Below are 72,089 nucleotides of genomic sequence, written 5' to 3' on the forward strand. Positions count from 1 at the left end.
CTACCACCAACTCGAGACGCAGCGCGACACCATTCGCTGAGATCCTACTACCAAATACAAACTTGGCTTGGCAATGTTAAAAAACCAGAAGATTGGGGGTGGCAGCGAACCAGCAATGGGCTAATACTCGCGGAGATCATTAAAGATCCAGCGCCTGAAAAAATACTGAAAGTACTTTCTTGTGCATGCAAGAAGGGGTGCAGTAAAGCATTATCACCGGCCTTCTGCGCGCTCTGAAGCGGAGATGGCAGGCCGTGATAACGTCAAGGTCAAAGCGGGGGTGGGGGACAGAAACGCACGGGGTATTTGGTCAAGGCTGGTTTATTTCATCGTATTGCAGGGTAGTCGTTACAGATACGATACAGGTTATTGTCGTCGTTGGCGGTCGGTTGGTAATTGGCGGGCTGCAACGTGGTGTCGCGGCTGGGCTGCTGATTGATTGCTTGGCATCCGAGGCGAGTCAGTGCTTGCGGCGTGGCGATCTGCCGATGTCAGATGTGGTCTTTTTGGCGGGCTGTCCGGAATGCTGGCTTGGCTTCGCGTCCGAGGCGAGCGAAGGCGAGAAGAGATTTTGCGGTCGATGCTGTTGGTTCAGCGGTTGATGTAAGAGAGAGCTTTTTGCGCGCGTTCAACTGACAGGCGGCGTCATGTTCATCCGTCGGTCGGGAACCTCTCTGTTTTACCGACGGATTGACTAGTGGCGGCGCGAGCGGCCGTTTTTGATAGACCGCGTCTGTTTTGGCGGGAGTTTGACGAATTTGAATTTCAAGGAGACGGGTTCCGCTCGGCCGAGGGTTGCGATCACCGCGAAGAGTGGGCGTAGGCTGTGGTATTTTGGGAAATATGATGGTTCGGTCCGCCCTTTGAGGTAGTCTCCTGTGGGAGATTTCCATCTGGTATCAGCATGTACCTGTCGAAAACCAGGGATGAACTGTTCGTCAATTTGCAAGAACTGCAGTGGACTAAATTGTGAAAATGTAGCAGATATTTCTGGATTGGAGGAAGAGGACGCTCAAGAAGATGACTTTTATACTCAAGCAGAATTTCCCAGTAATGAACAGGTAATGGATGATATGAAATTAATATGTATATACTAGCTGACCCGGCAAACGTTGTTCTGCCATATAAATTATTTCTAGTGAATATTTTGGTTGTTAAATAAAAAATAACGAATGTATCGTACGTGTGTGGGAATGGGATATATGACAGAAAGAGGAATGGAGCGCTGTAGACGATGACCGCCGATAAAAACAAAAAAAACACCAACCATTAATTTTCTCAATTCAAAATGAGTAATGATGTTTATAATGAATGAATTACCTGTGACAGGATCTCGTTGTTTAATGTTTATACAATATCCGTCTTGTCCCTTCCAGAAAATTAGCGGATATTGGAGAGCGTCGTATGAACGGTGTGTGTCAGCGATGAACTCCAGATTATTGTTTCTTCTTCGAATCACGATTTCTCGCGTCGATGTGCGGTCGCCAACCATGATTCCAACAATGTCGTCAACAACAGGCGCATTGAATCGACGCACGTGCTCTCCATCTGGTGTTTTTATCAGGATTTATGACAATAGCGTGATTGTCACTTTGCAATTCGTGCATGTGTGCTTTGAAGAATTTCAATAATTCATTGTGCTCATTCAATAGGGCGTCCAGTTCGCCGACGATGCGCCTGGCATTAGGCGAATTGAGGTTATTGTAGCCGCAACGTGCATCCACACGACTGATGTCTTCACCGCCCATGAAGTAGATTTGTAAAAAATTATGTGGTTCGTTTGGCATTGGCAGCAATGAGCCTACTTTGTGGTATACTTGGCCTTTGATTTTGAACGTAGAATGGAATTGTTGACCATTTGCCGCAGTATTGTGAACTATTTCTGTTGCTCCGAACGAAGTCATTTGGAAGCATGAATTGAATGTGCGAATGGACTTCAGGAACAGGTTTGAATCTGGAAGGGTGCCGATGAGCAAGCCGTTTAATGGTTCTGGTGGTATCTCAATTTCTGGTAGTTGCACTTTTCCTGATGCGCAACACATCCCGGCTGACTCATGTTTGAATTTGAGCGCATGACAATGGGGACATTCTTTGTCCATAGCACCAATCAGCACTTTCGGATGAGCGGAATATTCAATATCTGGCTCGTACTCGAATGCTAGACGAAGGAACGAAGCTGATGTAAATGCTCGATGTACTTGTTGGCGTTGTCAGTCATTTGCTCTGCGTGTGTTAACTACGAACCGGCGCGCTTGGCTCCGTTCCAATTGTCGTTGTTGATTTCGTTCAGCTCGTGCCTCTTGTGATTGAGATGCACGGAATTGCGACATGCTCACACGCACGTTTTTGTGTCTTGTTGGATTTGTTCGTCTGTTCGTTCTGCTCTACTATTTCGCATGTTTGTTGCTTTATTCGTTCGACGGCCCAAATGGCCCCCCTTGCGTCTTGCTGGCATTGTGCACTGTAATACACGCACACAAAAATAGATAAATTAAAATAAATCGTACAAAATTTTGCACGCACTGCGTTGCGATATGCCGAATGAAATGTCAAAATGACGTGACGCTTCTCTTGAATTCTTCTCGGACGTAGCGCCATCTGTCATTCAACAACATAAATAATTTCGTTCTGCTTAAAACACGAACGACAGTTAAATTTGTTCATACAAAAATAATAAAATCGCGATTAAAAAATGGGAGGGTAGGGGTGGGAGGGTATAAATTTGGGGTTATAGGTATTTTTTGATGCCAAATAATAAAAGAAATACAAAAAAAATTGTCAAAAAATAAAAGAATTTTTTTTCTGGATAGAGATCCCTAATAACCTAGCGGTATGAAATATACTTGTTGACCTATTCTCATACCTAACAAATATACATAAAAAATTCATAAAAATCGGTCGAGCCATTTCGGAGGAGTGCGACCACAAACACCGTGACACGAGATTTTTATATATATAGAGATATATAATATCTCTCTATTGTTTTCAAATTAATGGAATATATTTCGTTTTGTAGGATAATGATCCCGACGTGGAAGCTGCATTGCAAGACTTTGACGACGTACAACCTTTGCCTACTCCACCTCACCAAAGTGGCAGAAACGGTTAAAAAATTAAGATGTTTGGTGAATATTATTATTCTGTACATATTAACATTTGTTTTGCTATCATTACTAAAACTATCAACATACTTTATTTATGTGACGCTACATTTCTAACTCAGCCATGTCCATAATGGATGAAAAGGAGAAAAACAGCTTTTTTGTTTGCTCGTGTACACGGTCATGAAGGTGAAAGTTTATATTATTGTGATTATAGAATGTTTTAAATTAATAAGATCCACATTATTAGTTTTCATAGATTCTTCAAAAAATGGATTTTTTTATATGGACATGGCTTAGTTTGTCACAAAATCAACCAAGTCCACGCGGACTTGGTTTATTTTGATATTTCCGTGGCAGCCATTTTACTAGCTATAATAGTGTCATTCTTCTGGGCTGGACTTAGGAAATGAAAAAGGGCGAAGTTATAAATAAATATTGATGATAACATAAATTTATTTTTAGAATTTTTTCTAAATATAATATTATTAACTTAAGAGGCGTATGCATAGAACAGCAAACTACATTCAAGCTATTTAAGGCTATACTTCAGTTGAGGCATGGTCTAAAAAGATCGTGGCTAGGCGATGCGCGAATTGTGTAAATGACGAGTGCCGAACGAAATATAATTTGTCGTCGATTGGCGACTAGTGAGAAATTTCGTCGCAGCTACTGTTGAAAATTATTTGCCATTTCACTGAAGTATGCTCTTAAATAAACATGCACGAATAATTATTATTAACATATTTAAATTAATTAAGGAGTAGGTACGATGTGTGTGTTTTTTTAATAAGTACAAAAGGTTCTATAACTCTCGTAAATTAGAATTATATAAAACCAAATTTATATTCTCAGTACTATGACTAAAAATGTCAAATGCGACCCTGCTTGACACCGGACGCTTTTTAGGATGCAGATTAGACAGAATAAAACTTACTGATTTTCCCTATCTTTGGCGCGTTTTGTCGATGCTGCCTTAATTATTCGTTTTCTCGCCTTAGTGGGGGTCACTTCTGATATTTGAAACATTATTTTTATTAATTATTTCTATTAAAAAATTTCGAAAAAAACACTATTGACACTCACTCACTCAACGGTTCGTAAACAACTGACAGCCATGTTGTTGTAATCGCCTTCACTGATTGGCCTGAATGGACATGGTTGAGTGTGATATAATTACTTCAGTGGATATGGGTGAGTTTGGAAAAACTGTTCATCTTTGGCTTCCATTTACTTATTATACAGACAGATTTGGATGGTTTTCATAATGAAGAAATGTTAGAAAGCATTAGTTCTTCCGCAAATCACAAAAAAGTAAAAAATACCTAAAGGTGGATTTGGCTGATTTTGAAATGTAGCGACACTTTTGTAAGATCTTAAGTTTAGATTAGTATTTCTTCTCATTAAAGTATGATATTTACTAAAACGCGTGTTTTCAACAGCAAATATCTCATAACGGTTAAAGATAGAAAACAACGTGTTATATAAATATTTTTAGGAAATTTAATAAGCTTTAATTCTCTGAGAAACAATATTTTTCTACGACCAACCGTTTTTGATATATAAGCGAAAAACCAAAATAACACCCAAAATTTTGTGGTTTTTTGCCCGCCAAAACTCGTTTTCTTGTCACTCATTACCATATAATATACAAATAGAAAAAAAATCTTCTACCCCACCTTTTGCAACCATAAAGTAAAAAATTGACTGGACTAAATATGGATTGATAATGCACCTACTAATTGTGGAATAACACTACTCCGTCTACCTCTACCCGCTGCCTAATTTTTTTTTGTAAGGTCCTGTATGGTTGTACCGATATTGGATAATTCCAGGTAATTTTTTCTCATAACGTAACATTTAATTTTGAGCCACATTACTTGGTTTCCATTCCATGTTTCTATTGTTTATTAATTTTAAACTTCTTCTTCGTCGTGTCGGGTCTTCAATAGCTACAATGTGTCGCTCCAGAAGTTAGCGAAGGCAACACCATTTTCCTCGGCTTGTATGATCTCGTCGAAGTTGCAGCTTACTGGGAAAGTTGAGATACCCGGGGTTCCAGCGGCTAGCTCAGGGTGTCCATCGAACCCCGGATTCACAAAAAAAGAAATTCAAACGATTGGAGTATAAATAAAACACAGTCCTTCGTGCTCGTAACGTGATATTGTTTATATTTTACATTTTCTTAATTTTTAGTTTTACAAATTATATTTGGGATTTTTACAGTTGTAGTCGTCAGGTCCGTACCTATCGGAAAGGGGACGCTTACTAACATCCTTTTTTCTTTCTTTTTAAAATCCTCGTACCGACGCCATCCAGCAAAAAAAGGACTCTCGTGATTGGCCAAATTTTATCGCGTGATCTTTGATTCGGCGAATCACGAGCCTGACCCTGGCGCCGGCGCGCGAGGATTTCACGCACAATGCGCGGCAAAATTTATTATATTTAAATCCTTATATTTAGTCTTAAAATTATCTCTTTCATCCATCATCATTTTTACTTTTTAAATTAAAAAGAAATACTTACGTGGTTGAGCAAGGAATCAGATTAGATGTTTTATGAAGCCGTTTCTAGAGGTCAGGGTTACGTTTCGACTTAAGCTACTAAATGATTATTTTACACCGGGAGAAGCCCGCCTGTAACAGGGGTGTATCAAAGTCTTGCATGAAAATAGGTGCTCAATGCTTTGAATTTCACCGCATTCGCAGGTTGGGTCATCAGAGAACCCCCACTTCACCATGTTATGTCGGGTGCGCTCTACCATGGTTCTCAGTCTGTTTAGGGCTTTCAATGTACGGTACCCAAGACTGGCTCCATGTGGGAGCTACTCTGCTGGCTTTACTCAATCTTCGAAACCCTCAGAGGCTAGATTCGCCTCCCATGTGAATAGTCTATCTTCTTCGGGTGGGCCGGTCAGAGGTATAGTTGTCGCCATAAAGCTTTTCCTGGATTTTAACCTTGTTTTGCACATTTGGTGCCCATGCATGACGTGTCGCGGGTCTCTGTCTTGGGCTGCCTTTTCAACTCAGGCTGCAGTTTTTCGTCGGATTGGAAGGGGGGCCGATTCCTGAAAGCACGCGAACTTTGGTGAAAGGCGTGGGTTTCAAGCACCCCGTCACGATCCGGCAGGTTTCGTTAAGTGCAGTGTCCACATGTGTCGTGTGCTCAGACTTGTGCCATACCGGACAGGCATAGTACCTACTCGGCCACCGAGGTGCATAGTGCAAGGGCTGAGACCCTGAGTGTATGTGGTTGAGCTCCCCACGTATTACTGCTTAGCTTTCTCAAGATACTGTTCTTTGCCGCTGTCCTCATTTTAGTATTAATGCAGTGTTGCTTATAAGACAGCATCCGATCTAAGGTGATTCCCAGGTATTTGTTGGCCGTTTATGGGTTCTAAATGCACCCCATCTCAAACGACATCAAGCAATTTCCTGCGTCCTTGTTTTGGAGATGGAACGCTGCTACCTGTATTTACCTGGATTTGGTTAAAGTTGATTGAGGTCGTAGTATGTCTTTAACTCGCTTAATGTATATTTAAGCTGTTTCTTAATCACTTCGAAGCTATTGCTTTGTGTATAGCATGGCTAGATAATCTGCATAGGGGAAATTTTTTGTGTTAAACCCGATTGGCTGGTCATTAGTATAAACGTTGAACAGTATCAGTTCCAAGACGGTACCTTGTGAAAGGCCGTTCCGTTGTTGTCTCCAACGGCCGGGTTTCCCGTCCAGTGTTACAACGAACCATTCAGGAGGTTATGAATGTAAAGTTTACTCAGCAGGATTCTATGGTTAACTGTATCGTACGCGGCTGTTAAGTCTATGAAGGGAAACTCTCAATGTGATCCATAACCAGTTTAAAATTAAAATTATTAGGTATCTTTAAATAAATTTATGTCTGTAATGTCAGCTTTTATTCGAATTTATATTATAGAGCAGTGCTCCGCAACCTTTTCTCACACACGGCACACTAAAGGTCTTCTAAAAATTCCGCGGCACACCACACGTAAAACATTTTATACACACAAACATGGACCCCACATACTCTAAAATGGGATTTTTTAAACGGTGTTCGAAGTAAAATTAATGGTAAGGTGAATTGGGGTAAGTGTAACTTTGGGGTAAGTGTAGCTACTAAGATATCTCAGTATCTAATACAAATTGGATGATGCCATCTATGGAAAGGTGAAAGCAAAGTCACTGATTTATAAAAATAATCAGAAATGGTGTCGATACCATGTTTATTGAGGTGACTACATGGATTATTCTCCAGACGACATTTTGAAGTCGACGAGTGAGATAGTAGTTGTTACTATACTATTTTTTAAAACACGGAAATCTGCACATTGTGGTTGTAAGATTTGGTGAGTATATGTGTTTTGATACCCTGCTTCATGTGTTGTTATTGTTTTACTTATCGATAAGCATTTTAAAGCTTTAATCGAGTAGACACACTTTCCCCACGAAAGTAAACGCGTGGGGTGAGTGCACCTTTGTTTTGTATCACACTTACCCCATATATTTTCTATGAATTCGCATAGTCATTATTTTAACTAGTGATAGGACACAACGCATTATTTATGTTGATCGAAAAAATGTTCGTAATTGAAATAAAATGTTTATAATTTTATTATTATAGTTTTATGTTAGCTAAGTGGGTACTCGGAAGAGTGCATGTGTTTCAATTTAATACATAAGTTTTTAAAATAAGTGCTTAGGTATCTAACATGTGATAATTATTAATGTGCATTTTTTCCACATGTAAATATAAACGAAAGACAGATAAAGGAGCTTAAGACCAAGGAATATTACAAAAAAACAGTAGAATGTGTAAAAAAATAATCTATTGACATGATATAAAGTTGCGAGAAAATACAGGATCCATGATCTACAATTATTGCTCATGTTTAGGAAAGAAGAGAATAGAGTTTTAGCATAAGTACAATATTACCCAAAGAGATTGAAACATCTTTGGCAGAACATTGCATACGTTGGAAAAGCATGTCTCACAAAAAAAGAGTCCTCGAATTAATTGGACAGTATATTAAAATAATATTAACCCACCGCTTCAAAACAAAGTACCCGGACACAATTAATGGTTTAGGTGTAGGTTTCATTAAAAGAAATAAGTTACCATTTAAATATGATGGCAACTTAAACCCTGACGGCTAAAATTATTAAACATGTAACATGCTTTGCCCAATGATTCTCTGAATGCTGGTTGTCCAAATTCGAAGGAAAATAAAATAATTCACAATTCAAATAAGTCACACGTCATTCCCGAAGCGCCGTTCGCGGCCGACTGACTTTATTATTTTGTTTTCGTTACCGCCGCCTGTGCGATGTTTTCGTAACGAATCCACCTGGGTGGTCAAGACAAAAGCATGTTCCATGCTAAAAACCGCAAGCCGTATAATATGTCCGCAAAAAAGTTTGGGATCCTTTTGTAATCAATTGGTATCAATATAATTACTAGGTAATTATTGTGATAACTGAGCTTGTTTCAATGAACGTAAAAGTTTTATATATTTTGACTTGCACGAAGTCCTCGGTCAAGACCCTTCAAGCAAGACTGCTTATTATTTTTAATTATAACTTGAGTTGAAAAACTTTTCTTACCTAGATATGTCGTAAAAAATGGGAGCTCAACTGCGATAGCCTTGTCGGAAATCCGAGGATATTCTTTATTAACCGAAATCCAGAAAATAGTCACTGGAACATCGGCGAAGTTCAGTTTTAGCGTCCCGTCGTTTCTCAATTCAACCAATTCCTCTCGAATTTATAGGCAAAGCGCTTCTATAGAATTTTCAGCATTGGTTGCCAAAGGGTTTCGAATCCAGTCGTATTGATTGTATGAAAGTAATGATAAAATTTCTTTTGCAGCAAAGTTAAATGTTTTTGAGGCGGATCCAAAATCAATTGTTTGTTTTCAACGGTGGTCTGGTAGGTCCTTTGGTACATTTGTAGAGATCCTTGTCTTAACTCCTAATTTATCAGAGCACGTCAATATATTTTCATTCTGATCTTGCATTGTTTTATTAAGTCCATGCAGGTGCTCAAATATATTACCAGCCATGTACGTAAATTTGAGTATTATGAACAATGACTAAAAATAATAGAATACACCTGGATTTTTCAAGAGTTGGAGATCTGATTTGGGATAGGAATTTGGATCCAAAATAATTCAAATGTTAATGACATCTTTCGAACAAAAATAATAAAAATTATTAAAAGTTAATATTTTGTGTTATTTTTTACAATTTCAAGTTCTATTGAGCTTAAAAAACACCTTTTACTTTATCGATTATTTCTGGAGATGCCTTGCATCTACAGTATGGCCCCCACAAGGGGGGGGGGTGAAAGGGTTCTAGCCTGGGGGCATCGAGCAGTTAAGTGAGAAAAACACCACAAATTTTATCTAATAGTAAAAAAAGTTGCCTGCGGCGCTATTTTCCTTGTTGATTATTAACATTTTGAAATTTTATGATGTGGCTGTGCGATGTAATTTGATGTAGAATTTTATTTTATAATTATTTTGTGTTCTCTGACTTACAAAATGCCTATTTATCCAATATGGGGAAGGGTTGCATGTTACTTGGCTATCACGACTAGTACTTCATAATAATATGATTGACGAGTGTCGATAATTCAATAAATCAATTGGATTTATTTAAAAATTGCTAAAAATACACAGAATACTCTTAGCCTCGGTTCAGACATGGTAGATTACGCGCGGAGTCAATTTGTACTAGCTCTGCCGCGGACAAGTGTTAACGAATATATCTCACCGTGAGTGTAAAACCAAGGCATCTGCAAAAGACATATTTTGGGATTTGAAGTCTTCGTTTTGTTAGGAGAAATAGAGTTTCTAAAAAAAACCATAATATTTGGTTTATATCTACATTATATTGCATGTTTTTCCAGTTACTTTACATTATCAAGTTCACGACTTTTGCAGTTGTTTTGCATTTAATCTCGAAATGGAAAAATTTGCAGATGCCTTGGTTTTACACTCACGGTGCGATATATAGAAGCTAGTACAAATTGACTCCGCGCGATTTGCAATCCACCGTGTCTGAACCGAGGCTTAACACTGGGGTTAATAAGAACTCGACTCAAGAACGAGAGTAGAAAATCACACTGCCCTTAACTTCAGAGATATGTAGGGGGGCCCGCCATAAATCCTGGCCTGGGGACCCACTTCAGGAAGTGGGGTCCATGATCTACAGCATCTATGGACCACACGCCACTGGTGATCAGGTATAATAAAAAAAACTATTTTATATAGTAGAACACTTTTATTATATCCTGCACAATTCATCGCACAAATTTTAAACATAAAAACATTTCTACACAATATTATTTCACATAGAGACAGTTTCATGCTCATGGACACAAAATCGTTAAATATAATTCTTTTATCGATACTATGACTATAATAGGCATAATAATTTAATATATTATCTCTGGATGGGCGTACTCAACGTACAGAAAGTTAAATAAGCCAGATTTAACGTTCCAAGCAAGTTTCACTAGAAGATCAGTCTTGTGTTTCCATATAAATGAAACAATAATTAATTATCCATTAAAATCAGTTATCACACAATGGTATGATGCTACAGTCACATTTATTGTATTATTTACAAAAAAAGAAGAAGAAAACATCGAAGCAAACTCCATGTCGATTTAACACTCAAATACCTAAATAACAAATTGACACATTAGCCAGTTTTTACAAATTTATACTGTACCTATATTAATTATTTAAATATAAAAAATCTATAAAGAGTTTTCAAAAATTCTAATATATAGATATATTCTTACTATAAAGATCAAAAAGAACATCAAATAACCATGTTTAAATATTATTAACTAATAATATGTTAAATATTTAATAAAATAGCTTTTATTTATGATTCAAAATAATAATTCATTATATCCTGCCAGCAAGATCTGTATCTGATTTAGATAATATAAATTATATAACAGGTATTCTATTCCTTGATTTATGACTATTTAAAAAAAAAAAACGCAAAAGTGAATATTTTTTTTTATTTATGTATTTGAATAATTGTTTTGATTGCAGTGAATTTCGTCGCAAATCATGTACGTATAATTCACCGTAAAAATAAAAAACTATATAAATTAATTACGTTTTAGATTACTAAAAACCATGATGCAAAACAAATTATGGAATATTATTGCACAAAAATATCTACTTTCCAAAAGCAAACAAATTGACTTATTATTTAACATATTAAAGTGAGACACATTAAGCAAACTACACACGTCATTAAAATGACAATTATTAGTATCACAGATTACTTTTGCAGAAAGAATTACAATTATTAGAAAAAAAATGACTATTACAAAACATAAACTATATCAATAATTGAAATCTGTGATTCCACAAAGGTAATACAACATTCTCTATAGGAGAATATTATACCCTTTTGATAATATTATGTTTAGTAGTATATAATTATTAAGCAATGCAATTTATTATTGCACATTTTTAAAGATCTTAAAAGATTTTATGTTTTGATAATCTGCTGGGAGTAAAACAAATTAATTATCGTTTGAAGAAGAAAAATAGAGATAAACATCATATTTTCAGGAACCAATTACGTGTGAAAGTCGAGGGCCGTCTGTTTTTCAAACTGAAACATGATAATCACGTAGGTAACGTATTCATTAACATTTTCGATGTAAACTTTCACATGAGGAAATTATTAAAAAAAATTTGAATGACATAAATAAGTTTTAAAAGTAAAAAATTATGTATAACCAAAAATTAAATAAAATACTAATATAAAAATGCAGTTTCACAAGAAATAAATACTAGAATAATATACAATAAGAGATTAAATTAATATGAAGTGTGGATCTTTGATACCTTTGATTAAATGTTAATTAAAAAGAGACAAGCTTTAGCAAGAAGTGTGAAGAGGAGCTATCAGATAATATTTAGGCTACATTTATAATATGATAACAAATAAATTGAATCAATTAATTGTTATACATCATCTGTAATAAATTAATTTTCATTTAAGGAAGGAAAAAGAACTACTCACAGTCTAGTCAGCAGTGTGACTGTACAAAGTATATTATACTATATTTTTAAACAAAATAGAGAAATATAGATGGGGACAGGATGAGTGAATCGAATATTGTGTAAAATTAACTGTGTATATAATTTTTGTTTTGATAATAATATATAGGATCAAAAAAATTTCAATGCGGATATAAAATATTTTATTTAATAACTTGAGAAATAATAAAATTGAAGCAGGGATAGGTAAATATATTCTTCTAAATGCTAATATTTTCAATATGTAAAATTCATTTTAACATTTCTAAAGTCACTTTCAAAGAGCATTACGCAATAAAGTTTCCAAATGGTTATTACCTATTTCGTTCATAATGTTGAATAAGATTTAAAAAAAAGATTTCATTTAAATTTACAGGCAAAAATTTAATTATGTATTTATTATTTACTACTATCAAAAATGCCAATAGGTGCACGATACATTTTACATTAATTACTGTAATGATATAGCCTATTTCTAAACATGCGATTTTTTTATACAATTAAATTTTATAATTTATCACAAGGTCAAGGCCTTTTGAACACAATATATGTTTTTTAAAAAGCTGACTGTTTTCGTAGACGAGTAAAAAACATAGGCAGCAAATGTCAGCAGTCAATATTACACACATACTATTATTATATCCCTGATTTTATGCAAGCATTTTTTTTATTGATAGATGACAAATAATTTTTCGAAATATGATTTTAGACATCTAAAATGACGTAATTAATGATCAGAAATTAATGTTTTTTAGACTTTCTGTATAGATAGTCTAAATGTATTAATATCTAATGGAATAAACAATAATATAATCGGCCATATTTGACCTACAATGGTACATACAATCGGTAGCTTATTTAATAAATATTTGTACATGATTTATTTGATTATTTTTACTTCATTTCACTATTAGATCAACAAGCAGGAAATTATTTGGCTTAATAAATAGAAATTATCCTGGCGCAATAAAAGTTATTGGTGTCTTATATTTTATAAATAAATTAATAAGGCAACCCAAGTGGATTAATATATATGGATAGATTGTGATGGTGATGGTTTTTAATGTACGGTGATTTGGTCAGGTGTTTAACAAAGGTCTTGTCAATTATCATTATTCATTTAGCATTGATGCATAGCATGTTTTTTATGCATTTTTATAAAATAAGTATTTTCCAGCTATCCGGAAAGATTTCTCTGAACTTCAAGTATTGTTACAGAAATAAAGTCCTCAAACATATTCACAGAATATGCTGTCATATTATCTGCAATTCAACTGGCCGATGGTTTTGCTTAACAACATTTAAACATAAATAATATTATAGCCCGCGGATTTTTAAAAATCTAACGTCTTACCGTTTAAATTTTACCGCATTTTTAGTCAAAACAAATTAAATAATCAATCTATCAGACAGTCAACAATATGATAACATTTGATTAAACAATGATTCAAATTTCATTTCGATTCCATCAATAGCATTATTCGCAAATCGGAAAATTTAACTTTTTGTCACAGTTGCCAGAGAATTATAATAGATGGCAGTGATGCATTTTTATAATTTATAAATAATCCCCAAATCCAGCCTCAACTCAATATCAATACCTGCTGAATAAAAACAGGATATATATGCACAAAAAAAACATTGGGTAGACATACCCGAAAAACTCTAAAGCTGGCCGTTCAAGCATCGCAACAGAAAGAGACGACAGAGAAGGGCGATAGTATTTCGTAAATATAGTTATCATTTGACCAGTGCCGCGAGCAGTAGTGGTTCTGTCACATTGGTCGAACGGCTAGTTTAGGAATTACTGCTTGAGGAAAAACAGCATTTTACTAAATAATAATTTCGACCATTAAAAACAGCAACGCTGTATCTAGTAGACAGAGAATGAGATAAATTAAGTTATTCATTTCAGGCATATAATATTTTTTAATTATTATAATTTGAGAAAACGAGGCTAGATATTATATTGTATCCGTATTATATTTTCATTAAAATGAGTAGGTTGTTGAGAACAATTTAACGCGACACAAATTGTTAATATATATTTCTAAAAAATCTACATTTTATGATGAAACAATAATATAATATAACTATAATCAGTCGACAGCTTTATAATACAAAAAACATACAGTACGAATAGTTATTACAAAAATCTGTATAATATTATAGTTAATTCCTAATAGTATGTTTTTTAACACCGAGAGTCAATAATTTTAATTACATGATTAAAATACAAAAGTACTTATACATAATAATAAATTTAGCCATGTGATTATCCACACTTGTCAATTTGATAAAAGAAACCTAGTCATAAAGTGTAATCAGTTGATCGCCTGCTCCGTCATCTGAAGGCAAAGCGATTCGAGGCGGGAGTTGATGTCGCCCATGGATGCTGCCGGAGGCAAAGGCCTCGGTAGCGCGGTCGGGGGGAAAGACGGATATGATGAACTTTTCCTGTTGCAATCGGCGGATTGCCAGGTTCCATTCGTCAGACAGGCTCGCCATCTAGAAGAAAATCAATTGATGTAATCCCTACCACAGATGAACAGATCAACTTTCTAATTGTGGAGATACTAAAAACTGTTGCGATTGGTTGGTGATTGAAGTGAAAAACTGGTCAACTGCTATCCGCACAGGGCAACATCTTTAGTAATTGAAATTACAATTTATGAAACGGGAACATCCTGTGGAAATAATATATTCCGGCCATGTCCGATCCTATTAGGGTCATATGGGCCTCCACAGAGTAGAGGTTTGTATTAACAGATTTTGTTTTTTACGAGAAATGGATGTCAGCCACTTGCTCAACCTATTAGGTTCATACCCTGACTCATACACAAATTGAAAACCAATATGTGTACTTGCCAGACCCAGGATTCGAACCTGGGACCCACGGCGTGATAGTCCAACGCTTTACGACAACTTATATTATACTCGGTCAAAACCAAATGCTGCCTATTCGACGCTTGCATTCTGACAGTGCAGCTTTACGGTAGCGAATCATGGCACCTTACTAAGGCTCAGAGCAACCGTATAATGAGCTTCGAAAACAGATGTTTGCGACGGATACTGGGTGTGCGGTGGTATGACCTTAGGAGTAACAAGTAGGAGATAAGGGAATGCACCAAGCAACCTCTCATTATGCTGAGAATGAAGAGGCGACGTTGGAGCTGGCTCGGCCACGTGCTGCTGATGCCAGAAGAGAATCTCAACCTAGCTTGCCTGTTCTTCAAGCCGACCGGATTCCGGCGTCCTGGATGGCCGCTAAATACTATCTATAAAGTGTATATGGCGAAACTACGGGATGCTGGTTTGACCTGGAACGAAGCAAGAAGACTGGCGAGGGACAGGGATTCTTGGAGGCGCCACGTGGTGTCCATATGCTCTGACTAAGGGGCGGATATGGCCGAAGAAGAAGATTATACAGATATATTTCTTTATTCCGGTTACAAATTTTATATTGAAAAATTGTACAAAACGTAGTTGTAAAAAACATAATACGTATTAGTTTCATCTGGTACAAAATATTGCAAAAACCTTTAATACCTACCAAATGTTGTACAAGTTTTGATATATTCAATATCGCTGGGGTTCACAATATTGAAATATGAAAGCACACCGATCAACATGAGTCTTTACAGCCATAAGGGTCGCTTTAGGTAGATATCTTATAATATACTGTTGGACTACTCGTTGGTGTAAGTTGAAACGTACGTGAATTATTTCACACATTTCATTCTGCTGTAGTAACGTCGAATCGTCCTATTCCGAAAAGGCGGATAAATGAATAGGGATGTTTTACACGCCGCCAGAATGTTTATTTCCAGAATCGCATTATATATTAATGAGCTAAAATTATAAATAACATTTTTATTTTACGAGGCAGTTAATGTGGCCATTAGAATATTTATTTAAAATTACCTTGGTTTTGGCCGTCTCTGAAACGGGGCTTCCCCTAAATGAGCTATGAACTGCCTCGGCGGTACTCGATACTTGAGAGACTTTAGTTCAGCGGCTAAGGTGGCACTTCTTGAGAATGCATCGTGAGACAGTGCTCGGTCGACGAGCCAACAGTGAAGCGCTACCGCTGCACCGCCATCTTGGTAAGATGCGCCATTTGAAAGTAACCGTGATGATGCTGGAAATTAAAATGTCGATTATACAATAAACAGATGTGCAACATGATTTTAGATCCCTAATCAAATTAAATCCAAAAAGAATTGTGAAACATTTCAATAACATTTTCTTAATATTTTTCATCAAAGTAAGCGGCCTTGCATATAATATAAACTAAGCGAAATGCAATCAGTCGTGACTAGGGAATCCAATCCCGGACAATTTTCATTACCTATGAATCCCGGGATTAGTAAGTAAACACAATCCCGAAATTTCTGGGATTGACCTTTTTATCAATCACAATCAATGGGTATGTGTACAAAATCATCGTGTTAATGACATGTATGTACCTGCACAAGTCACAGGGGGAATCGCCGGATGCTCACAGATAGTAAATAACTATTTTTGGTGCCATATGCAATCGTAACAATATCAGAAAATAATAAATCCGTTTATTTAAATGAAATTAAACGACGAAAAATATTATATAGAAAAAGTAAAGCCAATTTTTAAGGTGATAAATAATGTTTTAATGGATGTCAAATGCATTAAAAATGTTATTTATTGCTATCTATCATAGATATATCTATATATATTAATAATAATCTCAAATTTAATCGAAAAGATGGCATTTCAACAGGACACCCTGGATTAAAAAGGATAAACAATTGAAATTTCACATTCATAAGAAAGATGGTGATATCAATTCAATATGGAAATACTATTTGACACCGGTGGATGGAGCTACAGCGTGTGTAGTGTAAAAAATTTTGTGTGGTGTTAAAACTGGCGGGGAAGTGCCAGAGGACGGCACATACGTTTTTTTACAATACACAAGATGAAAATTTATACAAAATTATTTACTCCACTGATTGAAAGATTGAACTGGGAATTTACCTCACGTGGACTTAATACTAATGAGTTAGGGAGACAACGGGTCGAGTCAATTTCCCGGCTGAATTTCGAAAGAAAGATGCTTTGTGATAAGGATAATTTCTTTTGAAGGTTATGTTTCGATTGTATTATACATTTTTGTGAACAAACGAAAGTGAGAAAACATGCAAGAACTTCGCAAGACGCCACGATATATGTAGTGTATAAAGAGCAACTGATGCACCCAGTATTTCCACCTATATCTTAATTGTTAACCGGATGGCTGCCAATGACGTCTTAAGACGCGAACTTTTCGGTGAACGGAACGCCGCTCATACAAAAATGATGTCTTTGGACGTCCCGCTTTAAACGGAGTTTTACGTAAACGTTTAACATAAATCAATTATTTTAAACATACAAATATGTTGAACACACAACATATATCGGGAATATCGTCACATACTCAGAATTGAAACAGAATTCGTTTTTACCACTTGAGACATAAATTGATTTTAATTTTTTATTTTTGCAATAAAATTCGCGGCGTGCAAGGTACCGCCATACATACACCTACCGGCGGTAAAAAGGTTAAGTTTCTCTATGATGTTACATTACATTTTGTTCAATATTGTTTAGCCGATTCGTGTGCATGAGATCGGGAAAGCAATTTTGTTGGCATTTAGTTGAGGCAGTGTTGATTTTTTGTGTGTAGACTGCCTGAGAGATAGTACAGTTAGTAGAGACAGTAGGTTAAAATCTGCAAAACCTTACCTAAATCAAGTACCCTAACTACTAGGGTAGCGAGAGGTGAGTCGGGTTTAATTGGACTGATGACAATTGCACGCAATTGTTCCAGAAGGGCAGTCATATTGGCAATGTTAACAAATGCTCCAGTTTGTAATTCCATCTCCATTCCCTCCAGCAGAGTCTGCCGTTCAGAGAGCTTCTTTATTGAGAGTAATAGTTTATGTCTGGCACCTTTTGTGACACCTGAAAAACAAAAACAAAAGTGTGAATAAAAAACATAATATTAAAATAAATTCTCTAAAATACACTAAGTATATTGAGTCGCCCATTTCCAAAGTTCACCTTGTCCATTTTGTTTGGTCTAGAGATATTCACGAAAAACGTGTATGGAACCTCTACATGAAAAAAATAAATTTCTCTTTTTTTTAATCAAATTGAAATAAATATATGCTTGCGAAAAACACACTGTTTTCTAAAATATCATACACAGTTTATTAAATATTTAAAGATTTGTCATGGACAAGGTGACTTTTGACTTAGCACACATGTAGCACAGTGCTTTAATATGTTTTTGCAAAAATAAAATTTGACGTGAAACAATGAAGTGGACAATTAATTAAGTAATTCAAAACCAATGCAAAATTCTTATTTGATATAATACACAGTCAATCATCTTTGATAATTGTCCGATAGATGGTGACATAGATTATCATACAAAATTTAAATGAATAATTTAATACAATCAATAGAAATAACGGTACAAGTCGGTTATGGGGAAGCCAGGCAGGAACCGTGCTAATTGTCATAGCCGATTTTGGCAAAATTCATGAATTCAAGAATGAAAACCTAACCAAACCTAAACTAACCCAACCTAAACTAACCCAACCTTACAAATAATCCAGTATATCGGCTATTTTCAAAATGTGTTTGCCAATGGCTTCCCCATAACCGACTTGTACCAAAATAACTTGTTTGGAGAGTCACATAATGATAAAATTATCTGCAGCATTTGTGTCAATATCTAAATATGATGTTTAATAAAATCTAGTACTGTATGTAATTAAATAATTTTTTACTGCCAACAAAAATAATATTTTCATAGTAAAACTAAGTAACTGAAGCAATAATTATTACTCACCTAGTCTCTGAAGGTATTCGTCATTAATAGATATCATCTGGTCGTAGGAAATATTCGAAAACAGCCAAATATATTTATGTAACCTAAGTGTTTTCAGCCAGTGAGCGACGGTAGACATGCCGCCGTGCTCTCCGACATTATTATATTTGAGGTCGTCCAGTCGCGTTTCACTGCCGCTACTCGTCGGCAACCCCCCCAAAGTTTTCACATTCAACAGGCTGTGTTCACTGGACAGCGAAAAACTTCTCGGTTTCTGCACAAAGTGCTGGTCATTTAAGTTCTCCGCTGACGATGAAATGAAGTTATACGAACTCGAAGGCGGCGTGAGACTATTCGATCTTCTAGTTTTCGGTTGAATGATTACCGGATCGAAAGAAACTTTGTCAATGTCGCCGTTTAATTCTATTTCGGTTCCGTTTTTGGAAAACGATTCGTGTAAGATGTCGTTGTTGACTTGTATGCATATCGGTTCGTTAAAACTTTGGACGGATTCCTCAGGGGTGTCTTTGAATTCAAAATTTTTTCCTATCGTTCGTCTGAATGCTTGGTTTCCATTGGTAGGCCATGCGGTTCGGGATTGGGGCGGGGTCATCTCCGCTCTGGGCGGCTGCCAGGGTTCAATTGTCGATTTTCCGCCGGTCGATATGTAATTTTCTAAATATCGCAGCCACTGTGTCAGCGATCTGAAATTAAGATATAAGAAACTAAAACTACATACAGTTGCAGTACAGCAGATCGTGAATTAGCAATGTACAGGCGGCCCTCGACTTTCGTACGTAATTGGTTCCTGAAAATGTGTACGAATGTTGAATGTACGAAAGTAGAGCAATGTAAAAAAACCATGAAAAAGTACAGTTTAAAATATTTATTTATCAATGGGTATAATAAAGTTAACAAGGCGTATTAGCAATCAGGTGTTTTCTTTATAAACTTAGTTGAATACCACCCTTTTTTCTTTTCTTGATGAAGAGTTCTATAGCATGCTGTGTCTTTATCAATTGCAACTGCATGGAAGCGCACAGTTTTTGCATTATCAACAAAAATCTAAATTTGAAGTAATGTACAAATTAGCGAATTGTACGAATTAGTAAATTGTACAAAAGTAGAACATACGAAAGTCGAGGGTCGCCTGTATCACATAATTAAATTAAAAGTATTGAAACATAGACAGAATTAACTCAATTTATAAATGTTCCCGATTAAAAAAGAAAGAATAAATACTTTCATAAATGGTTAGTGATTCAATAATAGATTCTTGATTTTAAACAAAGATTTTAGTTTATGGAAAGAAGGATACATATTATGACATTTATGTATTAAATATTAAATCAAAGGTCAGAAACCTTTTCAGACTTACGAGCCACAAGAGAAGATAGTGTGTAAAACTACTTAATAAATATGAGAAGTTCAAGATATGAAACAAACATCATTTATAATAACGAAACAGTTTATGCATCACTGTGTCTTCCAGCTAAATAAAAACATAAAACTGAGAATTAGAGGTACTATAATGACTCGTGACTGCAGAAACTACGTGCAAGTAGCAGGTAAAAATGAAATCCAAGAATGTAAAATCGAGGTTCCATTGTATATACCGGGCATGTCCAACGCTTCATTGCAGGATGGATTTTGGACCTCACTATATCACTTAATTCATATTGCATCACTCACAGCCTACCGCAGGAGTGAGAGAAAGAAGAGACATGAATCCTCACACTTTAAACTGAGGCTTAGTTTCATCTTACACTAAGCTCTTTGCACAGTAAGAGAATAATTAGATGGCGATCACTGTGTAATGAAATTATCAATAATTTTGTAGTGCTTTGTGTGATTTTATTATTAAGTTTGGATGTGTCATAGTTTATAATACAATTATTTCAGAAGGCCTATTTTATAGTGCAATAGTGAGTTATGACTACTTAGTGATTATAAAGAACATTACGGGGTTTGTGGAAACAACCATTATTTAATATTTTTACCAAACACTCAGCCACATACAATACTATATATATATATATATATATAAATTGAAAAATGACAGTTGAGGAGTGTGGTAGATCGGTATGAGTTTTAATACAGGATAGTAGATTACACCCTCCTTGAAATTGGACATGCCTGGTATATACTATCCAAATAAATGATCATATTCATGCAACGTTAATATTGGTATTCTAATTTGTTGGAAATATGTTGTGTAACGACAGTTCGCGCTATTACCGAATATCCCGAGATACTCTTGGAATACATGATAGCATCAGTTGTTTAATAACATTATTGGATTTAAGGGTTACATTGAAATATACATGTTCAGGTGCAAATTAGAATTAAAATATTCAGAAGTTCATCAAACTTTGTAGAAAATGTACTTGTTTGCACATTTCTACATGTGTTCGGTTTGAAATGTCAATAATGTTCACATCTAAAGCGTTAAAAAACATTGGTATTATGCCGTTTATTTTTAAATTTGTAAATCTTATTAAAAATTTAGTTCGTAAAATTTTAATAACACTAGCATGTGCCTCTTAATGTCTGCCAACCAACCGCAGTTACAGATTTGCATCGTATAAAATGATGTAGAATTTCTTCAATCTTATTAAGTTTTTGAAGGGAATCACACAAATTTGTTTCGTCCACAAGTGTGTTCTTTCACCTTTTCGAGAATGTTCTCTTTCTCTTGAACTGACAATGTTCTTTGCTGAGTCATTATTTCAATGAACGTAAACAAACAAAATAATAACAAAAAACATATGTACAAATTATGTAAACAATAAACGCAAAAAATATCTGTAAAGAGTGACTGCAACATTCAAACCGAAACGCAGAATGATATACAATAACCACCACCCCTAATTGGCTAAAATAAAAGATCGCCCACCAAGCAATGCAGACGTATCCATAAATAGAAACGTCCATGAGCGTCTGCAATTGATTTCAATGATTGCCATGCATTTTATTGAATGTTTTAAAATTGAATCTTCATAGAATTTTAAATAATTTAGACATGAATTGTAGGGAAGACATAAAACCGAGAATTAAATGTATTAAAATGAAACGGAACTATGTGCAAATAGCGGGAAAACATGAATTCCGGACACTTGAAATTAGGTTTCCACTGGATAATAATCTGCAATGTACAGGTTGTATATTAAGTGTTATTTGTTGGAATGTTATTGAATGCTTTCATGTATTTTTAATAAACATTCAATTATTTGCATGAATTATACGTTTGATTACCTGATTTATGTCTTCCGTTAACTACAGATAGTTAATATTATACTGTTATTCTTTTAGAATGTATATATATATATATCTCACCTTCGATCTGCACACGTAATAGCGGGATGAATAAGCATATATGATAACATTTGTTGACATTCATCCATGTGTTGGTATACGCTCACACAATGTTTCACTAAAATAGGAACTCCTTTAAGGTAGGCCTCTTTAGCTGCCTCATTCCCCGGCTGCAGCAGAGGAAGAAACGAGATGATCCTCTGCAATCGTTCCCCAACATCCGTGCCCACGTCTTCTTCTTGGATACATTCAGTGATAACTGTCGGGTCATTGGCGTCCTTCTCGAGTTTGATAGCTTCAGCGCTAACGTTCTGCGATAGAGCCGCATCGATGGCGTAACGAATTAATTTTAGACTATTCAGTGGAACTCTTCTCAGCAGGGCGCACAAAACCACAGTCCTTTCGCAAACTGACCACCCTTCAAAGACGCCCGCCACGCCCCCGACTTGATCACAAAAAGTTCCGTTCATGCTTATTTGTAGCGTCGGTCGATCATTAAGTGTAAAAAAACTACTGTCAGTGAGCGATTGATGTATTTAGCCGCCGCATTCTATCTGACAAGCGATTTCAAATAACGTTGTGTGTGCTGTGCGCGAATTGTCACCGCGAAATACACCGCGACCCAGAAGCGCCGCTATTATTATTGTCACCGGTGCACTAATGTCAACTGACGACGTCCTGACAGCTGATGGTATCAGATACTTTTCACGGCCAAAAATCGCTGACCAATAACGTGGAAAGTGGCTACTTTTGAAAACATTCCCATATCGCCCCAAGATGGCCGTTCTGTCAGTGTAGCAAACTGAAATACACAAATGTTGCCAATGTGAATTCTCAGCCTACCCACTCTTGTAGCAGAAAAATATATTGCATTCGCCCTTTATTGACATGATTTAGTTTCTGGCCAAAAAAGTTAAGGAAAACAATCCCCAAAACATAAAAAAAAACTTTTTTTCTTTTCAAACCAAAGAGATTGGTTATATTGGAATAATAGTCACCACGCCAATACCAATCTGGCGGTATTGTCACAACGGTGGCAAATAATTCTACTCATTTGCGTATGCGCACACAGAAAATTGGTTCGACTATGTATTTTGAAAAATTATCAGTGAGTACTATTTTTTTATTTGAGAGGGCGCGGGTTAAAGCCGCGTTGACACGGTCCAAGTACCATCCAAGTACACTTGGATCGAGTGCCATCCAAGTGACGGCTTCATACTATTTATTCCTATCCAAGTCTACTTAGATAGGGATAATTAGTATGAAGATGTCTCATCCAAGTGACAGCTCCATACTATTTATTCCTATCCAAGTTAACTTGGATGAGTAGGACGCTGTCCAAGTGGCTTGGATAGGAATAATTAGTATGAAGATGTCTCATACGAGTGCACTTGGATAGGAATAAATAGTATGAAGCTGTCACTTGGATGGCACTCGATCCAAGTGTACCTACTTGGATCGTACTTGGACCGTGTCAACGCGGCTTTAACAAAATCTAGGTAGGTAGGTAGTAGGTGAACTTGATTTCGAAATTTACCTCTTCTACTAGGTACCAAACTTATAGATTCTCGTTGCTTCAATAGTTGAATACCGCACTTTTCAGGTACTTACCTATATTATTCATACCCAGACATTTCAGATTTCGAGTCTAGTGATAAACACCGATAAAACCAACGAGTTATTGCGAGCTGTTGCATCCATAAGTGGCTATCAAATGCGCATGATTTAACGGTCATAATTAGGTATTATTCGGATCGTTAATGTCCATTTGTGTCATCCGTGCTGTCTTGTTTTTTAAACATGTTGGTATCGGTATATTAAAGCAAACATTCGATGCCCCAGATAGTTGCACTAATTTATGAGTGCCACGGGTCTTCAAGTGGTCTAGTAATGAGGCCGTCAAATCATCCGGGTCACTATCCTCAGTCAAGAGGTCTTGACGAAAAAGAAGAACAACTAAGTATTATGCCATTTATCTAAATAATTTGTATATTTTTCCATTTCTGGCGGGGGGGGGGGGGAGTCCCGGACCCGAAAATCATGCGCACCTACATATTTTGCATATTATTCAGATTCAATTTTATTTAGTGACTTTTGTGTATACCTATCTCTTTTGTTCGTTATGCAATGCGATGCTCTGTTTGCAATGTGCATTTTTAATTTATGGCAGGTAAATGAAATCTAACGAAAATCTATCAATTATATGTATTTACCTACTGGATAATGAATGCTATAGGTTTTCAAAATTGTAACATTTCAATTAGATGTAATATTGATGATTCTAGGAATTGCTGAAATATGAAGATGGCTGTGTAACATACGGTGACATTACAGTAACGGGAGTGTTAAATAAGTATACAATGTGCATTATTATAAGACCATGGTAACATAATTTGAATTGTCAACGAGGTTGTGTGAATAAAGTTGAACACATATAAAAGCGTTTGAACAGATCTTCACCGCAACCCTTTTATGCTGAGCAAACAACAATGAATGGATGACTGATAATACGGATGTACAGTTAGAACGCCACCCGCATTGCACCTGGCTATATTTGTTTTGTTTTCTCTTACCTTTCCAGCCTTCCGCATTTATATTATGTGGGGAAATTTATTTACCTACACGCATATGATGTGGCCTAGCGTTTGTGGTTGTCAAAATCGAGGCAATATAATATATTATAGTAATACTATCTTTAGTATATTAACTGCATACTGCAATGATTGAATATAATATAATATAATATGTATTGTATAAATCAGCGTTTCCAAACCATTGGTCCGCTAATAGTATTGTCGCCCATTTAAAAATGCATAGGTAAATGGTAAAAATTCCAAACTGTTGGAGACTAAAAAAAATCACCTGTTGGCACTGTTGAGACAGCGATTGCTTTCGTCGCTTGTGTTGTTGGTGTTAGGGACCCGAGATAAATAATAAAGAGGTACTAACTGCATAGTTTAATTAAAAAGCATCAGTAATGCGTTCAATTAATAGTTGTGTAAATAAACAAAAATAATAGTGTTAACGTACGCACGCATAATAATTATGTTGTATTATTAATTATTTGTTTGTAGTGCCGTCCCTAGGCAAAGTGTTGCCCTTAAGCATTTATAATGCAATCCCTTTCTATTTTTATTCACAAATAATTGTCTGCAAATTAATTAGGTACCTACAACTATTTTATTATTTATTTTCGGCTATGTTAAGCAGACAAATACCTACACTATATTTTTTTTTAAATTGAGACGCTCAACCTCTAATGATAATAAGAGAATTTCCACGAAACCTACTTTCAAACAGTGGTGGTTTAAGTACGTGGAGATATGTGACACTTACAGGTTTGGAGGCACCCTTGTGAAAATATTGCCTGTGCGATAAGCTGACATCACATTATGTACCTACAGTAATGGGTACAATACAAAAATAGTTATAATTTTTTAAAACTTAGATGTCACCATTTTCCAATGAACTGACCGCATCGTTTGGTGCATTGAAAACCGTCACTGCTCTCAAGTTTTACTGCCTTGTTCGCCTTTATAATGCGCCGCCACCCGTCCCTATGCAACGCATAACCTGCCTACTCCCCCCCCGGGACGTGACTATTGGTTGGTTTTCATGGTTTTATGATGTTGTGTATCGTGCGATTAACTTGTCTGATGGCACCATAAAGGTTGATTTATTTTTCATTAACTAAATAATGTTTATGGACGTGATAAATAGGTTAAATTTATAATTGTATATATATTTTTTTTTCGACCATGTCCGATCCTATTAGGATCATATGGGCCTCCACATAGTAAAGGTTTGTAGTCAGCCACTTGCTCAACCTATTAGGTCCATACCCAGACTCATACACAAATTGAAAAACAATAATATGTGTACTTGCCAGACCCAGGATTCGAACCTGAGACCCACGGCGTGATAGTCCAACGCTTAAGCCACGCGACCACCGTGGGTGTCGAATTGTATATACCTATCATGTTTTTAATATTTACATAAACACATGCTGTCTTTTCTACTTACTTATTATATTAGTTGTTATTTGTAATTAAGACAATTTATAATTTTGTATTTATTATGTATTATGGCGCATTGGCCAATCGCTGTAATGCCGTATTACTCTTTTTCTAAATAAATAAATAAATAAAGTATTTTATGAGTAATTTGGATTATTCCTTTAAAATTTTTGGCTATGAGGTGATAGCAATATGATATACTTACTTAGTTGTTTTGGAAATTCCAAAAAACTACCTAATAATAGTTTGGGAAAATATCCAATCAATATTAATAATAGTAGATTCATTTGATCGCGTACTTATATATATCGTGATAATATACTAATATGTCGTATAATATCTACAGTAACATATTATATACATTATTACAATCTCAATTTGCACTGTCATAGGTAGCCATAATATTATTTTATAAGAACGGTAGATACAAATATGAAATAACAACAAAATCTGGTCCAAAAATTGTTCTTTTGTTGCGAAATTTTGTAGAATGCCGTCATGTGTGGTGGAGGGTATGGGAAAAATACAATATATTATTGTGCGTCTCACAAAATATAAGATGAATCGTCCGTGGGAACCGAAGACACTGTGGGAACTTTTCTTTTAATAATAAATATGCACCATGTAACGGAAGGAAACGATTATATGATTACTTGTATTGCATGTATCGACATGTCTAGGAATTAGGGCTATATGGGATATATAGATAAAGGCTAGGTAGAACGTTCGCTTATAAATCACGGGTTCGAATCACGCAATATTAGACATTTACCTTGTCCCGTATAAACAATGTATATTATAGCAGTGGCGAAGGGTGAAGGTAGGCTGTTAACATCCGACATAAATAGTAGACACTAATCTTTGTCAGAAAACGTATTTTTGTTTTCATAGAACTAATATTGCAGATAGTGTTTAAAATTCAATTAAGTAAACGCTGTATAATACAAGTCATAGTAGGCAATAGTCAAACAATATTCGTTTATCTATAAAATCTAAAGTTATGTCATTAAACTGATTAAAAGATAGGTACATAATTTAAGATTTGATAGATAGAAGAATATTTTTTATCTTATGGTTTCGTTTAGGCAGGGTTTAATGAATTTAAAAAAAAAACTAATCAACACCATCTATAAGTACCTAATATTATGTACCTATTCTTAATTCAACGAAAACGAATAAGTGTGTCTGAAAAGTGAGCACTGATCGCCCATAGTATACCTAAACTATTATGGTTTGATTTATCTATAGTTTAATTGAATTTTAAAAACAGCAACTTCTGCAAATTGTTTTCTTAGTTCAATGAAAACAAATAAGTACGACTGACAAAGTTTAGTGTGTACTGTTTATGTTGAAACTTAACAGCCCACCTCCACCCTTCACCACTGTTATAGCTTGACCACCATATAGTACCTTGCTTCAAAATCTTAGTCCACGGTGATGGCTTGTACATTTCTATCTTATAATTTCTGTTTGAGGTTCTGTGATTGCATGTCTTGTGTTTCGAAGAATACCGATAGGAGAGGGGCCAACTTGTTGAGAGGACTGCTCGATAGCCAAATCATCCAGGTTACGATCCTAAGGTCATGAGGTCAGGACGAACGAGAAGACATAGTAATTAATGTATCTAAATAATTTGTATTTTCATTTAACTCTGTCGAAAAGGCAGTTTTTGTCACTGCAAGTATAATACACCTGTACCCTAGAGCTAAAAGTGCGGAAGTCACATTTTTATAATTTTTGAGTTAAATACTCATGCAGATTTAAATGTGTATTCACATTCTCTTAAGACGATACTTCAGTGAAACGGCAAATAATTGTCAACTATAGGCGCGACGAAATTTTGGACTCGCTGGCAATCTGAGAGCGAACGTCGAGGTGTGAATACGTCAATTTGTTTCGTGATGGCGACGGGGGTATTAATTTTTAAATCGTGTAAAGATGACTAAAAACGTTACCCAAATGGAATTGAAAAAGAAAACATGTCAATGAATATATTATTATTATTGTTACTAATATGACAATAAACAGAACATTAAACGGACGCATGTTGGATTTATATGACAAATTATATTTCGTTCGGCATGCGTCATTTGCACCCGCGACCCGTAATCCGCGCATCGCCTAGCCACGATCTTTTCAGACCATGCCTCAACTGAGGTATAGCCTTAATGCTGAAAATTTAGGAGTCCAATTTCAGATGGTTTTCAAAATACTTAGGTACTTCTAAAACGACGGTAGTCCAGTTATTAGAATTTAGAGCTGAAACAGTGGATGTCCAATTTAAGTAATTTTTACTTTACGCTATAGCAGAAAGATTAATTGCAAATGTGCGGAAGTTCAACATACCTACGGAGTTTTAGTCCGAACGTGAACGAGTATTTTAACTAGATTAGATTAACTATGTTAAAACTGCTCTCTTGCAAAATATTGAATATGTGACTTACAGACTTTTAGCTCTAACTTACAGAAACATAATACGAATATAATTAACAGGTAAAACGTAAAACAGGCAGAAAGGTAAGTATACAATATACATTATTGAGCAATGCGCACTTAAATAGATTCAGATCAAAAATACATTAATTAGGAACAAATTAAATGTTAGGTATTGTGCCGTAATATGAGTATTTTCTTGGAAATTAAACAATACAATCTTGGGTTTATAATTAGTTGACGTAATAAAAAAACCAGTGTAGGTATCTTCCTTAGGCTATCATAATATTACTGTAATAATGATTGTTTGCGTGATATTTGCTCAATATGACACTATGTGGCAATGTTCATAATAATGTTGATGATGTAATTAATATTCAATATCAATCAGTGCAATCAAAAAATCATAACTTACATTTAAATGGAATTGAACCAGGTAGTAATTAAGTTGTCAATAATGGTACCTAATTTACACTATGTAGATGAAGAATCATGCAATTGTACCAAACTATAATTACTTATTGATTTCTTATTACGATAATTTATTGAGGTAGATACGAGTATGTATCGATTTTCAAAATCCAAAAAATCTACAATACAATATCTGTGGTAAACGACTTTTTTGAGCTTTAACTGCATAAATAGTTGGATTATTATAGTAAGTACCTACCTAATTACACTCAACATATTTTTTTCGTATCCTTTTGATGAGTTTTCAAAGATAATTACATAAAATAATTACATAAATAGTGCACTCTAAGCTTCGTCAGTCACATTTATTTGTCCTCATTTAACTCTCAAACCGTCTCGAAACAATTCTAGACGAGAACCAACCAAGAGAGCAAGCCGGCTTCAGAAGAGGCTACAGTACTATGGATCATATACAGGTCGTCAGGGAAATCATAGAGCGCTACCAGGAATACAAACTGCCATTATATCTTGGTTTCATAGACTATGAAAAGGCGTTTGATACCATCAAAAAATTCTCAATTATAGACGCCCTTAGCAACCAAGGAATTTCCAGACGCTACATAAACATGTTGAACAGTATATACAATGATGCCACAGCATGCGTGAAACTCCACAAACGGTCGTGTAAATTCCCCATTAACAAAGGTGTCCGGCAAGGTGATACCATTTCACCTAAACTATTCACCGCTACTCTTGAGGACTTATTTGGGAAACTTGATTGGGAGGAAAAAGGTGTTACAATTAACGGAGAGCACCTCAGTCACCTGCGCTTTGCAGATGATATTGTTATACTCTCACAAGACCCGAAAGACCTCCAAGGTAGAATGCAAGAACTCGCGGATGTCAGTCAAACGGTCGGTCTAAAGATAAATGTCTCAAAGACAAAAGTGATGAGGAACTGTTTTTCGGACCCTGCGATTATCTGTATTTCTGGCACCCAACTCGAGCAAGTCAGCAGCTACATCTATCTCGGACAGCAGGTGTCCATAGACGGAAGCATGCACGATGAAATTGGTCGAAGAACAAAGCTGGGATGGAGTGCTTTCGGACGTCTGAATAGTATCTTCATGAGTGACCTACCATTATGTCTTAAGCGTAGGGTGTTCAACCAATGTGTGCTACCCGTGCTCACGTATGGCTGCGAGACGTGGACCCTCAACACGAGAAATGTCCAAAAGTTAAGAGTCACACAGCGAGGCATGGAGAGTTGCATGTTGGGCATCACGCGAAAGGACCGTAAGAGAAACGAATGGGTTAGGAAGCAGACAAGAGTACGCGATGTAATAGACGTTGCCAAACAGCTGAAATGGAGATGGGCGGGGCACATTGCTCGCCGAAAGGACGGCCGCTGGACAAATGCCGTCATCCAATGGTACCCAAGGGGTACGAAACGGCCACAGGGTCGCCCTAAAAGCCGCTGGATTGACGAACTGGTAAAGTTCGGCGGAAATACGTGGCAGCGAACGACACAGGACCGAGAGAGTTGGAGAAAGCTTGGGGAGGCCTTCATCCAGCAGTGGATTGACCCCGGCTGATGATGATGATGATTTAACTAAGGCTAAAATATGTAGATAGTGTTAGTTTTTAAAATTCAAGTAAACCCTGTCTAATCTAAGCCATGGTAGATAATAGTAAATAATTACAAGATAAAAAGAACTTTTTATATAGGTACAACATTTTTAAATTTTCTGTTGAATCATATAAACTTAACTTGACTTGACTAGCTTAAACGATCAAAAAAAATTGTATTTGATAGAAATAATACTGAAATGTCATTTTGACACTCATATCGATTTCCATAGTAACGCACGTATATATTGATAATTTCCCAGCAACCAATAATAGTGGATTGGATTACGGATTTCTTCCGAAATAACTTCATACAAAACAGAATTAACTAAAAATGAATTTAATTCTACTTAAAGATGGCTAAAAGTATTAAAAAAATGCATTGGAATCGTGTTCTGATATATTCTAAAAGTTTCACATGTCTAGCTAGTCGGGAAGTTAATTAAAAATCGATTGCAAGATTTGTACCGGGCAAACAACCACCGGACAAATAAGAATACAACCTAATAAAAACGTAATAATAAAAAAATATTCGTTTACTTATTTATAAAATATCTAAAATGATGGATGACTGGTAAGTAGGTACCTACATACGCATTTTTGTTAGATATATCGAATATAATGGAACATTCTAGAAAATGAATTAGACCAACTGGGATTCGAACTTACTTGGTTGCCTAGGTGAGTATAGGTAAATCGTTTTACAGTAGCACCATGGGTATGGCAAATGCGGCTTGCAGTTGTAGTGGTGTTGTTTGCTAGCATTAAAACAGGCATTGTCGCAAGCAATTCAATACACGCGCGAATCGCCTATGGTGCCACTGTAGAATGATTTACTTACCGATACTCTTGGGAACTACGAGCAGCCCTGGACAGCTAGTAATGAGGTCCAAAGTAGGCTGCGAAGAATATGCAACCTTGCTCTCCGTTTTGATTAATAAAATATAAGTACAGGAATTTCTTAATAGGTTTCAAGATTTCCAAATATCCCAATAGTTATCCGATATTATTGTATTTATATGTTCGGTCCAAGTGAATTTTTTTTCGCTCAGTGTAGCCTAGGAAAACCAAAAGGTTGAACAACTATGATTTAGCCATTTAGGGCATCGATCAGTCTATATGACAATATGTGAATTATGTAATTCAATAATAAGAATCAAACTTTCTTAAAACTTGTGTAAGTACATATTAATATGGATTCTTGATTGTTATTATGTTCCTACTTATTTTGAAATTATTGCTGATTAATGCCATTTCTTATTGGTAGGTGATGCGAAAGTTTACTGAAAAATAAACATGACCAAATGTTTTAATATTGAATTCTTTTCTCATGCACATAAATTATTATTGAAGTAGGTAAGCAATTAAGGAAATTTTTGCATATCCTCATTACCGAAGGTTATGTAGATAATGGTCGGCTGTTAAAAACAACCCCTTTTCAAAGGATTTTGTGTTTTTTTTAGAAAGTTGCTTAATATGCAAAAGCTTGCCATTTTCAGTCGTAAATTATATAGGATTAGTGCCTCAACATGTCACTTAATGGCAAGTCCATTATAGGATGCCCCGCGAAAAGTGAGTGTTGATTTTATTAAACATGTCGTCAGGAAAAACTAATATTATAATGTGGCAAACAAATATTGTGACTAAATTTGATTTATTTCTATAATATCCTAAGCATAATTTAGACTAAGCTTTCTAAATTGCGTATGGTTTTTATTGCTCTTTTGTATAGGGTATCCTCCAAGTAACTTTGCAATTGTACACAGTGACAAGATTTGTGTGTTTACGCACTCCGTATCAATGTATTAGTAAATTCCAGGCGCCTGATTGGCTGATTTCAAGAAATAATTCAAAAAAACCTAATCCAAATTGCAAGGTTACGTGAAGGGTAGTATACTTACGTACCATATTATGAAGGTACATTGGAATCATTCTGCAGTGGTACTAGCATGGGTAGGTACGGAAAAAGAGATTCATAGTTTTATTGGTTTTTATGCATTGAAACAGTCATTTTAGCAAACAACACCAATATAACCGCGAATTGATTTTTCTGTATTCATGCTGCCACTGTAGAATGATTTCAGGATATAGGTAAATCTCAAAGATGCCGATAGGTGAAACTCGTGAAGTTTAATATAAACTTAATTTAAATTCCCCAACCATGTCCAATCCTAATAGGATCATATGGGCCTCCACAAAGTAGAGGTTTGTATTAACAGATTTTGTTTTTACGAGAAATGGATGTCAGCCATTTGCTCAACCTATTAGGTCCATACCCTGACTCACACACAAATTGAAAAACAATATGTGTACTTGCCAGACCCAGGATTCGAACCTAGGACACATTAATTACCCTTGAATTATGATTAAATTAACCTCAAATAGTTAGATGATAGTATTGGAACCAATATTGATTTTGCGAATAAACAAATATTCATAACATCCCACCCCGTCTTTGAAGCCGTATGTGGGTCTTTAAATTTCGCGACTGGAAAAAAAAACATGTTGTTTTCAAATACGCTTCAACTAGAAAAGTGCTGGGTAAATCGTTAACTATTATTTGTCGTATAAATTTATGTTATCTGAAATATGCTTCGCATTGATTGAAGTTTTATTTATCTTAATTTGACAACAAATGGCTTCTACCAAAAGTCTAATAAATCTTTAAAATATTTAATAATTTAATATTTATAAGTTTTTTGTAGGTAATCAACAAGTAATTAATAAATGAGAAAATCAATAATGGAGTCTTAAATGTGGAAGTATTGCAATTCTACGGGATAATTATAACCGTAATATGACATACTTATTTGTAGATTATATTATGATACTCTTATTATGTAGATATATATTCTATTATATAAATAGTAGATGTCGTATTTGGGCAATATGTATGTACTAATTTGTCATTCACATTACTTCAGACTGAACTTTTAGATGTTGTTGAGCAATCGCTCATGTTATGGCGAGTGATTTAAATTTAACACAATCACTTAGTCCGAACAATCTTCAGACGCACTTTATTATTTCTTCCATCTCTCTTCACACCGTTTGAAAAATGCAAAAAGAAAAAGAAAAAAACCCGAAAAGTTGGTCGTAAAGCAGATGGGTAGGTACCTACTTACCTAACCGTTTTTGCATAAATGGGTGTAAATTATTTAAATGCGTAATTTCTCCTTAACCCGTTAGTTTGCATTTTAGTCAGGGATATTAAATTTTAAAGATTATAGAAACTTTGGTATTGTTTCGAAGATTCCTAGACTTTTATGTATGCAAGTGCTTGGCCAAAGTATGCAACTTTACATTTTATTTTTATTTGAATTAGGAATTTTATTGGTTTCGTCATATTATAGTTTTTCCTACTGTGTAACCAAAAAATATGTATAATTTTTCCACGGAATAACTTATGATAACACACTTTTAGGACCCTGAAGTTGTCATTCTGATTCTAAACAATTTAACCCCAGTGGCGGGCTATACCTCAGTTGAGGTATGGTCTAAAACGATCGTGGCTAGGCGATGCGCTGATTGTGGAAATGACGCGTGCCGAACGAAATATAATTTGTCATATAAATTCAACATGCGTCCATTTAATATTCTGTTTATTGTTTTATTAGTAACAATAATAATATATTCATTGACATATTTTCTTTTTCAAGTAAATGGGTAACGTTTTTTAGTCATCTTTACACGATTTATGTATTAATACCCCCGTCGCCATCATGAAACAAATTGACGTGTTCACAGCTCGACGTTTGCTCTCCGATTGCCAGCGAGTCCAAAATTTATTGCCGTTTCACTGAAGTACCGTCTTAAAAATATTTCAAAAAGACACGCAGTATTATAACAAAAGTGGAATGTATAGGTCAATAATTGTATGACTGGTTTGAACTGTTATGAGGCTCTCTTCTGATGAATCGATTGCGTTATCTGCGCCAAACAAAACCTCTGCTGCATTCAAAGGATTTATTATTTCTTAAGTATTTGGCAAAAAACTTTCATGAAATTGAATTCTTTGTATAATATTTTATAATCAATTTGTGATAAATATCTACGCAAGTATATTTTTTAGATGTTGTTATAATGTAAGAACTGTATACATTGTTTGAACTATTTAAAGGCTTCCAATTATTTTTTCTGACGAATCGGTTGCGTTATTTGCGTCAAAGAAAATCGCCTCTGTATTTTAGAGTGATTTATTTTCTCGTGTCCGGAAATTTTTGTACGTACCTATGCAGTTTGCCGTATCACACTTCATCGTGAAATATTGTATCGGAAATATATGGTCGTATATATTAAAGACCGTCCAACCTCTTTGGGTCATATAGAGATGAAATTCATGTATAAATAAAACACGGTTCTTGTCGGTTTACAGGAAGCCGTCCGGCAAAGAAATTTTGACAATAGCCGATATACTGGATTATTTGTTAGGTTAGGTTAGGTTTTCATTCTTGAATTCATGCATTTTGCCAAAATCGGCTATAAAAATGCTCCACAAACGACGCGTAATTTTTTCATCTCTTTCCGATAAGAAAGCTCACGGCGAACTATGCTACAGTGAAATCTAATTCGTACAATTTACATGTAACCATATTTTTTACGAATAATCGTTCGCAAAATTGGTAGAGCATGGAAAACATGAAAACATTTTAAAAGCAATAACTAACTATTTGAAAACATCTGCCGCCCGAAAGAAAGGGCTTATCTTCTGGCGGACAGTTAACTTTGAAATGTTCATAATAAATTGTTTATAATACTTAGGTCACATTTTATTTTCTTTGGCCTTTGCGAAGTTTTTAGAAGGAAAGTTCTGTTTTACAACTCTGTTTTTGTAACTTCATCACAATGTAATTTTTGTATGCAAATTAATAATAATATTTAAATAAAACTGAGACAACCTTCTCTATGATACTTGATTTTCTGCTGCCTTTCAGTTATTCACGAGCAACAGGTTCTAGGAATCTTTCCTCACATTACCTATCTCCACACATTGATGATATCTCTTCACAGTATTTGAGTCGACAAGATAAGTGAGATAAACACACATCGCAAATTTGCTTTACTCGATATTTTCCTTCAATATATTATTTAAAATTATGTGGTTGTACGATAATTTTTTTAATTGTGTATCAATACTCGACAACGTTTTTATTAGCTCGTATTCTTGTTTGTCCGGTGGTTTTTTGTCCAGTACAAATCTTGCAATCGATTTTTAACCTATTTCCCGACTAGCTAGACATTTGGAACTTTTCGAATATATCAGAACACGATGCCAATGCATTATTATAATACTTTTAGCCATCTTTAAGCAGAATTGAATTCATTTTCAGTTGATCCTGTTTTGTATTGAAAGTTATTTCAGAAAAATCCGTAAACAGTAAAAGATTATTATTGGTTGCTAAGGAGGTGGTCTTAGCAACTAAATTATTAATATATACGTGCGTTACTATGGAAATCAAAATGAAATGTCAAAATGGCATTTCAGTATTCTATATTATTGTATGTTTTTTATTTACTTCATATCAAGCACAAGTTTGAACATATTGAGCATAATAATTCAACAGAAAATTTAAAAACGTCGTAAGTATATAAAAAGTTCTTTTTATCTTGTAATTATTTTATTATCCGTTCGTTTGTTGTAGATAAATTTGGAATAATTTCAAGTGAATAATTTATATTATTTATAGTCAATGATATTCAATGAACTGAATACGTCATGCAATATGCATTTACAGATAATTCTTTTAAACCGTAATATCCTAATCACAATAAAATGTCATATCTAATTATGTCTCAGCAGATTAACTAATATAATATAAGGTACCTAATTAACTTCAATGGACTATTATTATTATAATGTATATTATTTTGCTGGTTTTTATAATGATTTAAAAAGAAATTTGTGTGTATTCCCAATAGGTAGGTAAATTGGGGAGGGTAGGATGGATACTGTACACAAAAGACAGATTATTTGTGGTAATAATAATAATTAACAGTATGTATCCAAATAAAATATAAGTAATATTCTGTAGTTATTTTTCGTAATAATTTTTAAAGTACATAATTCAAAATTATAAGAATATTGTGTCAAAGATTAAAGAAAAATATTAGTATGATTGTTGTCATCATATGAATGAAAGCTATATTATTTTGTGTTTGCTCATTGCCCACTGAAGAAGAAAACCGATACATTTCAAGACTACTTTTATAGACTCTTGGTCCTACTTTTCGCCCCTCGTTGTCTATGGATGACCTGTTATTGCATGTCATTGTCTATAGAGTGCTCATACTGACGCGTCTGTCGTGTGCACTTGTCGGAGTATTCTTAGTTTCAGATTAATTTCAGATTGTTGTAACGTATCTTGGAGACCTTGGAGACCTTGGAGTTCATCTGATTTAGTGGTTCTGTGTTATTAATAATAAAATTGGAAGTGACGATCAAAGTAAGGGAACACAGGGAATGGTTTGATTTGGATAGATGAGTTAAATGATAAATAATACACTAGCATTAATACACTTTCTACAAATGTAATGCATAGATCAATGCTACATATTTTTTGGAAATCGATATTACCGCCGATTTTTGTGTGAAAGACTAGTCTGACTTTGACAGCTGATGGATAACAGGAATATAATTATATTATTAATTATTTATTAATATATTTGGTTTGAGATTGTTTTATAATTCAATTTGAAACGAGAAAGGGCGAATCAATATGTCAAACAATCTGGGATCTGATTTTGACAGTTGAAAAGTGGACCACTCGTTGCTTGTGCAAAAAGTTATGCTCAGGCTTTATTAATCTAAAGATGGCGGTGGTCTGCTACAATATTATCAGATATCGTAGGTACCTATAAATTCTGTGGTCTTTGGTACCTAAATATATAATGGGTAGCAAATGATTATTTCGGACGCAACTTCTTCACTTCGCTCAGAGAATCTTTTTTGAACTGCATGAGAGGTTTAGACGGCGACGTGTCTGGCAAGCATCAGGTGTGGTGAGGTCCTTACTAATTGCGGACCCACTGGGTCGGGTTCCTGGTATTATGGTTTTAGGGATACACGCAGTGGCGGGTTTAGGGATGTGGAAGCCGGATGCACCGACTGATTTTGAGCCTTAGCTACGATAGAAAATAAATAATAACCATACATTCATATATGTATGTAAAAATATTAATTATTGAGGACGTCAGTGGTGAGACGAAATAATATTAGTGGTTTATTTTTTGTGTACAAGTAGACATGATTGAAAAGGTTATATTAGCGACCTTTTGTAGTAATTTGCAGGAGTTTTGTTATGTGTTGAGTAATATTTTATATTCAATTTGTGAGCAATACGCATCTTTAAAATATGTTGGGATAATTAATAGTTGTTAGACTGGTATGAACTGTTTAAAGGCACCCTTTAAATCTACTGGCGAATCATTCGCATCATCTGAGTAAAAGAAAATCGCCGCTGCTAGCAGATGGAATCAAATAATTAGATTAGATAATTTGGATATGATGCCCAATTATACAATGTGTACCTACTAGGAATGCCATTATTAAGAATTATAATGCTGGTGATGACAGATTATACAACATATCGAAAAAATATCTTTTAAAATGTCAAGGGAGTCTGGCTTGTTAATTCTTCAAGCCATCCGAATTCCGGTAGTTACCCTCAAAGGCAGCTATACCTACTACCCGCAGAGACTGTATAGTGAGCTAATGGATGCTAGCATGATCTGGAAAAACTGGCGAGCAACAGTGATTCTTGGAAGCTACAAGTCATATCTGCATTCTTCACCTAAGAGGTCATACAGTAAGAAATTATTATTTCTTGATTATAATTCTATCAAGACACAATCGACAAGTTTCTTTACAACTTGTCTCGCGTTGGTTGCAATAGCACCTATCCTGATACAGATTTCCATCTGATAGTGACGGTCAAAACATCGAGAGCGTCGACAGCTTAAAATACCTGGGAGTAAACATCACGGTAGATGGCATTTTGCAGAGAGAAAGAATATTCAAATCGATGCAGAGTGTCGAGGATTCACGATTGTCTTCGGCCAAAACCGAATGCCGCCTATTCGATACTTGCATTCTGACGGTACTTCTTTACGGTAGCGAATCATGGCATCTAACAACTGTATGCTAAGCTTCGAGAACAGATGTTGGCGATGGATACTGGGCATGGCCCCCACAAGGGGGGGGGCTGATAGGGCTCTGGGGGGGGGGGGCGTCGTGACGGATAAAAAGTAAAAAAGCGCTATTTTATTTGTAGTTTTTAAAGTTTTTAGTTGTGTGATGCAATTTTTGATTACCATGTGACGATATTCGACAACTCCATAATTCAAGTGGGCTTATTCAACAATACAAAAAATTGCTGAAAATACACCTAATACCCTTAATTTTACCTGAAACAACATTCCTTATATAACGGTTCTATAAAACGTCCCACTGCCTTTAACCCTAGCGATGGGTAGGGGGGCCCGCCAAAGATTTTGGCCTTGGGGCCCGCTTCAAGATGTGGGGGCCATGATATTGGGTATGACTTTAAGTGTAACGAAGAGATAAGAGAACGCACCAAGCAGCCTTTCATCGCGCTAGGAGTGAAGAGATGACGTTTAACTTAGCTGATACCAGAAAATAACCTCAACCTGGCTTGCCTTTTCTTCAAGTCAACCGGATTCCGGCTTCCTGGAAGGCAGCTAAATACTATCTATATAGTGTATACGGCGGAGCTACGGGATACTGGTATGAGTGGTATGACTTGACTGATAACGATGCAAGAAGACTGGCTATCGACATGGATATGCTCCAACTAAAAGTGGATATGGCCGAAGAAGAAAGAAGAAGAAGAATAACTATATTGTTACTGTTTTTCTTTTGTCACGTTAAAATCGAAAAAATGGTGGTTAATACCGACTTTGAAGGAAATGTTGGTGATATTTAAAAAAAAAACATATTTTCTTGATAATTTAAAATACACAGAAAACTTTGAATATTCATGAAGTAAGCAATTGCGAACGAAAAGTACGTAAAAGCATCCAAATACAATAAATCACAGTAGGGAATCAGGAAATGTCAAACTTTTTTTTTGAGAATGAAGTAACTTGAAATAGATTTAATTATCCATTATAATATTATTGGCATTTTAATAAAAAAAACTTATGTACTTAAAGAAAAAATCTGTATACTAAATATTTAATTGATTCATTGAGTCATTTTAAATTATATAACTTTTTTAGTCGATTGCGCATAGAAATACAGCGTAATATTATCGAAATTATATTACACTGCCATCTTCAATTCTGAGATACCTTATCATAATATGGGGATCACAGAGTAAAGGCTGTATTAACAGAGTTTTGTATTTACGAAAAATGTATTTTAGCCACTTTATTAACCTATTAAATCCATACTATGGGTCCAAACCAATGACATTAATATGGAAGAAGCATCTGGAAAAAAAATGACACTCAGTTTTTTGTCGGGTCTCGCGAATCGCATAATCTGTTCTAACGCCATTACAATAAAGGTGATATTGCTATAAATTCCCGATGCTTTTTGTCGGGTCTGCCGAATGCCATTCATATTTAAATATCAATATCGTTCACTCAAATGAACATTGACACTAGAAACACTGCTCTAACGCCATTACAATAAAGGTGATATGCATATATAATAAAGGTGATTGCGTGATATTGCATAATGGAATTTGTCACGTGACGTCTACCTATACATACCTATACAATGTCGTTATGCGCGAATTTACTTGCTAGCTACTGTACTGAGTGCGTTGTCCATTAATAATGTCATTGGTCCAAACACACATTGAAAAAAGAATATGCGAAATTGCCACACGCGGGATTCGAACCCCGGACCAACGACAATACAGATTATAGTACGCCTCATCCATAGAACAGATTGATAAGATAGATTTGCGAAAGTCATAGATAACGATTTTGAAGCCAGCTTTATCACTTAATGGCGGTCATGTTATAAAACGCAAGAAATACAAAGCCTGTTAAGTGTCCTATACTTATTTATGTCCTGAAATATTACGAATAATAAATGCGCGTTTCGTTTAGATGACAACTGACAAACTTTAAAGCGTATAATATAGACGAAACTGTTGAGAATAACATATTATTTTTTATCACATATTTAGGTTTGTCCCATATTTATCCATGCTCGAAAATTATACTTTTTTACAGCCTCATCAAGAAGCTAACCAACTTCTCTTATTTGTGCGTTAAGTATCTGATTTGGTGACACAAAGTAATACAGTACACGTAGTATGAACAAGAATAAAACATACCATAACGTCAGGTAACACAAAGTTAATGGGAAATTAGTTAGTATTTTCAATAGCACCGACTGTATCATAATTAATATGCATTAAAATTTGTCGCGTAAATGTAACGTGCATTCAATATTAGAGGGCAGTCGGCGCGCTTTGTTATACTTGGTTTTATGGTCTGACCACCATAAAGTGCCTTGCTTCAAAACATTAGTCCCAGTGGCGAACGGTGGAGGTAGGCTGTTAAGATACGATATACACTTTATCAGTCATACTTATTTCATTTCATTGAACAAATAATACATATTGCAGATGGTGCTGGTTAGTTTTTAAAATTCAATTAAGCCCTGCCCAAACCAAACAAAAATGATTTAGGTATGCTATGGCGATCTGACAAAATTAGTGCACACTAAGAAAACATATTACAGGTGTTTAATTCACTAAGCCCTAAATTCGCCAAACCATAATCGATAAAAATATTCATGGTTTTTAAGTCATAAAATATGTGTTTTCGTTGAATTGAGAATACATAATATATTATATTAGATGGTGTTCGGTAGTTATTTTAAATTAATTAAACCCCACCTAAACCAAACCATAATAGATAAAAAAATGTATGATTTAATGACATAATTTTAGAAATTTTATAGATATACGAATATTTTTGACTATTAGCTTTTATGGTTTAGTTATTGAGGGCTTAATTGAATTTTAAAAACTAACCATCTGCAATTTGTAGTCTTAGTTCGATGAAAACATATAAGTATGACTGACAAAGTTTACTGTTAATAACAAATTATGTCGGATCTTAACAGCCCACCTTCACCCTTCACCACTGTTATTTATAGCCTGGCCATCATAAAGTACCTAGGTACATGAGGATGGATTTTAAATTTCTATCTTATTAATCTGTTCTGTGCATAATGTAGTTCTGAAACATTTTTTGTCACGACCCACACTTCGAGAAACGTCAGTTATTGCCTATTTGCAAAATAATAATTGACCATTTACCCCCTCCTTGCGGTGGGCGGTTGCCAAAATGCGAAAATGGCGTACATACTTGCGTTTACCCCTTTGAGTTATCTAACTCGTTAGGTATTATTAGGTATTCGGTCACATGAAGCAGTGGTCATCCTAGACCAGTAGGTTTAGTTCAGTTGACGCATCCTTGCCCAATAAATGTCGTCATCAGTCCAAATTTTTGTTTTGTTGTTACATAAGTTGTCAAAAATAAATATTTAAATTATAATTATGTGTCTGTGAATCTCCGTGTAACGTGCCATAATCAAAAAACAGTTCCGTTATTATTCGATAATAGCTATTTTGTTTGGAAATCAAAAATATTTTCCTGAAAATTGTGATTTTTCGACCATCAGCAAAAATATTAAAAAATTGTAAGTTTTATGTTAATTTGAACATTTTTTATTTCAGATATTAGAAGAATTTTTGATTATCTTCAAATTAACTATACTTATATATAAATTGTTTTTTATTTATAAACATGACTTATTAATTAATGAAATAGTTATAATATACATTGCCTATACAGTTAAGTTAAGTATATTATGATAATTACATCAACAAGTACACAACTAAAGTAATAATACTATACTAATTATTATTATTGTATATTGACATTGTTTTCATAATTATCAAACTTTCAACAATACCATCTTAGGACAATATTGGATTATTGTTATGTAAGAAATATATAATTATTGTGTACGTTATAGATTATTTACGATTAACGCCTAAATGTCCGGTGAAATTAATAAAACAATTGATTGAAATTATTATAATTTTCTCATTGGTATAAAATTCTACCAACTTATTTTTTATTAAGTATACCTAAAGAATGCATAACACATTTATTTTTTATGTACAATTTAAATTTAATTGGTATTTTTTCTATCCAAAGTTAAACAAACTACATAGTTATTAGAACAAAATATTTTTGTTTTCTATTGATAGATGTGTTTCTGAGATGTTCCAAATTATGTACTTATGTACAATAACGAACGCTACATTTTAAAAACTGAAAAAAAAACAGTTTAATTAAAAATTAACAGAAATCTTATATTGTCTAATATTTTTTTTGCAGACAATGACGTCGATCCACGCCCAATCGTCAGCGTACTCCATGGACTACAGCAGCCACGTAACCGGCGTCCTCGACCTGTCCAGGTCTCGACGCTCCGAGCCGTATTACCAAGAAGAACTTTCCCTGCACAACAGTTACGACAACAGAGAAATTGAGCCACACTCCCCTGAAAACCAAGCAAGTCTACCACAAATTAAAAGACATTCTCCGAGCCCAAAAGTTGAAATACCATCTACGTATACCGTCCAAGAACATCATCTTCGAGACAATTCTGAGCGATCTGTCGATGAGGCGTATTTAAATTTCTATCGAAAAGATGAAAGGGAAGTCAGGTCACCATCATTATACGGAAATGACACGAAGGAAACTTCTAATAGTCCGTTACAAATTTCTGGACAAATATCTCCTAATTACGCGTCATGCTTTCCTGGTACTGAACACATGAATCCGTACATCATTCAAGCTGCTTTTAGGCAACAAATGATACTGCAAAATAAGAAAAATGCTTCTACAAAAGGAGATTCGGACGCTGTTTCAGATGCAGGATCCGATGGCTCACACGCCTCAAACAACATACCAATATATCCAATGGCAACACCTGGAAGAGATGGAAAGATGCCTAGACCATTTAAAGCGTATCCTAAGGACCCTATGAGTCTAGCAGCTGGATTTACAACAGTTGATTCATTATTAGATACACAATCTGCTGAAAAATATTCAGCGTTTAGAAAAAGGATGCTGGATCAAATCTGCGCGGCAAATGGAGGACAAGCAACTGTATCCAATCCAAAAATGAGAAGAACTGTTAACACCAATAATTCAAACGCTGTCTGTTATACCAGTGACGATGGTAGCTTGAAGTATGATCATCCATCCAATGATAATTCTTATACGGAGAGAAGGAAGAAGAATAACGCTGCGGCAAAGAAATCGAGAGACAGGAGACGAATCAAGGAAGACGAGATTGCAATCCGCGCCGCTTTTCTCGAGCGGGAAAATATCGAACTAAAATTTGAGCTGGCGGCAGCTAAAAAACAACTTCAACTATGTGGGATTACTTTAAATACTAATAACATCAGTCATTGATTGGTTTTATATTATTAAATAGAAAATAGTGAAAGTGATAATGTGCGAGTGAAATTGTTGATTGTGAACTGTAAATTTATTAATAATTGATTCTTACGTAATATAATATTACAACTAATGCCATTGATCTCATATAAATACCTCTTTAAATGCCTGCTTATTGATTTATTTTATATTAAGCAGTTTGTAATTGATTGATATGTACGATGTATTTTATAACAATAAACTTTATGATTTATTTACATGCTCTACAAATTCAACATTTGTATAAATTGTAAATATCTAGTAATTTTAAACCTTTCATTAAGTACAACGTTTTACTTCTATTATTAAGTACCAGAATACTGTATTTTCATACCTTATTACATTAACTAAATTTTATATTAAATTACTGTCTATAAAATTAACGTGAATTAATACGGGTAAAATGACTGAAATCTAGATTTATTAAACAGAAAAAAATATGAGATTACGTTATTACGTAATTCAGACATAATATTAGTTATATATCGAGAAAATGAGAAAGTTCTAATCAATAAATAAAAATATTTCTTGTAATAATAGTAATATTATTATTGTACATAGAATTAAATGATTTTGAAATGAAGTAAGTATAATATAATAGAAAAGTCTCCAGAAATTACTGATAATTTCATTTAAAAATAATTAATGAATTCTCTTGAAGCTTCTGTCTTCTATATTTTGATATCAATGTACAAAGAGTGAATTATCATTGTGATATTATGTACCTATTTATAATTTTTACTTTAGTGTGATTTTTTACATTTATGTGTTTGTATTAATGTACGAATTGTAATAATAAAAAAAATTGAATTACCGTATTTAACATTTGTCTTTTATTAAAAAAAAAAACTGTTCCTTTCCTTCCAACATAATAAGTTTAAAGTTTCAAAGATTTTATTGGTAAATGGTAATTCATGATCATTCATAAAATGTATCTATCACTTGGTATTTAACGCATATAATAATTGATTAAAATTATATTTTGTAGTGAGTTAATATATCAATTCTCAATAATAATGAAATTAGTATGATTACATAATGATTTTATTATAATACATATCTCTGGAGTGAGGTGCACATCACATATTAATGGTACAGGTTACAGTTACAATATTCATCATTTAAATCGAATGCATTTCGAAATATTAAAACACTTTACACAATTTAATTAGGCAAAAAATATTTCATATTATTTTGCTCAATACTGTGTGTGAAAGGAAAAAAGAAAGTCATAAATCGCTACTTTTCAGGACAGCCAAAAGAAGATTAATATTTGACCATTTTGTATGGGAACTCCAATGTTACTGTAGGAATTTAGTAATTCAGAGATATTGATTTGACTTATTCTTTTTCTAATTTTGTGCATATATCTATTATGGTTTATTTGCCAACTTTAACCCATTTTTTAGATTTTTAAGACTTATCGCCCTCTTCCTTTCGCCCACAGTTATATTCTTATAGGCTCTTGGCTTCTTACTCCAACTTGGTCATCTCGGCGGTACCATTTTCCAATTCTCTTGGCCGAGCATCTTTAAAATATGGCACAGGTCTGACTCACTCGTCCAGGTATTCGTTTTGATGTGGACATTTCTGCTATCTCTCCGTCATTCTCTGTATTGGCGGATCCAGTGGAGCCTTTATATTTTATGCCACGCGATCATCGAACTCTCAAAAAGTAAATAATATTGTTCATCATTGTGTCTATATACATATTACATTTTTTAATATACATGTGACATATTCTAATATACATATTACATTTTCATTTACAGTTACATAAACTGCTTTACAGGACTTTATACCTAATAGAACTATTGTTTTTTTTCAAATTAAAATTTTGATAATTTTAATGAAATGGTACCTACATTAAAAATATTAGTTGGTAGCGGAGTGGTCACAGTTTTTGTTACGCAAGCGAAAGACGTGTATTCGAATTTCACTCATCCCAAACAGTTTCCTAGTATTTTTTTAATAGATATTATGTTTAATATGTGTCTTTTCCTAGTTATGTACCTATTCTACAATCTAGCTAGTCTATTCTATTCATTGTAATATAAGCATAATTGAAATACAAAAAAATGCTACATATTATATTATTATGTTGATATTAATGTATATATATGTCATATTTAGCGTACAAAGTTCAATTATTTTCTTGATTAATTCTTTCGACCATGTCCGATCCAAATATAATCATATGGGCCTCCACAGAGTAGAGGTTTGTATTGACAGATTTTGTTTTTTACTAGAAATGGATGTCAGCTACTTGCTCAACCTATTATAACCGTCCATACCCTGACACACACAAATTGAAAAACAATATGCGTACTTGCCAGACCCAGGATTCGAACCTGGGATCCACAGCGTTATAGACCAACGCTTAAACCGCGCGGCCATCGTGGGTGTACAATGTATTAATATCATACGTCAAAACAATCGGTGATAATTTATTGCATCTATTTTCTTAAATATTATTTGAACGATGGCCGGCACTATTTAGTTTAATTTAAAATCACATAACAGCGCATCTATTCTATACACAATACTGCTATCGGCAGCTATCGAGGTTATTTTTGTATTGAAGTATTAGCACTTATAGTAACAATTATAATACTTCGATACAAACATATGAAAAACTACCGTCGATAGCTGCTGATAGCAGTCTTGTGTATATAATAGATGCGCAGAAACGTATAAATACGCGAATGTCAGTTCTGACTTACTTAGTGAAGGTTACGCCAATAAACGCATGAAATACAAAGTCCCCTGAATATCACCCTCATATTTCTCCATACCTGTGAATTAAACATTATTACAAAAAACACCAATAGGTAACGCACATTTTTTCCATGTATTTGTGTTCCATGTTTGAAATTTAGGTATTCAATTCAACAGGAAAATGGATCCATATTATTTTTAGCATTTTATAAATCACATCGTTAAATAATATGTAATTATAATATAGGTAAGTATAGAATGGAGTTATTTAAGTTCACAAAAGAAAATATATGTAGGCACTTATATTCTGAAATGCAATATACAATGACAATTTTGGATTATTGTATTTATGGTGAAATGCAATGGATGACACATGCATGCACGGAAAGGATTAAGATCCCCTCTTTCATTTATTTCCGATATATATACGTACTGATATATTATATTATTACGTGGTATATAGGGACGGGGCACGCTTCCAGACACGTGCCTGGCGAGATTTGCGTGACAGGGCTGTGCCGATATACCTAAATTGAACGTGTTTCAGCCATACTCTCGACATATATACAAGTCTCTACGTGCAGCGGCGGTTTTCTTTGACGAAAACGACGCAATCGATTCGTTAGAAGATTTAAAACAGGGCCTCGAAACAGTTCAAACCAGTACCAATTATTGAAGCATACCAAAATCATTAAAATTTCTCCCAAATTGAGTATACTTACAATATTACCTAAAGCAGTAGGTAAAAAAACAAATCGCTAATAAGATTGTCTATCTGTTCTGTCACTGTAATCTTCGATAATAATTATTTTTGGTTACAGGTGTGATTCAAGGAAACAGATACCTTGATATTTTACGTAGTACGTTGGTAGTTAGAATTTATAGTTTTTATTTTATTTTTTATCGTCTAGGGCTAGGGTCTCAAAATTCAATGCATCGGACCTCTGCGTCCCTAAACCCAGCACTATTGGCGGGTCAAAATACTCACAAAGGTCCACTTACATCATTCTATTTGTTCCACGATTACATTGATTTTAATTCGATACCATAGTTCAATAGGGGAACAACTCAAAATTTACAGGTTTTGAGTAAAGAATGCCATTCGATGTAGAAAGGTCTTTTCTTTATAATTCAGCAAAAAAAATAGTCAAAAATATCCTCAATGTGTCCTAAAATCAAATAACCCTCTCTGAGATTGAGCAGTAATTCCGTTATATAATCAAATTTATTGGTTAATTCCTTATTAAACTGTACAATTTTATTTCATTGTTCATTGATGAATTCCACTAAATTAAATATAAAAACATACACTTTCATCGAAATCAAGGCTTTACAATTAAAATGAGAACTTCTGCAAAAAATTCAAACGCCATTATCTTGGAACAAATTTTTCTGAGTTGTTCCACTATTGAACTATGGTATCGTTATATAATATTTTAACTATCCTTTCCTTATTGATGTGAATTGATATAACCTCTAAAACCTAATCAAACCTGTGAATAACAAATAAAATCTTGAAATTTATTCTTAGCGTAAATTAGTCATTATATCAATTTATGCATCTATATCGTTTTAACCATGGTCGCTCCTGAGCAGAAGACATTATAGGCATCTGCATACATTGGTGATTCTCCGCGAAGCAGATAAGGATTCGTCAGAAAATATGAAAATCTTTAAAAGATGTGCATAAAACATTCAACCAAAGCGTAAAAAAATCTTGGTATGATGACTAATGTATGACTCAATAGTGAATTATTGCATAAGCAAAATTGTACGTATGCAGTTCGCTGTACCAGACTTCACCGTGAAATGTTCTATCGGAAATATAAAATATGGCCGCACAAAATTGTGTTTTTGCTAATTGATTTTCAAATGCAAATAATACGTTAATTACAAAATCAATTAAAAGGGCCCGTAAGCATTGAATTAAAGACCGTCCAAACTCTTTGGGTCGTTTAGTACTTTATTCATGTCTTAATAAAACACGGTTCTCGTCGGTTTACACTTTACAGGAAGCCAGCAGCAAGCAAATTTTGAAAATAACCGATATACTTGATTATTTTTTAGGTTAGGTTAGGGTTTAATTCTTGAATTCATGAATTTTGCCAAAATGAGCTATAAAAATTAAATTAATGTTAATACCTATTGTATCTAATAAAATTGGAGACCGTATAGTATACGGTCATCTCTTTCCGATAAGAAAGTTCATGGTGAAATGTCTCACGTACAATTTACATGTAAGCGAGGGGGTTACGGTAGAAAGTGGCTCTGCTTATTATTAGAAGTAAAAAACTGCCATACCTCGGCCATTATCAGAAAATCAATAATTTATAAAAGGAATGAAAATATAAATAATATTAAATTCTACCGGTTTTTTAAAAAGGGTTTTGTCGATAGTTATTTTGGTTGTAACACCATTAGCAAGACTATTCAGATAGACCGTTTGCCTTTGCTTAAATACTATACGTATAGGTAGAGACAGAATACATTTTCTTATTCGTAATTTCTGTGCTCGAGTGCAGTTCACAAAATATTCCTGAGAGCCTCCTTAGTGACCAACCCCAAATAGGGGATTTTACAAGATCAAGAAAAATTCAAAAACTTTTATTTAGCCGTATAAATCTAGATCCGAGATTACGCATAGTTCGTTGTTATAATATATAATAAAATAATTATCATGTAAAGTTGACGCCTTTGAAACTGAGCTATATAAAAATGTATTCAAAATACTTGCATGATCTAATAATTAGTTATATTTTTTGGTACAAGAGGCAGCCCTGCTAATTCTTTTCCGCATTTTATGTATAAATGTTCAATAGTGTCTACTGCGGAAGTTATTCCAGATGCGGAAGGGATGTTTATAATGCAGCACCCTGTACTTCTAATAGACCACCGCAATAAATGGACGCATATAGTCAATGTTTATAGTACGAAAGTTGAGCGTAAATCATCCAAAAATACTAGATTTTGGTTGGAACGCCATTATTCACTATCAAAATAAGAGAACACGCAAATAATAGGAAGTGGATTGCCTTCTGAGTGACTCTGGGGTATAACAAGGTTTAAATCTGGATTGTGGAAAAATACGGAATACACTTAAACACGTGTTAAAGAATATGTCAATAGTTACGTCTGTCTCATAATATGCATTAAAGTTTGTCACCTGTTGTCATTGATATATTGTATATCAATGCGTGTTCTACACGCATTCAATATTTGAAGATAGTTTAAGCGCGCCTTGTGTCTCTTGGTTTTATGGCCTAAAATAATAAAGCGAACCCTGATTCAAAAGTGCTACCACAACCACACCCGGTAGGATAAGCACACAGAACAGATTCATAAATATAATTCAGATAACCTATACCCCAATACACTATATTTTGAAGCAGGGTTTTGAATGTGTGAGTGTCCTATAAAAATGAAACACACATTATAGACGTGCAATTAATAGTGTATGTTGCAACCTTCAAATACACCAATATTGAATGAGCGTCAGTGAATAAGTCGAGAGCAGTTGTCAGAACGAAGGATAAGCTTAGAATGACGTATTATTGACACGCGTTTAAGTTTATCCCATATTCTTCCACACTCGAGATCGGTTGCCTGTTACTCCACACTCGTTAGGTATTTCAGTTCCCATTAATTTTGTGTTCCCTTTGTAAGCCAGTTCCCATTAATTTTGTATTCCCTGATCCTTAGGTACCGTCATAAAATGACGAATACAAATTTAGTCCACGTCGACTAGCTTTCACATTAATTATAACTTATTAATTTTGTGATCAGGATTAGTTTATGAATAAAAATAATGGTTTTTCGTATTTATGAGTACAAAATGAGATGTAATATTCTTTTATATTCACTCTGTAATTCTTTGAAACCTGATTTATACCGAAATATTAACCTAAGTAGTTATAAACAGTCACCAATCACACCAACTAAATAACACTACGAATTGCATTTCATTGATCGATCAATTCGTCATATCATTACGTATATAGAAAGAGTATATTGGGGGTGTTCGAGTGGTTGAATAAAGGGGTGACAAAATGAAGTTATTGGTTGACGATGTATACGGGGGATAAAAGTAAATAAGCCAAATTATTCACTGTTATTTACTTCTGGCATCATCTCTTCGTCACCCTCGTCCATGGTGCAGGAAGCCATTTGTTTGATTAACTGTTAAGCCGAAGCCATTTTGAAAACGACGCCTGCATATTAAGATGAATAGAATCTATTTTTCTATCTACCTATCGAGAGTGTAATATTCATTATTGAAATGCTGAAAATTAAGATAGTCAATAAATGACATATTCTTAAAAAAAATAATTCAAAAACATTTTTGCTTTTCCCTCCACCACCCGCCACGTCTCCACATCCGTTATGCGGGGGTATACCGTGGCATAACGAACGATTGGCGCTGTTCAAATTTGTGCCGAAAGTGTCCCAGGAGCAACTTCCCAAGACCTTGGTTGGCGTGCACTAGAGTGTGCGTGATTCCTAATTCCATATAATGTATTACGGTTAATTCTCGATGAGAAAAAACCTTCTCGCTCGCCGTATAATGCCGCAAACTTTTTAAAAGCTGAGAAATTTTCCCTCGTAGATACCAAGTCGCAATGGCCGACCGGTCCAACTGAGGGTCGGACTGACTTGAGAAGCTCTTCCCTTTCAACCGACATATAACCGACATATAACCGACATCCCAGATGATGTGATTGGCATCCTGCAATTAGCCACATAAGCAAGTCGGAGATTCTATTAGGCCAAGCTGACAGAGCTTGGAGGCAAAACCACCGTGTCCGGTTAAGAACTGAAAAGTCCAATGGTCTGGAGTCAATCTGGTTATCCCCATGTGCCACTTTATATTAGGAAAAAAACAAATGCGTTTGTCTGCCCTTGGAAGAAGTGGTCCATCGCCCCTGCCAAGCACGCAGCGCCATGTCATACGCCAGTGGGTCTATTCTATACTTATCGAACACTAAATTGATAAATAGTATCAAACTTAGGGTAGGTTTGTATCAAAATATTAGCACTTATTGTAACAATTACACGAAGCCGGTTTTTATTGTTGCAATAAGTAGGATATTTTAACAGCAGCAAGATAGGTGCTGTTAAAATTTAGCACTTATTGCAACAATAAAAACCGGCTACGTGTAATTGTTACAATAAGTGCTAATATTTTGATACAAACCTACCCTAAGTTTGATAATATTTTTCACTTTATCACTTTAGCGGTCGATAAGCATAGAATAGACCCACAGGTCGCGTACAATAACTTTTCGAGCGCACCGGCTCATGGATCCAAGACCTAGAGGCGGCGATATAAAGATACTGCTAACGTCCGCCCCCAGACCTCCGAACAAGGCGGTCGTGGCACCACGGACTTGAGTGTGCAGGTCTAACGGAAGCACTAAAGCAAGGACAGGCAACGCGTTGGTAGAAGTCGTCTTATAAGCCTTAGTGAGGGCAAGTAATGCTGAGCGTTAACCGCTGAGAAGAGTTTTCCGGATGGATTCAAATATTGGATGGATTGTCTTCAAACATGTATACATTTTATATGAAAATATATAATCATTAATTACAAATATTTGAGTATATCTCATAATAATATAATCAAACCATATCATGACTACGATTAATGTAAATTTTGTATTTTTTTCTTTGTGCCCCTATATAAATATTAATTTAAATATGTTAGCATAACTTCTGCCTATAACGTCGTACCGGGCTCGACCTGGTGAGGTCACAACCCACAATAAATAATATTCTTACGACTATGTCCGATCCTAATATGATCACATGGGCCTCCACAGAGTGGCGGTTTGTATTGACAAATTTTGTTTTTATGAGAAATGGATGTCAGCTACTTGCTGAACCTATAACAATATATTGTGTACTTGCCAGACCCAGGATTCGAACCTGGGACCCACAGCGTTATAGGCCGATGCTTAAGCCGCGTGGCCATCGTGGGTGTTGATATAATTATGTGATTGATACAATATGTGGATAGAATATAATATAATTATGTGATTTTCTCAAGACTAGATGATATGTTTCACTACCGACTGTAATTGAATTTCGTGTCCTTTTGTAATGCTGCAAAAATATCATCGTTGGACACAGAGGGTTGAAGTTGACCTTTTTCTGAGTTGCTCCAATACAGCTCCCCTCCGGGACTCAATACTTGCTCCAGCTCCGCTACAGGGTCTGCTCCGCTCCGGGTAAATAGGTATACAAATGTAAAAAATTAAGTTTTAAGTGAAGTTTTGAAGTAAGATTTATTATTCATCCTTTTCTTTATTAACTCTATGAAACAAAATTCCGGCAGCAAATCGTCTTTCATTATTTGCCTCTTCGGTCAAAAAAATGTGGTTATTTATCACTCGGCAGTGTTGCCGTATTTCAAATAATTCCAGTGTTGCAAAGTGTCAAATATAATATATTCATAGGATTTTAGGACGAAAATTAAGTAATAAAAAAAACATCCAAAGCAGTGTAGCACTACACATTTTCGGTGCTCCGGGTAAACCCATATTGATCCACTGCTTTGTGCTCCTGCTCCGAGCACCGCTCCAACGCTTTGGTTGAACATGAAAATTGACTATAGTGTAAAATAAACTTATAATTAAATATTAGGGCCATTCTACACGAACAGATGAAAAGCTACGGTTACCGGCCACCCGTGACCCGTGACCGTCAAATGGGGCTAATTTGAGCGTGTAAAACATAAACCGCTACGTTAAATACAGTCCACGGGGCATATAACGTGGAGCTGCTGAGCGATGGTTTGACCTGTGAAGATGCCAGGAGAATCACAGATTCTTGCGGGAGCCACAATATGGTGATCATATTATACTACGAAATTATTACCATTGTATGTATTTTCATATAGGTAACAAAATGAAAGCCATCAGAAAAATTATTACTACAAGTTTGAAAGTCTTCTTTTTTCATTTATCATTCCTTGCATAATCAAAATAGAGAACATAAATAAAATACTTTAATAGTTAAGTATTTACTTAGCCACTAAACTAAAATTGTAATTCCCTGTTCCTCGTTACGACTTGCGACATTACCTATTTTGAAGCTTATTCAAATTTAGCTTTCTATTAATTTATTTCAAAACCACAGTTAATCAAAAGTTTTCATATTATTAATGCATTATACATAATATTATGCTAATGCGTGCCAATGTAAGATATTAGGAAATCTTTCTACATGGGCGATTCGCATATGGATTCGTATTATTACTACAATGCATGTGTCAATGCTTCATTACTAAAATTCAACTGCGAAATCAGCGGAGATTTTTTTTGACGCAGATGATGCAATCAATTAATCAGAAGATTTAAAAGGGGGCTTCAAAACAGTTCAAAACAACATAAGTACCAACATCTTTCAAAGATGCGTATTTCTCACAAATTGAGTTTAAAATATAACACAATTCTTGAAACTATCATCAAAAGGGCCATTATAACATAAACACTCAACCAGATACTTACTTACACGTCCTTGTACACAAAAAATGAACTACAAATATTATTATGTGCCATCACCATCATCTTTAATAAAAATTGGGAAGATATATCTAAATTGGCATTTTTGATAGCTAGGTACGCCGCAGTGGAGAAGGGTGAACGTAGGCTGTTAATAGGAGAGTCTATGAATGTACGAGTATTATGAATGCAGTAGTATTCTATATTGAAAATACGTAATTTGGAAAAGTTTCATAAACATATTACCTTTATATAAGAAAACAACCATTGGTCCGAGTGGAATTTGATCATACGTATTTCGTTCGCCGTTTTGTGAATATTAAAATTTATAGAGTAATTGAATTAGTGGCTATAGAAAACAATAATATTCTGTACGTAGGCGCTTTGAAAAATGGTAGCTATAAGCCTATATAAGGCATAATCTTTTGAGTATAGTGGCCATATTTGGCTTTTTTTGACGTTTCAATGTGTACACATTATGCAATATGCAATTTCTATGATTATTCATCTGAATATTCTATATAAATGAGAGTAATGCACACATCCAAATTTGAAGGTTTAAATATTATATTAATAATAGCTGCACAGTTATTAATTTATGCAATACATTAAAATTGAATCGCTAAATTACAAAACCCGTTCTGGAATTTTTGCAAAACCGCTTTGGATATTTTTAAAACCCCCTTTTTATAATTTGCATGACGTTTGCCTTGCCTTATGATGGTGGAAGGGTATAGTTTTTGACACTTCTTTACCTGAGGCTATATGGATACTACCCGAGGCTCTATATGACTGACTATCTCTTAGGTATGCGTACAATTACTATATACATTAGTTTAACGCTTAAATGAGATTTACATTATATATTTAGCTACATATTTTTACGACTTATAGGCGTTGTAAGAGAAAAAAAGTCCCTGATAACTATTTTAGAAATCGGAAGCATTCATTATTACTTGTTCTCCAAAATTGCAGAACTTACCTAGTAATGCCGATTGTGAATGCAATAACTGTGTTCAATCAAACCACTTCCTATATTGATAATAATATTATATTCCTAATATATAAAAAAAAAATATTTGATTAAAACTCACTCAGATTGCATCCAGGTAGGTTATTCTTTACCCATATTACCTTGTCTATCAGTAGCGAAAGGTAGAGGTAGGCTGTTAAGATCCGGCATAAATAGTACACATTAAACTTTATCAGTCATACGTATTTGTTTTTATTGAACTAGGCTACAATATTGACACAATATGGTGTTGGTTAGTTTTTAAAAATCAATTAAACTCTGCCTAACCAAACCATAATAGTTTGGGTATACTTGGGCGATACGACAAAGTTGTGCACACTTTTTCATTCATAATTATTTGTTTTCGTTGTATTAAAAATACATAATACACATATTTTTGGTTCTTTTTTTTTAATTCGTTAGGCCCTGCCTAAACTCAACCAAATATTGTTCCATCTGTAAAATATCCAAAGTTATGTATGATTTAATTGCATTTTTGACTGTTATTTATTATGGCATGGTTTCGCAGGGTTCAATTGAATTTTAAAAAACTAACCAACACCGTCTGTAAACTGTACTCTTATTTAAATGAAAAAAAATACGTATGACTGACAAAGTTTAGTGTGCATTATTTATGGGTGATCTTAACAGCCTACCTCTACTTTTCTTCTGTTTCTTTGTATTTATGTCATGTTGTGAATGCTTTGTAATTTGGAATTTGCCATTTAATTACAACGTTTTTATTAGGTCGTATTCTTATTTGTCCGGTGGTTGTTTATCCAGTATAAATCTTGCAATCGATTTTTAACTAACTACCCGACTAGCTATACATTTGAAACTTTTAGAATATATCAGAACACGATGCCAATGCATTCTTTTAATACTTTTAACCATCTTTAAGTAGAATTGAATTCATTTTCAGTTAATTATGTATGAAAAGTTATTTCGTACGAAATCCGTTAAAAGTAAAAACTATTATTGGTTGCTAGGGGTCTGGGGTCCTAACAACTAAATTATTAATATATACGTGTTACTATGGAAGTCAATATGAAATGTCAAAATGACATTTCAGTATTTTATATTTATTCAGTATTTCTATCAAGTACCTACACATTTTTTTGAGCGTTTAAGCTATTCAAGTCAAATTTATATGATTCAACAGAAAATTTAAAAACGTTGTACTTATATAAAAAGTTCTTTTTATCTTGTAATTATTTAATACTTACAATATGTACATAAATAAATATTTTTGATTTTGAAAAAATGTAAGTACTTAGATTTATTTTTGTCGATAAACGTATTTCAAACTATTAAAAATAAATTTAAGCCCTGATTCGAAAATAAAGTGACAGATTTTTTTTGTATTTAGTTAAGTATCTTTTATTTGACCATCAAATATCTCTAATTTCCGATCTATGCATGTAAGATAAATCTCAAGGTGCAAAAATTAAGATGGCCATCCGCATTCATAGATATCTAGTCATATTGTAAAAGGCTTAGAATTAAGATCAACTATTGCGATAGAACGAACAGTTTCGAGAAGAATGGAAAAAATTATAAGACATGTCATTCGTACCTAATTTTTTCATGCAAAATTCTGCATTTATTTACCCGTTTTGTCCCGTTATTTTGCAAAACCATTGTACCTGAGTAACTTGAATAACAGTATTGTTGCACATGTTTAGTCGTTTAAGCAGGGCTAGCCTAAATGTATGCAAAAAGCTGGACAGAGGTTGGAAACATTCTCGCTATAATAATATTGTAGTTATGATTGATTTTATTTAACCTTTTACAAGTTTGCAACAATAATTTTGTGATCCACGAATATGATGGTTGTGCAAACACAATAATTGAGCTCTTGCCCGGAATAATGTTGTATCCAACAAAATTGTCAATGTTGAGTTATTAATGGAATAATGTTGGATATGTTATTATGCATCGTTTAAGGTAGGTACTATGGCAAAGAAAAAATATTTAGGCTCTTGTGCATCAAGACTTAGACATCTAATGTTTTAAACTGGAAAAATATCAAAGCCAGGAAGCTGTAGGATGTAAGAAAAGAGTATTTTCCAGAAAAAATATTATTAAGCCTGCAATTGACCCGCCGAAACAGGTTTGTGGAATAATGTTGTAAGTATACAATTTGACAGTTCTGTTGATGTCATGAATAAAATTATAACGTTTGACATATTATTATTATGTCGAAAGTTAATCGATTGTATTCAATTGATTTATCGATATTGTTATTAGAAATGTTGTTTGATAATAATGCTGGCATTATAGTGCTCTTTGTATTGTAACATAATCTAATACCGTTTCAAAGTTTTTAATCGTTCCTTGTTCTATTTCGCAGGGTCACGTTTCTGTCAATTTTTTTTGAATCCGGGATATGTTTTCGATTTTAACATCAAGACAAACATTAAATTAGCATTCAGGTTACTGAATCACAATGCACAAAGTCATCATCTCGTCTCATGTATCGAGAATCGAATGTCGGACGCTATGTTCAGAAAGCAGACAGAGATAATTCTAAGCTCAAAGACCTCAATGACATGTGTGAATTCATGTTAAATGAGCATGCTGCCTTTTTAAGGCACTATTGACTGAAACAGAATAAATAAAATACATGTTGCGGAATAATGTTGTATGTGAAATTTTCATATAAGTAGAACATTTTCCCACTAATTCACTATATTTTTTTGTAATAAATTCAAATTTCATTGCTTTTCTTCACCACTTTAAATTTAAAACTGTTAATAATTGTTTGTTTATTGTATTTAAAATATGAAATGTAAAAAACATAATTGGTTTAATTTTTTGCATTTTTCTCAAAACAAGAATATTGTTGGATACAACGTTATTCCAGGCAAGGGCTCAATTAGTGTTCTCATTATTTTTGTACGGGTTGTATGGTGTCGATTCGAGTCATGGACCCTGAGAGCAAGGGGGCGGAAGGCAATCGATTCCTTTAAAATCTGGTATTTTAATTTAAAAAAATATATACATAATAGCCCTTATTTTAATAATGAAACAACTCAAAAATTCAAGGTTTTGTGTTAATAATCCCATTTGATGTAGAAAGGTCTCTTCACAACCCAGCAAAAAAAGAGTCGAAAATTTCTTTAATGTATCATAAAATCGAAAAACCCTTCCTGAGATTAATCATTAATACTGAAATTTCTAAAAATAAATTCTTATTAAATTGTAAAATTTCATTGTGCATTCCTGAATAATTCCACTAAACTAAATATAAAAAACACATATATTTTTCTTAATTCCGCATTTCAGAGTGGTCACGATCCTGAGCTTATGAATTTGATAAATACTAACAAATGAAATTGAATTATCTATCTATGATTTAGAAATAATATGTACCTACCTGATACCTAAGCATAACTGTAGTTTTTAAATTGTCTTATCTATTTTTTACGCTATAACTCGAAAAATACTAAACCGATAGTGATACCACTCGCACAACTTAGAAGTTGTATTATTTAGTAGACTTTTCGTAAAGCTATACTTCAGCTGAGGGCATGGTCTAAAAAGATCGTGGCTAGGCGATGCGCGGATTGTGTAAATGACGCGTGCCGAACCAAATATAATTTGTCATAAAAATCCATCATGCGTCCATTTAATGTTATGTTTATTGTTATATTACTAATAATAATAGTATATTCATTGACATGTTTTCTTTTTAAGTACATACGTAAAGTTTTTTAGTCATCTTTACACGATTTAAGAATATTTTCATCCGACACCATGACAAAACAAATCGACGTGCAGACACCTCGACTGTCGGTCTCCGATTGGCGACTAGTGAAAAATTTCGTCGCACCTACTGTTGAAAATTATTTGCCGTTTCACTGAAGTGCGCTCTTAATAATCGATATTTCAAAGGAAATATTCATCATGGGTAGGTCGATGGCTTAGTCATTAGTGCAAAGATATTGTATGTCCAGTTTTGTATGTTTTGAGAAAATCGAATTTTAAGATTTGAGATGCATGAGAAATGGACATATTATTATGTATTTGAAAGATGCAAAATTTTTTCAAATATCCTTTTTGGACGTACAATATTTTTACAGCATATAGATACGATGCAGACGAACGATTTGAGTAGGTATTTCGACTGCGTCTTTGGATATATTATATTCTGTCTTTTGCGCGGAATTACTCAGCGCTAATAACCAAATTTAATCACGAGTAGGTAAGTAAGTGGTCAAATATAGTGGCTGACTGGTGATGTGAGGTGTATCCAGAGCATGGACCCAATTTCTTTAACGAACGGATATAAACTATACCTACCTCAAACGATCTACAAAAAATCGTCGTTCAATATCCAGATTGGATTGTATACCTACCTATGAAAAAAGGGTAACCGGACAAAACAGAACAGCCAGGGGAAAAATGAAACATTATTTTTTGTGGAATCTATTTATTATTTAAATTTTAAACGAAGTACATAAGTATTTTTTTTTACCTGGTTTTTACCTGGTAAATATTATCAATAATTCATAAAAATAACTAAAAGTGAAAATTAAAAACGTTTTACTATACCTGACATTTTAATCCTTTTGCTAGGTTTGTGTAAAATGATATTATTTTTGGTATTTCGGTGAAATGGTTTTGCATGCGATAATTTACGACAATCTCCCTCAATAGGAGTTGCAATTTGCGGTTCAAACTTTAAACACAGTGATGTAAAACAGTTTGTCTCAGATGCATTTTATAAGGCGTGTATTTTTGAAGTAAGTATTAATAGACAATTTTGAAAAGTTTTTAATTTCAAGTGTCAGAATTTTTAATGATTGGTAAGTATTAATTTTGAAGCGTCAGAATAAGGACGCCAGTTTCAATGTGGAGGGTAAAATAATGTTTGAGCAAGAAGTAATATTAAAGAATCGGTTGTAAAACTAAATAATCATTATTTAAATTACGTGTGTCAGTAGATAAAACAATATCCATTATTATTATGATAATTTGACAAGTAAACAACTTTAAATGGGACGCAGAGCAATTTAAGTTAACCGTCCAACTTTCACATAATATATTATTTGAATACTTACCAATGAGCATTTTTTACTTGCTGTTGATATTAAATTATTCCCAACGTTTAATAAATTACTTTTATTAAGATACTTCCTATTTTTGCATATTTATACTTACCGAATAATTTGAAGCCATTTTATAATAGTGTAATCTTTCTTCTTTCCGAGCCATTCCCATTATCGGACATCGGCGATAATTATGGCAACTTTTCCCTGTCTGTCACTGAACAAAGATGAAGGGCTGGTTTCAAACCAGTCTCTGAGATTACTGAGCCAGGATTTTATTCTTCTTAGGGCCTGCTTACCGGAAATCATCCCGAAAATGTAATATATCATCTGATACATTGTATTAACTATCATAACAAATGTTCACTAAGCATCGCTTAATTTATATTGATATACATTTTCAAAAGCGCTGGTTATTTTCATTTATAATTAATTCTTCTCTCACATTTTATAACCAATGTCATTTCTCAAGGATCATCGCTCCTTCGTCTGTCGCCAGTGAACTCAGAAATAATGGGAGCTGAAATACCTAACGGGTAAGGTGAAGAAAGCAACCGATCTCGAGTAAGGAAGAATACGGGATAAATTTAAACACGTGTCAAGAATCTGTTCTCATCGTATGCATTGACGCTCATTTAATATTTATGTATTACACACACTATTGTACGTCTATAATGCGTGACTCATTTTCGTAGGACACTCACATATTTAAAACTCTGCGTCAACATTTACTGTATTCGTATATAGCCTATCGGAATTCTATTTATTATCTGTTCTGTGTCTGTCGCCTACCATGTGAAGTTGTGCTTTGTAGCATCGCTGTAGGATGACAATATATATATTAATTCTGCATGCATAAAATTGTCACTCTGTACCATGGGTTTACCATAACCGCATTAACAAGAAGTAAAATGACAACCGTGTATACTGTATAGCTATGGTATAACGTAGGGGTTACATTGATAAAGATGCGTCCACACAGCATAAAATGAAAATGGTTTACAATGCACTTTTCAACTGTCCGAGATTGTTATTTTCCCGCCCGCATTCAACGAAGGAGACATGCATTTATGACAAGTTTATGCCATTATTAGATTCTTCTTTGTAGCATTACATTGTTGAATTGTGCACATTTGAAGTGGGTAGAGACGCCTTGCTATTTTTATTAGCATTTTGTTATTATTATCAATGGTATAAAACAGATTAGTAAACTATTGATGTATTATTATTATTATTGAACTAGGTCTATCTAGAATACTGGGTGTGCGGTTGGTATGACTTTAGGAGTAACGAGGAGATAAGAGAACGCACCAAGCAGCCTCTCATTACGCTGACAGTGAAGAGGCGACGGCTATGGACTTGGCTCGGCCACGTGCTGCGGATGCCAGAAGAGAACTTCAACCTGGCTTGCCTGTTTTTCAAGCCGACCGGATTCCAGCGTCCTGCAAGGACTCTAAATACTATCTGTAGAGTGTATACGGCGGAGCTACGGGATGCTGGTTTGACCTGTCATGAAACAAGAAGACTGGCGAGCGACAGGGATTTTTGGAGGCGCCGCGTGGCGTCCATATGCTTCAATTAAGGGGCGGATATGGCCGAAGAAGAAGAAGGTAGAAAGCCCGTGCGATGGCGGTATTTCTAGTGAGCTTGGAATCCGAATGGGTATGGAGGGTCTGCATTCAGCCAACTAGGAGTCGCATGGAGGTCAAGGCTGTATTCTGTGAGGACCAAAATGTCATTTGCTGAACGCGTGCGTGCTACCTGTACTCCTGTATGGCTGTGAGACATGGCATCTTACTAAGCTTCACAGGTCTCGGCTTTTGAGCTTTGAAAATCGATGTCTCCGCCGAATCTTAGGGGGTACATTGGTACCACTGCGTTACAAACACCAGAGTTCGTGAGCAGACACGGCAGCCTTCGGTGATTGAGATAATCACGAAGAGACGTTTTACGTGGCTTGGACATGTGTTCCGGATGCCGCCAAAGAGTGCGACAATTTGTACCCTTGTGGCACAGCCTCAAGGTTTCCGTCGTCGTGGCCGGCCCTCCTTCACCCTGCAGCGGTGCTACTAAAGCGACATATGCGCTGCAGGTCTGGAATGGCGGGAGGCGCAAGAGTTGGCGATGGATTCAGGGAAGTGGCGCGAACTTGTGCTTGCCCTGTGCCCCAATGCTGGGTCGTGACAGGGCCAAAGAAAAGGAAGAAAGAAGGTCGAAAGCCCATTCAAAGATGTACGAAAAATATCTATATTCTTGTTAATTATTAGAAACTTTGTTATGATTTTCGTATAATTTAATTGGTTTGAATTGTTTCGAGCTCCCTTTAAAATATTATGACAAATCCATTGCGTTATTTGCATTAAATAGAATCATCGTTTCATCTGGTTTTCTAGCTTGTAGTAATAAAGCTAAGCCTGCTTAAAAACTTAGATCCATGGTGACTGGCAATAGTAATTATATTTATTAATTTATTATATAATATGTGTGTGGATACCAAATTTCGATAGTCTATATTTATTACATCAATTGTTCGAGAAAGTTATCCATAATTACGCAAAAAATATATTCTGACTAATGGCTTTGAAAGGCATGGTACGACGTGAACCTGAAATGATTCGAATAGGAAATGAATGTTCACGCAGCCAAAACGTGGTAAAGGTTTGACGTATTGTTTGACGTAAGTCGCAAATGTTTTCCAACGTATTCTATTCATTTCAGCCAATGTTGCACATTAGAGAAATTTGTGTAACCATTAGTACAGCAAATCGAAGAAATTCATTGTTAACTTGACTGCAGTCTGCGGGTAATGTAATTAATGACATTTAGAATTGAACGACATTTACTTATGCAATACGCGATTGCAAATAACACAATGGTCCAGTGGTTTTCAGACTATATCGTTTCACGGCGCCCTTCGTATATAAATTTGTTTTCTCGGCACCCTAAATAATTTTCGCAAAAATAATAATCCGCGTTGCTTGCGTGTATATTTTTAAGTTTTTTTTTCTAGCGATGAGTTCTGTTTAAATTTTATAGAATTGTTTCAGACTATTTTAAACGTTTTATTATTTTTTTGTGATTTACCGATTGCAAATAATTTGCAAGGAAACTAAATGAAGTTGTGGTTCAACGATGAAATTTAACCTCAAAAGGTTGGACACATATAGTTTCAAGCAACGGCGACCTTAGTCAGGTCACGGCTCTGATTTGCGTATTACGATGGTAGTGCTAGTTATTGATTATCTTAAAATGCTATCCGCTAACCAGTTTGCAGTAAATGTACATTTTTGATTGCGTATTTCGTTCAAATTAATTAACCTATTACCATTTATTTCAATGCGAAACGATCATATTTTTCTACAAATAATATTTTACCATACTGCATTCGAACTATGACCTAACCTAGCACTACAATCTACATTCACAGTTTAGTGCTGCGGCCTGGCCCACTTTGGAAGAACTTGTATTTTTGTGATTATCCACCTTTTTACTAATTTTAATTTAAGTTAAAAATCGCCTATGTAAATATTTTTACTAAGCCCATTATGGGATTTATACCTATGAAATGGATTTGCCTAATTTTACTTTCCTTATTTTAAAATTATAACATTTTCTACAAAAATAGAGTACGGAAAAGCAAATTTATAGTATTTTTGGAGTACTATGGTACTATTGCGTGATTCATATTTACCATCTTACATACCTACATAGTACGTAAAAACTAAAAAAAAAAAAAATAGACGTTGATTTTTTCGATGTGTTTGATTTTAATAATGATTATATCAGTCTGTCAATATTTTAACCACACCCTGTGGATGCCCATATGTTCCACGTATCAGTAAACATAGTGCCTAACTAACTTTTAGCGAAATAAGTCAACTAAAGTAAAATTATAGTACGGGTTTCAAATCTGAAATAGCCATTGTATTCCTCGTAATGTCTGTGATAAGGGAGAGTAGTAGGGAATCCAATCCCGAGCCAAAATTCTGATCCCGGGATTTCGGGATTACAATTTGACAATCCCGGGATCCCGGGACTGGTCCCGGGATTGGCATTGTTTTCCATTGTTAATATAAAAATTTTATATTTACAAATAACATTGATAAAATCGGTTACAAATGAATCTAGTATAATTGATACCATTTAATATTGTAATAATGTTAATATTGTATACGTTCAATCTTGGAAATACATAAGTTTAATGGAGTAAATAATATTGTAATATAAATAATAATGTGAATTTAATATGAGATGGCTGTTTCTGATAGTAAAGACTTAATGAATGGGTTAGCGAGATTTAAAATAGTATAGCAAATCATGGTGTACTTATGACCTTTCCGCGTCATAAATCTAATTAGTCAGCCAAATATGAAACTGCCGTAAAACGTATGAGATCATGGTGGAATTACTTTGTTAATAGTGCGAAGCATTGTTTTTTTCCAATCTTTCTCATTTGTATTAATTTATGTGAAAAAATAAAATGAATCGGCAACTTACACATGGGTATAAATCAAACATCATTCAGACTTAGTTTATTTCTGATGTAGTTATTTGTTATTAAAAGTACTTTTTCTGTTATATTTTCGTTTTTATTTTATTATCCATAAAAATTGATAAAAAAATCAATCCCGAAAGTTTCGGGATTATGTTTATCAATCCCGGGATTCATAGGTATCGAAAATAGCTCGGGATCCCGGGATCCCGGGATTCGGAATCCCGGGATTGGAATCCCTAGAGAGCAGTATGCTGCATTAAATTGTATTGAATTGAGATTGTATTTTTTTAGAATAATCTGTGGGTGACACATAAGGTAAGGCACGTTTTGAATACCACTGCAATAATGGCTGAAACGATTCTAAAGGAATTTGTCAGATAGATCATTAGCGACTGAAAGAATGCCTACGGATATTAAATAGACACCATTGTTACACCTCTGCGCCCAGCTGGTTAGCAAAGCAATAGTGAAATTTATTATTATTAAACTAATTCTATAGATATTTCACCGAATCTAGGTGATTACTTATTTTTTAAATTTAACCTTTTCAACTGTGTAACTTTAGGTCCAATAACTATTCAATTGTATTAGTGATTATTGAAATTTAATATGTTATTAATTAAAAACAGTTTGTCTTCAGGGATTAATTATCAAATGTTAGTCCTTTCATTTTTATTAATCACTAGCGAAAACCCGCGAGTTTTTTCTCATGAAATACGGAAATAAAAGTTAGACATTACTGTTTCAATTAGATTTTTAAAAATCAATGAGATACTCAATAGTTGGATCTATTCGCACGGCCCTCTACCCACACCTTACCTCACCACTCAACCTACTATGCAACATGACTATTTTAGCTACTCGAATAGAACAAAGCTGGGATGGAGTGCTTTCGGACGTCTGAATAGTATCTCCAAGAATGACCTACCATTATATCTTAAGCGTAGGCGTATGGCTGCGAGACGTGGACCCTCAACACAAGAGATGTCCAAAGGCTAAGTGTCGCACAGCGAGGCATGGAGAGGTGTATGTTAGGCATCACGCGTAAGGACCGTAAGAGAAACGAATGGGTTAAGAAGCAGACAGGAGTACGCGATGTAATAGACGTTGCCAATGAGCCGAAATGGAGATGAGCGGGGCACATTGCTCGCCGAAAGGACGGCCGCTGGACAAATGCCGTCATCCAATGGTACCCAAGGGGCACGAAACGGAAACAGGATCGCCCTGAAAGCCGCTGGATTGACAAACTGGTAAAGTTTGGTGGAAATACGTGGCAGCGAACGACACAGGACTGAGAGAGTTGGAGAAAGATTGGGGAGGCCTTCATGCAGCAGTGGATTGACCCCGGCTGATGATGATGATGATTACCCCGAGCGACAACGGTTGGATATATGCTTGCACCTCTCTAACAGCAGCTCACCTCACCACTCCACCGCTACTATCTGACTACTTTACCTGGTCGTGATGCCTGCAAGTGCTCTATTTTTTAGAAGTTTTATCAGAGAAGTTAACGTGGTTAGGAAACCTTTTGAGAAATCTCCACTAAATCGGTACTGTGACAATAAGCCGTGAAAGTTTCATCAATATTGGTATATGTAGTAAATTTTGAGTTATTGCAGAACAAACAGACAACGTTGGCCAGTTGCAGGACAAAAGGACAAAAATGGAGCTTTTGTTCTATTTTCAAAGCATAATCCGTACCATCATGTACCGTTCAAGTACACGGTTAGGTACATGTTCAAACACACGCGTTAACATCATTTTACTCCCTACTTCAATTATAGTTTGTCAATTTATGGCTACGGCCGTGTGTTGTAGCTTAACCACTGTGGAATGCCAAAAGAAATGGCGTATTTCAAAAAAACACTACCTTATTCTTAGGTCAATAATTATTATAAAGCAATCATTATTCGTAGGATGTTTATCACACTTGAATGGTCAAAGACATAGCTTATAATGAGTATCTTTAGAATTATCTTCAAATGTGTTAATCTTGCCCAGTTTTTGAATAATAAAATGCCTAATTCTTATCAAATTTGGAATCACAGAGATTATCAATATAATTTTTTATCGTAAATATTTCACTATAATAATGTCGATATAAATTATACTGATGGTTTTATAAATGCGTTTAAAAATTAATAAATGTAGAAAATCTTAACACCACTGCACATTTATGTACTAAAATATGACTATATTCTAAAACATTAGAGCGAGAGGTTTAAAAGAATACTATTTTATGTAATAAAAATACTTTATGCAGTCATCAAATGCTTAAAATAAATATAAAGAATAATATGTAAGGCTTCAAAATTATATAAATAGATTATCTACAACGTTTAAGGTATGTCCAGGATCATGCTTTGAAAATAAAAAAAAAACATCCATTTTGACCGAGCACGTCCGCCCCTTGATACACTGGCTCCGAGGTGCAAATATTATATTTTAATAATATCGCCTTTAAACTGTATTAAGTGTAAAATATTTAACAACGTTTTAATAATTTTCGTAAATAGATGATTGTATTCCATAACTACTTCGTAGAAGTGTTTTAATATTAAGGTCAGTATTACAATATTAAGTATTAATTTAGTAAACTCCACAGAGCAATGAACATTCTCATCTTTTGTGCCATAATCATAATAATTTAAAAGGGGGGCAGCCCGCATAAAATTTAAATTAAACGTAAACGGCTAGGAATATAGAGCGATACTAAAATTATTTTTAATGTTTGACACAGTTTAGTGCAAGAATTCCGCAATTAACAAGCTGTGCGCAGAGCGTGGAAATTCAATAAAACATAAGAAAATTAATTAAAAATAACGTGACTTAGCAGTTTGCCACCAGGATAATAGTTAAGTTTTCTGTTTTTCACATCAAGTTTCAATTGATACACCAAAGAATGTTATTACGTGACAGTGATCATGCCAGTCTAAGTAAGGAGAGAGGAGAGACAATTAAAATAGTCGAATTGATACAATCATCCGGCGGCTCTAGTGGTGCAGTGGGTAAGGCGCTGGCCTTCCACCCGAGAGTTCTGGGTTCGATTCCCAGTCATGAAAAAAACATTTATGTGTTTTTCTCAAAGCCTGGGTGTTTGTGATTGTTCAAAATAACTAACAACCACCTTGTATCATTCGAACAATAAAGTATTATATTCTGATACTGTACCCAAATTATTGGGATGGATCTTGGATCGTATAGATAACTAACGCCGGTCTAAAGATAAGTTAAAATTACTGTTAAATTACTAATTAAAAATACTTAATCATTCCCTAGAGTTAAGGCTATACCTCAGTTGAGGCATGGTCTAGGCGATGCGCGGATTGCGGGTCGCGGGTGCAAATGACATAATAATTTGTATATAATTTGTCATATAAATCCAACATGCGTCCATTCGCGTTCTATTTATTGTTTTTTTTTTTGTGATTTTACCGAGGCTTTGACTGCGACTCGCTGTCATATCGCCTCTTCTCTTCTAGAAGAGGATCCGTCGATCAGGTCCTCACTCCTATTCTGTTAAATAGGTTTATAATTATTTTGCCTAGCTCTTCCGTCTTTCTTTCTTTCTTCTTTAGACGCCAGTGTTTTATGCACCAGAATCGCTCTCCTCTGTATCCCCCCCTCTGTATTTTCAATACATCGTGTAATCATTGAATTTCAGATAGTCTAATTCAGATCTCAGCCAAGTCTCTGAGATTAATGCTATTGTTATTTTTTGTCTTATTGAGTAAAGTTCTATATCATTCTTTTTTTGCTTCATACTTCTGGCATTCCATTGTAAAATCTTAATTTGTTTTTTATTATCCATTCTGGATTCACGGTCATGACTAAAACATTTATGTGTTTTTCTCAAAGCCTGGGTGTTTGTGATTGTTCAAAGTTACTAACAACCACCTTGTACGAAAAAGCAAGGACATGGATATCAATAATTCTAAAAAAAACAAAACTACCGTCCGCGGGCCCGCCAAATATTTCTGTGGGACCTGTGAGCTTTCATCGTATTTTTGAAAAAAATAGTTTTTTCTACATTTTAACGCGATTATTAAGGCTATACCTCAGTTGAGGCATGGTCTAAAAAGATCGTGGCTAGGCGATGCACGGATTGCGGGTCGCGGGTGAAAATGACCGACCGAAATATAATTTGTCATATTATAATTCCAACATGCGTCCATTTAATGTTCTGTTTATTGTTCTATTAGTAACAATAATAATATATTCATTGACATGTTTTCTTTTTAAAGTAACTGGGTAACGTTTTTAGTCATCTTTACACGATTTAAGAATTAATACCCCCGTCGCCATCAGGAAACAAATTGACGTATTCACACCTCGACGTTCGCTCTCAGAGTGCCAGCAAGTCCAAAATTTCGTCGCGCCTATAGTTGAAAATTATTTGCCGTTTCACTGAAGTATCGCCTTAAGAAAAAGTGCCGTCCTTAGGCATTTATAGTCTTAAAAGCTTGTTAGGTAGGTATTTAATGCACCCATTAAGATGTCGGTACTTTCAAACGAAGCGACCGCATCGTATGCTTCATTGAAAAACGTCACTGCCCTCAATAGTTGTAATATTCGTATACGTTCCTTCATCTGCCGCCCTTTATAATGTGCAGTCACTAAGCAACACATGACACGCCTAACTCCACAGGATCACTTTACCTAATAACCTTAGTAACCTAAGTACCTAAGGCCGCCAATGCTAGTTACTACTATACTTATTGTAAGTATATTAAATTTAGTGTAGGTATAGGAGTGATGCCAAAACGCAATTACATATTTGTAAAAAGCGCAGTAAAAAGAGAGAAACAATTTTATAATAATGTGATATATTTATAAAGGTCAAAATAATAAATGTAGGTAGGTACTATAGGTTGCTATAAAATAGTGTTATAAATAGATTTTAATAGCTAGATTTTATTGATAGGCAGGTACTTCTTTTTCATTATATTATGTTTTGACTAATACCAGTATTGATATATGTATTCATTTGGTATTGCAATCCCTAAGTATACATTCGTTTCAATCCAATCTATTAAAATTCCATGTGATTATTACACAATAATTATTTGTTGGTAACGTTATAGCGAGGGAAACTGTGTACCTACTGAGCTTTCATAACAGATACTTGCAACCACAGAACAGATAATAAATAGAATACCGATAAGCTATATTCAATACGCCGCATGTTGATGCCGGGTTTTGAATGTGTGAGTGTCCTACGAAAATGAAGCACGCATTATGCACGTGCAACAGTGTGTGTAATACACCAACATTAAATGAGCGTAAATGCATAAGCCGAGAGCAGTTTTCAGTATTCGACGTAAAACGTATTCTTGACACGTGTGGAAGTTTAACCCGGATTCTTCCTTACTCGAGTCGGTTACCTGCTATCGCCTTACCCGTTGTGTATTTCAGTTCCCATTATTTCTGAGTTCCCTGCTTGCAACGTACCTATACTGGATGTATGGATGGCTAAAACTAGGATATAACAATGCCGACTATGCAGCATCTCGTCACTTTGTAAGTGAAGACGCTACATTTGCCCTGGCTTGGACACGTGCTATGGATGCATCCAGGAAACTCAGAAATAATGGGAACTGAAATACATAACGGGTAAGGAGATAGCAGGTAACCGACTCGAGTAAGGAAGAATCCGGGTCAAACTTACACACGTGTCAAGAATACGTTTTACGTCGAATACTGAAAACTGCTCTCGGTCAATGCATTTACGCTCATTTAATGCTGGTGTATTACACACACTATTGCACGTGCATAATGCGTGCTTCATTTTCGTAGGACACTCACACATTCAAAACCCTGCTTCAAGATGCGGCGTATTGAATATAGCCTATCGGTATTCTATTTATTATCTGTTCTGTGGATGCATCAAAAGAGTTTCAACTTGATCTACCTATTCGTTTAGCCTTCTGGATTCTGGTGTTCTGGAAGGCCACTAAATACTATCCTCAGGATTTATACGGTGGAGCCATGGAATACTGTCATGGCCTGGGAAGAAGAGCTGTGTGGTGTCCATAAATATACTCCAATTAAGCAGTGGACATGGCCAAAGAGAAATAAATAATATGACTGCATAGTTTTTATAAGATAAAAGAAGATCTGCAGAACTTTCGAAATACATGATTCATAAAAAAATATACAAACAGTGACAATGAAAATTGATTTTAAAAGTAAGTAATTATATGGTACTCGTATTACACATTACAATTTTATATTGGGAGTGTTTCCAAGAAGGCGACTTATAAAACGATACTCCAAAATGACTAGAGGTAAATAACATTATTACTTACTGTACCCTTTATGTAAATTTGGCAACGGTGTATTTTATATTACCTACAATTAGTTATTTCAATAATTTTATACGTATTCCAAAAATATGGTTATAATTATTATGCCTTAATTACAATGGTAATCAAGAAAAACTACGCAATAGTACTGTAGATATTTAATATGATAAATAATTAAGATTACATAATACAAAGTTTCTACTGTAAACATTATTATCCGTGTTAAATTAATTTATAAGCAATTATTATATTACCCAATTATTAATTTAGAGTAATAGTTGCAAAGTTAGTTTATCTCCATAATACCTACATGTTTCGTGTTATTAACAAAACATCGTCATAAAGGTGTCTTTTGTTTTCCCTGACCACAAGATGTCCGTACAGGACTCAGAGAATTAGAAACAGTTCGGAGCGGTCTCTATCGAGCAGACCAGTCTTCGGTTTTTATCTAATATTCTAGTAAGTATGTATAGATATCATGATGTATATTTTATGATTAATAAACTAAAAAATATAGGTACAAGACAAATACATAAAGGACAATATCATTATTACTTAAATGTCGTAAAATATTATTTGGGAGTTTTACCTTAAAACATTATCAATTAAAAGTAATGTAAGATTTCTATTAGGTATACATATAATGAAATATGT

At 34.6% G+C, this 72,089-nt stretch overlaps 2 protein-coding genes across 2 annotated transcripts; one reads left to right on the forward strand and one right to left on the reverse strand.

The window, feature by feature from the left end:
* The first annotated feature begins 220 nt into the window (after window positions 1–220).
* On the forward strand, window positions 221–44,331 carry gt (transcription factor giant). The gene is made up of 3 exons (XM_085949264.1): window positions 221–1,061; window positions 3,017–3,125; window positions 43,246–44,331. Exons 1-3 carry the CDS (start codon window positions 1,021–1,023, stop codon window positions 44,329–44,331), a joined length of 1,236 nt encoding a protein of 411 aa, XP_085805390.1. The 5' UTR covers window positions 221–1,020.
* On the reverse strand, window positions 10,391–23,174 carry smg (sterile alpha motif domain containing protein 4 smaug). The gene is made up of 5 exons (XM_085948792.1): window positions 22,385–23,174; window positions 19,070–19,752; window positions 17,956–18,174; window positions 16,117–16,333; window positions 10,391–14,700 (listed from the first exon to the last, which is right to left on the reverse strand). Exons 1-5 carry the CDS (start codon window positions 22,831–22,833, stop codon window positions 14,517–14,519), a joined length of 1,752 nt encoding a protein of 583 aa, XP_085804918.1. The 5' UTR covers window positions 22,834–23,174; the 3' UTR covers window positions 10,391–14,516.
* Window positions 44,332–72,089: the final 27,758 nt, after the last annotated feature.

Source organism: Rhyacophila brunnea, unplaced genomic scaffold (genome assembly GCF_057557595.1).
Source record: "Rhyacophila brunnea isolate RB1 unplaced genomic scaffold, BYU_Rbru_1.0 scaffold_21, whole genome shotgun sequence".
In the NCBI taxonomy this organism is placed as follows: Eukaryota; Metazoa; Arthropoda; class Insecta; order Trichoptera; family Rhyacophilidae; genus Rhyacophila; species Rhyacophila brunnea.

Excerpts from the sequence above, each read along its gene's own strand:
- gt (XM_085949264.1), top strand. The coding sequence starts at position 1,021 with ATGACTTTTATACTCAAGCAGAATTTCCCAGTAATGAACAG. Across the intron at positions 1,062-3,016 it reads AATTTCCCAGTAATGAACAG|GATAATGATCCCGACGTGGA; the intron begins GTAATGGATGAT and ends TTCGTTTTGTAG. Across the intron at positions 3,126-43,245 it reads TTAAAAAATTAAGATGTTTG|ACAATGACGTCGATCCACGC; the intron begins GTGAATATTATT and ends TTTTTTTTGCAG.
- smg (XM_085948792.1), bottom strand. The coding sequence starts at position 22,833 with ATGAACGGAACTTTTTGTGATCAAGTCGGGGGCGTGGCGGGCGTCTTT. Across the intron at positions 19,753-22,384 it reads ATTACGTGTGCAGATCGAAG|ATCGCTGACACAGTGGCTGC; the intron begins GTGAGATATATA and ends TCTTAATTTCAG. Across the intron at positions 14,701-16,116 it reads CAGAGACGGCCAAAACCAAG|ATGGCGAGCCTGTCTGACGA; the intron begins GTAATTTTAAAT and ends ATTTTCTTCTAG.